The sequence below is a fragment of the Oncorhynchus masou genome, chromosome 13 (assembly GCF_036934945.1).
Source record: "Oncorhynchus masou masou isolate Uvic2021 chromosome 13, UVic_Omas_1.1, whole genome shotgun sequence".
Lineage (NCBI taxonomy): Eukaryota > Metazoa > Chordata > Actinopteri > Salmoniformes > Salmonidae > Oncorhynchus > Oncorhynchus masou.
This window is the reverse complement of record NC_088224.1, coordinates 60,307,692-60,379,276: the sequence shown is the minus strand read 5'-3', so window position 1 is coordinate 60,379,276 and position 71,585 is coordinate 60,307,692. Positions and strand designations below refer to the sequence as shown.

General features: G+C 43.3%; 4 protein-coding genes across 6 annotated transcripts; 1 reads left to right on the top strand and 3 right to left on the bottom strand.

The window, feature by feature from the left end:
* Positions 1-1,747: 1,747 nt before the first annotated feature.
* ercc2 (excision repair cross-complementation group 2) lies at positions 1,748-9,625 on the bottom strand. The gene is made up of 23 exons (XM_064984551.1): positions 9,448-9,625; positions 9,070-9,169; positions 8,899-8,976; positions 7,844-7,906; positions 7,618-7,731; positions 7,081-7,197; positions 6,873-6,989; positions 6,156-6,279; positions 5,967-6,063; positions 5,655-5,788; positions 5,338-5,506; positions 4,980-5,098; positions 4,807-4,876; positions 4,573-4,642; positions 3,979-4,080; positions 3,843-3,906; positions 3,631-3,752; positions 3,325-3,417; positions 3,169-3,241; positions 2,963-3,033; positions 2,623-2,766; positions 2,121-2,264; positions 1,748-1,968 (listed from the first exon to the last, which is right to left on the bottom strand). The coding sequence occupies exons 1-23, from the start codon at positions 9,450-9,452 to the stop codon at positions 1,876-1,878; spliced, it is 2,283 nt and encodes a 760-aa protein (XP_064840623.1). The 5' UTR covers positions 9,453-9,625; the 3' UTR covers positions 1,748-1,875.
* A 5,455-nt stretch (positions 9,626-15,080) lies between these two features.
* On the bottom strand, positions 15,081-22,355 carry LOC135552746 (cdc42 effector protein 3-like). Its single transcript, XM_064984559.1, has 2 exons — positions 22,189-22,355; positions 15,081-17,501 (listed from the first exon to the last, which is right to left on the bottom strand). Exon 2 carries the CDS (start codon positions 17,166-17,168, stop codon positions 16,281-16,283), a length of 888 nt encoding a protein of 295 aa, XP_064840631.1. The 5' UTR covers positions 17,169-17,501; positions 22,189-22,355; the 3' UTR covers positions 15,081-16,280.
* A 12,578-nt stretch (positions 22,356-34,933) lies between these two features.
* LOC135552739 (zinc finger CCCH domain-containing protein 4-like) lies at positions 34,934-52,281 on the bottom strand. Its single transcript, XM_064984550.1, is given in 15 exon segments — positions 34,934-37,844; positions 37,847-37,939; positions 41,478-41,726; positions 41,888-42,177; positions 42,276-42,706; positions 42,860-42,969; positions 43,205-43,316; positions 43,443-43,544; positions 43,702-43,847; positions 44,033-44,117; positions 44,275-44,450; positions 44,550-44,829; positions 44,948-45,055; positions 45,225-45,513; positions 51,981-52,281. Coding segments are annotated over 15 exon segments (4,131 nt in total). The 5' UTR covers positions 52,061-52,281; the 3' UTR covers positions 34,934-36,264.
* Positions 52,282-56,401: 4,120 nt separating this feature from the next.
* LOC135552745 (SUMO-activating enzyme subunit 1) lies at positions 56,402-67,683 on the top strand. Of its 3 annotated transcripts, none has more exons than XR_010457496.1 (10): positions 56,402-56,617; positions 57,060-57,171; positions 57,630-57,803; positions 61,981-62,126; positions 62,227-62,329; positions 62,453-62,558; positions 64,163-64,307; positions 64,719-64,788; positions 67,262-67,419; positions 67,549-67,683. XR_010457496.1 is itself a non-coding variant. In XM_064984558.1 (10 exons), the coding sequence occupies exons 1-9, from the start codon at positions 56,517-56,519 to the stop codon at positions 67,352-67,354; spliced, it is 1,050 nt and encodes a 349-aa protein (XP_064840630.1). In that variant the 5' UTR covers positions 56,402-56,516; the 3' UTR covers positions 67,355-67,384; positions 67,549-67,683. The 3 variants fall into 3 exon arrangements, 2 of the variants coding, with proteins under 2 accessions (XP_064840630.1, XP_064840629.1); XM_064984558.1 differs by having other exon boundaries at positions 67,262-67,384; XM_064984557.1 differs by having other exon boundaries at positions 67,262-67,683.
* Positions 67,684-71,585: the final 3,902 nt, after the last annotated feature.

Sequence of the window (71,585 nt, the reverse complement as noted above, 5' to 3'; positions counted from 1 at the left end):
GGGCACAATCCGAATGTGGACAAGATCAGGACACAGAATGCATGTTAGCACCATGTACAGTATAAACAGGGCTATAAGCTGACAAAGCACAAGGGCTCTAGTCAAACTGTGTCAAGCTTTTCATATGCAGCGTTTTACCATGAATGCAATCTCCATTAACATTGCCTTTAAATTTCAATCACGCTGAACTTCAGCAATACAGATTGAATAGAGCCCTATATCTTATTTATGTAGAATTATGTTAGCTGTTACATATGGAGAGCTTTCTTTGCAGATTGTCAATGTTATTGAAAATTGCAAATATATTTTATATCTGGAAACCATAGCAGACAAATGTCAAATAAAGTATGTTTCTTCAATCCACTGTGTTCATGCTAGCCTTGTCTGGGTATGTTTCATGATGTACATGTTGTCATGACGTGGCCCTTTTCTGGGTATAGATCATGTCTTCTCACTCTCCTACACCCAGGTTCTGTTATCTCAGGTTGTAAATTCCTGACGGAGACTCTCCCCCTTTTCATGCAGAGACCACCGTGAACAAAGGAATTCACGTGGCCGAACTCCTAAATCCCCAAAATGGGAAAATGAAACAATGTTCACTTGTGAGAATGGTCTGTGGACACTTAAGGGACATGCATGACGAGTGTGTTTCATTTGGTGACCTCAGAGAGGACAGGAAAAACAACTTTCTGTGTACATTTCTCAATTATGGGGTTTGCATCTAATTCTTGTATAAAATTAGCAAAGATTCAAGTATTTGTGAAATGTGATAAACCTTTGTGAGAGAATTGTATTCCCTTTAAAGTTTAAATAAATCATTGGCGCGCCCACGTGAGCAGACATGATCAGGCATCATAGAACCGCCTTTCCTATTGTTACGAATAAAAACCCCTCGAGGAAATCCTCTTTAGAACTCACATACCTCGGTGTAAACTGAGGTGGCACAGGTTTGAGTGTCAAGACGTGAGTTGTGATTGCGAATAGTTATTGAATTCGTAACCATATCACATGGAGAATTGGCTACACGGCTGGAAATGGTTAAACTCTGAGACGATAGATCCATACAGAATAAGAGCAAATCTTAGATACTAATTACTAGTCTCCAGCTAGAAATTATGTAAACCTGGGATGCGAATGCCGACAAACGCCAAAACATCTATGAGAACATTTCTGAATGGTACTCTGAAGTATCCATTCTAACCACGAAAGACTGATCTTCAGGGAACAGAGAGGGACTCGGATGAACTCTCCAGCAGACGGACCAGATTCCAACAGAAAAGTTCAACACATGGGCATAAATATATACTGATTGCAATTATTCCCGAAAGAGTGAGCGTTCATGTGCAAAGGATTAGCATTTCATTTCACATAATTAACTGCAGTGATTTCTTTTGTCTTTCCTATCATTTGTTAGTAACATATGTTTGTGATAATTTACTTTATTTACTAACTAAATAAAGTCAATTGGTGTATGGATGATTCACAGTAAAAGGTTGGGTTCGTGCAGATAACCAACAATTTACAACGTTTGGAATGAGACTAATTGATCAGATATTAAAATATCTGAAGAGATAACTTTAATCTGAAGATTTGTGGTGTTCCGACTTCCTAGTTAATTCCATTTACATGATTAGTTTAATCACGTAATAATAATTACAGAGAACTGATTTGATGAAATAACAGTCTTCACTTTTAAATGATGCCAAAGACACGTCAATGTGTAAAAAAAAAAAACATGCCAACTGCATGGTAGAAACTGTAAACATTTATTTTTTGGCCTTCCGGCTTATGCAAATATACATTTAAAAAATAAATTATGTACAGTAGGACAGTATTGGAACAGTGACTGTGGGTTTGACTAGGTGACACTTCCTCTTAGGCCTGGTGAGCGATCTGGGCGATCTTTTGCAGCATGTCCTCTGACTGCAGCTGCTCCAGTGTCAGCAGAGACAGGCCCAACTGGTCCTCCTGAGGGGAATGGATAGGTTAAGGGGAGACCTGGGACAGGTTGCAGTTAGAGATGTCATGAATAGAGCTGATGTGATTTCTTATTCTACAAGTCAGACAGGCGTCTACATAAAAATAAATCCACAGCCCTGCTAAACATGTCCCTGCTGTACCTGTCTGAAGGGCTGGGCCATCTGGCGTAGGAAGTGTTTGGACAGCTGTACCGTCTCGTCGATGGTCAGGTTGAGGCTGCCGTCAGTGAGGTGCTCCTGAATCCACCGGGGCAGCTTCCCTCGCTTGTCAGCCCGGGCATAGCGCTGCAACGCAAGTGAGAAACGATTGTTCCAATTCTCTTCAATAGCCTTTTTTATTGTACCCATTTATTTTGTTACCATTGATATGAAGGCACTAGCTAGGCAACAGCATTATGGAACAAACTGCTGTGATCTCAGTGCATTATGGCTTTCAAATTCAAGAAAGCCACAAAATTGAGAATTTTTATTAGGATCCCATTAGCTGAACGCCACAACGTCAACTAATCTTCCTGGGGTCCAACACAGAACTAAATTACAAACCTTTTTTTTTTAACAAAATGATCATGGTAGAGTCTCAATGATCAGAGTGGTAAGAAATGTTCCTTTAAAACTAGACACACCAAGTTCCGAAGGTCCTCACCTTGTCTGCGAAGATCATCAAGCCGTAGTCAGTTTTGCCCCTGATGGCGCGGCCCACACACTGCGCTGCGTGCCGCATGGCGTCAAACGTCAGGAAGTCATTCTCTCTAATCTGGAACTGGTCCCGCAGGTACTCCAGACGGGCCTGGTAGAGATGGACAGAAGAGGAGAAGGATAACTATTTTGGAAAAACAGACCATTAGGATTAAAGGAAGTGAAAGAATTGCAGGACAGAGGGGTGAGGAGGACATACACTGAACAGAAGAGAGGAACAGACCAAAACAGTGAATAAAGCAGAAGAACAAGGGAAAGATGATGAACAGCAGAGGAGTTAGACTGACCTTCAGGATCCGGCTCTGTGTGTAAACGTAAGGCACTCCGAACATGATCACCGCACGGCCAAAATGGTGGACTGAGGGAGATAGTTATTTGAAGAGATAAGTGATATGAAAACTACACATGACCTATGCTGTAACTTGCTGTAACTTTAGCAAATGAGCCTAATGGAGGCTCTACTACTATGTTACAGGAACTAAACAACACTCACCAAAGTCGATACCCTCGGACACCTTCCCCCTGGCCACAGAGAGCAGGATGGCTCCTCTGCCGTTCTCACAGGCCTGGGGCACAACAGATAAGAGGTCAGAGGTCACAGACAATGACAGAAGACAACCTAAGACAGTCAAAGAAAGGGTATCCTGACCTCCTGGTATTTCTCCAGAGCCATGCTGGTCTCTGCTGCGTCTGGGGTCTCGATGAAGATCAGCTTGTTTCTCTGGACATTCTCCAAGATGCCCTACAGACAGAGACACAAAGGGGCAGGACAAGAGGACAAAGCTTATCAACGTCCAGATTGCAATAAATTACATTTCTGGCCACAATTCTATTTGCTGCCAATAAAATGCTAACATAGATATGTCTATTGCTATAACAGTACAGACAGAACAACAAGATATTCACTTTTAACAACATTTATCCTCCCTTCCATTTGTGGACCGTGTACACACACCTGCTCATACCACGACGCCACAATGTTCTCCATGTAGGTGTAGCTGGTAAAGAAGGCCACGATGCCATCTGGCACAATCGCAGACATCTCCAGCAGCAGGTTGCCATAGTTACGGATGACAGCTGAAAAATTGAACCCAGACCAGGTTTATTTCAGTGATTTGTTTTCACGGCAAACTTACAATATTTAGATACAATGTAACAATCACTAACCAAAATCTTCACGCGTCTCAAACTTGGAGGTCATGGCCACCTGGTCGTTCCCCCTCCCCACCACCTGAAAGAGGAAGAGCTCAATTGAATTAACCACTCAGGTCATATCATGTAGACTGTTTCTGAGGTTACTCACAAGAGGGCAGAGGCAGGTGCGTGCCAGCGTCATGGTGAAGGATGCCACGGTAACAGGCCGGAAGTCCAGGATTCGGGGGTAAATGTCCAACGGTGAAAGGGTCTGTGGGTAGAAACATGATCAAAAGTAGACAACCACAGGGTAGGACAGCCGAGCCAACACACAGTCAAGGGATCTAGTGAGAGGATCAATGGAGAGAAGTGATGATCATACGACTGAACTGACTGCTGAGGCTAAATAATAAAAGGCTAAATAATATACTGAAAATAATATAAACTGTCAAACTTTACATTTCTGTTTGCGTCGCATGCAAATTCATTGATAAACTAAATTCTGAATGGTGGTAAAAAAAAATCATTAAACAAAACGCAGATTTATTGTTGATAAAGTACTGAGAAACACAAAGAAAAGCCATTTGTCCCTCATTAACACATGTACTAAGTTTACAAATGGCACTCTAGCCCAACTGCCTTGGAATGTGAGTGGCCCCATCTTGGACAGATGAGACCATCAGCAGGTGTCTTATAATCACAGATTAGTGGCTAGGTCACAGTTAATCTAGGAACAGAGGAAGGGGAGAGAGAGAGAGATTACCCCTGACGTAATGATGACAGACTGGAAGCGCTCAAACACAGGCTTGATGGCAATGGAAGGGTCCATACAGCTGAAGGGAGAGGACAGAAGAGCAGGGTTAAAAGTAGATCCCATCCACTTGCATCCTGATGGATTATTTCACCCTTGGCTCTTGCAGTGGCACAACATCTCATCCATCAATATCACACCGTTCTGCTGGCAAAACAGAACATACTCAACACAAATGAACCCCACCTGAAGTGCAGCACGGGGTTAGCAATGGTGGGGGTTCTGTCTTCAAAGGGTTCAATGATGATGGTGAAGCCTGATTGTGGAAAATAGCAAGGGAAGAACAAAGAAAATAAATAACCAGAGTTGTAGCCATGTAGAGGTAACATAGACCCAGTCAGCCTAGGGAGGTTCAGTACCTTTGCTGTAAGTGCTGACCAGAGTGGCAAAGTTGGAGATGAGGGTGATGGCTGAGAAGTCTGCGATGTCCGCTATCTCTAAAGTCCTCAGCAACGAACGCAACCTCTCGGCACAGAATCTAGAGAAACAAATAGATATGTCATATAAGGAGTGAGTAGGAGTTACTAGAAACTTCTTTCAATATACCAAAGAGACATAATCCACAATGGAGTCAGTTAGGTCTAGGAGCATTTGGTTGACATTGCCTGGTGTCCCTGGTGGACAGAGTTTGCACATGTTAGGACCTAAAGTGGAAAACTCCACCAACCGAGGGCACCAGGCTATACAAAACGAACACAAAAGTACTGTAGAAGTTACCTGAGGGGCTTGCGGTCAATGCAGACCTTCTCAAAGATGTCTTTGAGGAACTGTGGAGCGCTCTCCTGCACCACATGGTGAATCCTCAGCCTGGCCTTCAGGTACTCCAGGAAACGCTTCATGAAGCCCACAAAGTGCTCTGCCGTGCGGATGCTGCCAGGCACAGCCTCTGAAGGGGGGAAAGAAAGACAGACAGTGCGGGGGAGGGAGGACAGGGTATAGAAACGGAAAGATCGATACATGAAAACCTGTTTGAGCATAAATCGATACAAATATTCAATAACTGGATGTTTTCGACTGGACTCCAGGGGGCTAACCTTGGAGGATCTCATCTGGCAACACGGGATTGGACATGTAGATGTCGGTCTCCCTAGCAACGTTGGCCTCTTTCAGGCCCTCCACCAATCGTCTGTATTCCTCTTTCAGTTTGGCTGCATCTGTCTCCTTTATCCTACAGCAGAGGACAAGCGGTTGAAATGACATCAAAACCCTCTACACTTTTGGGGCAAGAACAACAAACTGGTTCAGTCGGTCTCATTATAGACACCATGTACATTCTCCTTTGTACACAGAACATGACAGTGGTTCTAGTGCTGCTCTCCACTAGATCCACTAGTGTATGACCTTACTTGAGAATGGTGTTCTGTAGTGTCTCCACGTTGGCCTGACTGCGGTCCAGAGTCCTCCTGGTGATGTTGACGCTCATTGAGTCGATGCACACATTGTCTGAGGAAGAGGAGGATGGAACGTCAGCTTGCGGAGGCTTGAAACAGTGGGTTGCTTAAACAAATGGGAAAGAAACAGCTGGATGTCCTTACCGATGTTATGTGCTTCGTCAAAAACAACCACTGATTTCTTGGAGAGCTCCTTTGAGACAAGGTCTGCAATCTTTGGGTCCAGGAGGTAGTGGTAACTGTAAACTATGATGTTGGCATGGAGGATCTGTACGTGTTAAGGAAAGAAGCAAAAAGGAAAAACACCGCCACTAATCCATCTCCTTCATACAGTAATGCCACAGAGTTTCTAAACCCAGAGGTGCAACGAGACATCCGGGAACACTTGTGAAACAGACCAAGCAGAGCAGGCCAGGGTTTGAGAAGACATTGTGAGAAGAAGTGAAACATCCTTGGTTGTTCATTTTCTCAAAATCTAAAGGCACAACCTAGATTCGAGCCAATGTCTTAAGTAGTTGAACATGTTAATACTGCAACCTTGTGAAAGTGACAAACAGACACGTTTTCATTTGTAAAAAACAACTTTATCGCTGAAAGACTGGAATTTGATTTGACTGCCTGCACATTCTCAGTTCGGCGTGAGATGATCGTTAGACCTGATTACGTGTTTCTATGCTTGAGCTTAGCTAGCCAACGTCAACTTGACATCGCCTACAAGTGTGATCGGCAATTTCGATTGGAGAAGTAGTTTCTGCCCATCTTCATACTGTACCGTCTTTAGTAATGCTGTCAAATATAACATGCTACAAAAACACTGGTAAAAGAAAAACATCAGATGCTATGACAATGGGCTATTCTTACCGAATAGCGTGCTAGGTAGTAGGGGCACCAGCCTTTCCTCCGCCCAAACTCCTTCAGATCGTCCAGATTGTAGACTCCAGCGGGGAGAGGCACCTGCTTTCCCATAGCATCAAACTCCTGGAGCAGAGAGACAGAGTCAGTCAGGCAGACAGACAGAGGTGTGGAACTCTCCAGATCACTCTCTTTGTCACAATCCCAAGCCCCTCACCTCATAGAAACGGCAGGAAGGCAGGCTTGGGTTGCTGTGCCGTTGGGCACGGATGTATGACGCCGTCAGGCTGTGACATTTCCCATCCACCTCCTTCCCAAAGCGTAATGAGCTCACCTGAACACAAAGAATCGTGCAATTTGGACCATGACATGGACACACACAATTTAACTACATGCAAAGAAATTATCTATATTGAACACACACAAATGTGTTTGAAGAGCGTTACAGAACCACTGTTAGTGGGTATCATCGTGAAGATATGTGTACTGACCGCTAGGGCCGGGCAATGAAGTTGTCTATCGCGACCCTTTACAGACATAGAACGCAGTACAGTAGTAACATAAAAAACGAAAAAAACGTAAAATGCTGTTCATGTCTCCAGAGAAGGGTTGGCATTTAAAAAAGTCTGTGTAGCCTACCCTAACAGACAAACAATCATGCTGTAGTGCTTTCAAGGGGCCACATACCATTATATCTGAAAAGGGTAATCGATACAGGCAGCCTACTGTAATTTTGTAATATGAGGCTACTTACCTCGGGGTGAACACACAGGTTTTTCCGAGAGGAGAGCGCCAGAGCCAGGATGTTGTTCTTCTCTCCCGTCTCCTTAGAATAGAACTCCATTAACTTCCTCAACTCCTCCACCACCTGACAGACAAGGAAGCAACATGGCATCAGAGAAGGGGATGAGAAACATATGTTCTTCAAGGACAGGGGAGCACAAAGAAAGGTATGAGAGAAAGCGAGGGAGAGAGATCACCTTCTCTATCTCAGGAACAGTTCGGGAACAGTAGATCAGCTTTGTGACTTCAAGGGGATACTCCTGTCAAAGAGAGGAGAGATCACTGTATAAGTGGATTGTCAAAGAGGACCAGATGGTGATCGATCGCTGCCTGCACCCGCATGCCCGACTAGCATCACCACCCTGGATGGTTCCGACCTTGAATATGTGGACATCTATAAGTACCTAGGTGTCTGGCTAGACTGTAAACTCTCCTTCCAGACTCATATCAAACATCTCCAATCGAAAATCAAATCAAGAGTTGGCTTTCTATTCCGCAACAAAGCCTCCTTCACTCACGCCGCCAAACTTACCCTAGTAAAACTGACTATCCTACCGATCCTCGACTTCGGCGATGTCATCTACAAAATTGCTTCCAACACTCTACTCAGCAAACTGGATGCAGTTTATCACAGTGCCATCCGTTTTGTCACTAAAGCACCTTATACCACCCACCACTGCGACTTGTATGCTCTAGTCGGCTGGCCCTCGCTACATATTCGTCGCCAGACCCACTGGCTCCAGGTCATCTACAAGTCCATGCTAGGTAAAGCTCCGCCTTATCTCAGTTCACTGGTCACGATGGCAACACCCATCCGTAGCACACGCTCCAGCAGGTGTATCTCCCTGATCATCCCTAAAGCCAACACCTCATTTGGCCGCCTTTCGTTCCAATACTCTGCTGCCTGTGACGAATTGCAAAAATCCCTGAAGTTGGAGACTTTTATCTCCCTCACCAACTTCAAACATCTGCTATCTGAGCAGCTAACCGATCGCTGCAGCTGTACATAGTCCATTGGTAAATAGCCCACCCATTTTCACATTTGACTTGTTAATTGTTTACTCCATGTGTTGTCTGTTCACACTGCTATGCTTTATCTTGGCCAGGTCGCAGTTGCAAATGAGAACTTGTTCTCAACTAGCCTACCTTGTTAAATAAAGGTGGAAAAAATAAAAAAAATAAAAATAAAAATAAAATAAAAAGGTTCTTCCAATAGAGTCCCTGATGGAGGAACAGACATATCTTGACTCACCCGCTGATATGCAACAATCAATGACAGAAGAGAGATGGTTTTCCCAGTTCCCGATGGCATCTCCAGAACTCCATGTCCCTTTCGATAAACAATGTGTTACCATCATGCATAGGGCCATAGCATTAGGATTGATCTACAACAAGTGGCATGTTGCTGGGTCTCTCTATTTACCTTGGCATCCAGGGTCCTCTTGAGTTCCAGCATGTAGGAATATTGCTCTGGGTAAATGTAGTCATATGGGAAATAGACTAACAACCCTTCGATGTTGAGCCTAGAATAAAAAGGAAGTAGTCATAGCGAGGGCATTTCGCCAGGTAACATTCAGCATATAGCATTAGCTATATAAAAAACATAACTAGCTGGCTAGCTAACTCCCCTATTCATCTGTGGCCAAGGTCGTTCCAACAGACATTGCACGGTGTAATGTTTATAGTTTAACCAGCTAGCTAGCTTACGATAGCCAACTGCTAGCTATGTTAGCAAAGAGTTTACTAGCCACATAGTGCTAACTATGCCCTGTCTGAGAATCTGTCTGCCACGAGCACTTACTTCATTTCAGTGGATTTATTGCAGCGGCGAGCTAGCTGCTTATGTGTCAGTCACTTTTTTTTACAATAAATAGATGCCTGGCTAATTTATTGGCAAAACAAACCCCTTCAACCAGCTAGCTAGCTGTGTTCCACACTAGATTTCTTCAGACATCCTCAGTCTACACAAAGCCCTATCTTTTGCTTCTCTGATTGGCTGCAGAATTGTGAGCTAATCCTATGGTCTTCTCTGATTGGGTTTTGTATGTATCCCACAATGGAAGTACGTCCCATTCCTGTAATCAGAACTAACAAGTCAAATATCGAGTTAAATGTTGAGCTGAATCGCATTTGTGGAAACCAAGACTGTTCTCAGAGCAGACCTGGTTGTAGCTAGGTATTTCTGAGTCGCGTCGGGGAAAAGTTAACCCTTTTCCTAACCTTGACTTAAATTGTCCAAGTTAATTCTCCTAAACTGTTGCGTAAATTCTCCTAACCAGCTACGACACTTCTGCTTGTCAAAACCTGCAGACTTGTCTGAGAGCAGTTTGAGTATCCACTAAAGCGATACAGCCAGCCAAGGAGGTTCAGAGAACTATTGTGCAGTCTTTTATTCAACTTCATAAAATGAAAGAAAACTGAAATACTGCAGACTAAAGAAAGAATAAAGATTTACCCGCAAATAACATTCAATTTATATTCAACATGAGCAGAAGGTATTGTCATAAGAGTAGTAAAGGTACTGCCTATATTGTTCATTTGATAAGATGTATGGTAGGGGAGAGTGGGGTAAGTTGAGCCATTTTTACATTCAGCATTACTCCATCAAGGGAAATATGGTATTCTTTCTAACAAAGATATATGGAAATAATGAGAATTCATGTAAACATTACAGTTTGAAAACATACTGTAGCTTGTCCAAAAAGATTGGTCTCTTGGCACAACTTACCCCGGGAATTGGGTAAGTTTAGCCTCTGGACAAGGTAAGTTTAAGGTAGATTAAGCGATATAACGTAGATGCAGAAAAGAAACAGCATAATGAGTCAATTTCAGTAACAACTAAGAGCATTGAAGCACAGGGCTTAACTACTTTTCTTAAATATTTGGTCAAATTCATAATTTTGTGTATGGTTTCCTAGAAACAAGGGTGGCTCAACTTATCCCACTCTCCCCTAATAGGATGTGTGGTGGGATGACCTCAATATTAGAAAAGATAAGCCAGAAGTTGCAGTTTCCTCAGATTTAGGGCTGTCCCGACGAAATAAAATCTTGGTAGACCGAAAGTCATCTGTTCTTTCGACCAATCGATCGCTCGTGTATTTTTCCCACCCTATGTGTATTAATAAAATCAACAATATCTTTTGAGCTTGTCTGATGCTTTAAGCTTATGGTTTGATGCCTCCAGAGGGCGCCAAAGATCTAGATAACCAGAAGAAAAAAAAAACTTAACCTGGCCCAACTCGTCTCCTCCCGCTCTTGGGATATTTTCTACCTGCAGGCTGAAATGTTTTTATTTGTTGGCTATATTTACATAGTTGACAATAGAAGTTACTTTGTAGGTTTATATCATTTTCATTTAGATTTGGATAGCATTTTGATTAATCACATGACAATGATTTTGAGATATGAAGATGTTATTATAAATTAGATGGTACTGTTTCATGAAAATGTGGATATGAAAACTATAATTGGCACATAGATCGTTAGACATTGTAAGTTAAATTGACATTCCATGTGAGAAAGGTTTGCTAAGTACCGGCATCTCAAATGTTCTCCTGCTTGAGCTCCTGTTCCTCTTAGAATATTAGCTCAAAAGTATTGTGGAGCTCTTGCACCTAAATGTAAACAAAACCAGCAGCCAAAATGAGTACCGGAACATGTTTCAGTCCAAGCCACGCACTGATAAGAAACCTATTTTATGACGTTTCCACTGGATCAGAGCATGACAATTTTCCCTTTCACACTGAGTGGTTATTGAAAGGGAAAGAACTGGAAAGATTGTTCTAATACATTGAGGAACGTTTGTAATTTGCAATGAATGTAAAAACATACTTTGTTTGCTTGCTGTTTGAGGTGAAGAAAACAATACTTGAGAATATCCACAGGTCATTCATTAGTGGTGGTGCATTAAGCCAATCAGAAATACTATCAGAGCCCCACATCGACACATTTATGCCTACATTTGCATGCAGGCCAGGTAGCCTATAGGCCTACTTCTATGTTCACGTCCTTACTCAACATTGACATGAGCGCTCAAAACAAAAGACACAGACTAAATTGACAGAACTCTTAAATGTAATTAAATAAACCAAAACTTAAATAAACCAAAACTTTCTCACAAGTGCAGCATATATTGTGCACTCTGCAAACAATGTGCCCACTCCGACAATGAGAACAGGAAGACTGGAATAATAATATTGGATGCAATTAAATGACACAATTAAATAAATGACAAAAATTGTAGATTAGAAATAACAGGAATTAACGGTACATGTACTACTGGTTATATATGTAATGGGGCATTAATATATACTAACGGTCAAACGCAAACAATTCACACAATGAAGTTATGAAACAATAAATGTCCACAAATTGGCAGGAGAGAGCGCATTCTGGAAAGAGAAGTGCATTGTGCATCTGGGCTAATGTCAATACAACTTCTGCATTGGCCATGAAGCATTTACGGCGATATGACCACAGCAGAAGTCAGGGCATTCATAATTCTCGTGCTTCACCGAGAAATGCGGAGCTGTTGTCAAGGAAGTGAGTTTGTGTTTATACAGGATGTACCGCCCCCACCTACTGTCAACCAATCATGTCAATGCGGAGCTATACAGAGCCCTCTGCATTGATAAAATATTTGGCAGGCACATGGCGATGCAGCACATACCTCGATTTGGCATCTGCATGACTCTGGAGGCTCTGCATATGCGTCACACTCTCCATATGGAGCCTCTAACCACATTTGCGAATCAAGCATGAATTGGCTTTTAGTCCAGGCCTCCGCAATGTATTAGTTCACTGAGAAAGACACACACACACACACACACACACACACACACACACACACACACACACACACACACACACACACATATATATATATATATATAATATATATATAATATATATATATATATATATATATATATATATATATATATATATATATATATATAGTAAAGAATGAATAATTTTGCACGCCCAATTTTTCCGTTTTTGATTTGTTAAAAAAGTTTGAAATATCCAATAAATGTCGTTCCACTTCATGATTGTCTCCCAATTGTTGTTGATTCTTCACAAAAAAAATACAGTTTTATATCTTTATGTTTGAAGCCTGAAATGTGGCAAAAGGTCGCAAAGTTCAAGGGGGCCGAATACTTTCGCAAGGCACTGTATATATATATATATATATATATAGTAAAGAATGAGTAGGCGTGTCCAAACTTTTACCTGGTACTGTGTATATATAATATGTACTGTGTATATGAGTATATATACACAGTACCAGGTAAAAGTTTGGACATGCCTACTCATTCCAGGGTTTTCTTTATTTTTACTATTTTCTATGTTGTAGAATAATAGCGAAGACATCAAAACTATGAAATAACACATATGGAATCATGTAGTAACCCAAAAATTGTTAAGCACATTTTTATTTATTTAACCAGACAAGTCAGTTAAGAACAAATTCTTATTTACAATGACAGCCTATCCCAGCCATACCCGGATGACACTGGGCCAATTGTGCACCGCCCTATGGGACTCCCAATCATGTGATGCAGCCTGGATTCAAACCAGGGACTGCTAGACCGCTGCGCCACTCAGGAGCCCCAGATAAAAATGTTTTATATTTGAGATTCTTCAAAGTAGCCACCCTTTGCCTAGATGACAGCTTTGCAAGCTCTTGACATTCTCTCAACCAGCTTCATGAGGTAATCACTTGGAATGCATTTAAATGAACAGGTGTGCCTTCTTAAAAGTTAATTTGTGGAATTTATTTCCTTCTTAATGCATTGAGCCAATCAGTTGTGTTGTGACAAGGTAGGGGTGGTATATAGAAGATAGCCCTATTTGGTACAAGACCAAGTCCATATTATGGAAAGAACAGCTCAAATAAGAGAAAGAGAAACGACAGTCCATTATTACTTTAAGACATGAAGGTCAGTCAATAAAGAACATTTCTAGAACTTTGAAAGTTTCTTTAAATGTCGTCACAAAAACCATCAAGCGCTATGATGAAACTGGCTCTTATGAGGACCGCCACTGGAAAGGAAGACCCAGAGTTACCTCTGCTGCAGAGGATATGTTCATTAGAGTTACCATCCTCAGAAATTGCAGCCCAAATTCACAGAGTTCAAGTAACAGACACATCTCAACATCAGCTGTTCAGAGAAGACTGCATGAATCAGACCTTCAGGGTCAAATTGCTGCAAAGAAACCACTACTAAAGGACACCAATAAGAAGAAGAGACTTGCTTGGGCCAAGAAACACGAGCAATGGACGTTAGAAAAGTGGAAATCTGTCCTTTGGTCTGATGAGCCCAAATTTGAGATTTTTGGTTCCAACCGCCGTGTCTTTGTAAGACGCAGAGCAGGTGAACGGATGGTCTTCACATGTGTTGTTCCCACCGTGAAGCATGGTCGGAGGAGGCGATTGAGATGGTTTGGGATGAGTTGGACCGCAGAGTAAAGGGAAAGCAACCAACAAGTGCTCAGCATATGTGGGAACTCCTTCAAGACTGTTGGAAAAGCATTCCAGGTTAAGAGAATGCCAAGAGTGTGCAAAGCTTTTCGTCAAGGCAAAGCGTGGCTACTTTGAAGAATCTTAAATCTCAAATATATTTGGATTTGTTTCACACTTCTTTGGTGAGAACTTGATTCCATATGTGTTATTTCGTAGTATTGATGTCTTCACTATTATTCTGCAATGTGGAAAATAGTAAAAATAAAGAAAAACCCTTGAATGAGTAGGTGTGTCCAAACTTTTGACTGGTACTGTATATACACTACCGTTCCAAAGTTTGGGGTCAAGAAAAGCACTTTTTTTGCCCATTAACTTAAAATGTACAGTGTAGACATTGTTAAAGTTGTAAATTACTAATGTAGCTGGAAACTGCTGATTTGTAATGGAATATCTACATAGGCGTACAGAGGCCCATTGTCAGCAACCATCACTCCTGTGTTCCAATGGCACTTTGTGTTAGCTAATCCAAGTTTAGAATTTTAAAATGCCTAATTGATCATTAGAAAACCCTTTTGCAATTATGTTAGCACAGCTGAAAACTGTTGTTCTAATTAAAGAAGCCATAAAACTGGCCTTCTTTAGACTAGCTGAGTATCTGGAATAACAGCATTTGTGAGTTCGACTACAGGCTCAAAATGGCCAGAAACAAATAACTTTCTTCTGAAACTCGTCAGTCTATTCTTGTTCTGAGAAATGAAGGCTATTCCATGCGAGACATTAAAAATCAGCCATTTCCTGCTACAATAGTCATTTACAACATTAACAATGTCTACAATGCATTTCTGATCAATTTGATGTTATTTAAATGGACAAAAAATGTGCTTTTCTTTCAAAAGCAAGGACATTTCTAAGTGACCCCAAACTTTTGAACGGTAGTGTGTATAAAATAATGGAATTATACAATGGTACAGCATCTAATTCCCATATTTATTTCATACATTACAGTTATATACATAACAATTGGAGATACACTGTAATTTAACAACGCAATAGAAGAAAATGCTGAAGGATTCGATTCAAGTCCACAAATTGCACAGCTGTTACAAAGGAGAAACATTCTCTGGTCATCCCACTATATTTAAAGGATTTTGAAGAAGCTGCACATTTCTGATACTTTGATTCTAATGCACTTTAGCCCCCAGAAAACAACATTTTGACCTCACTTTTTGCCCTGCTCGAACTTCTGCATTTTGGGTGTCATTCTTACATATGCCACTAGATGGCAAACTAATACATAGCATACTCCAGTCTTGATCGTATTGTTCTGACAGAATAGTAAAATTCATCGATGTAAATACAGAATTTTAAAAAATGTGTTCCTGGAAGAATATCAGCAATATCAGCAATATGATATTTCAGGGAAAAAAAACACAAACCTTGAAGGCTTTTTAAGTACATAATTGTATTTTCAGACAACTACGTTTCATCCTATCACAAAACTACAGAGCTTAGTGAAGTATGAATTATGCTGAAAAACATGTAAAATGATAGTCTGTGAAAACTTAGACAACATTTGGGAGAAATTATTGTCTCTCCCCCATTGTGATTCTGAATATCAAAAGACAAATGGTTGGTTCTGAAGCTGCTGTGTATCCAGTCTGGATATTATATAGTCCCACATTTACAGCCGTCTTAAGTCCCAGGCTTTTTAGCCTGTCAGTCCTGGCACTATCGTCTGTCTGTCTGTCTGTCTGTCTGTCTGTCTGTCTGTCTGTCTGTCTGTCTGTCTGTCAGTCCTGGCACTATCGTCTGTCTGTCTGTCTGTCTGTCTGTCAGTCAGTCCTGGCACTATCGTCTGTCTGTCTGTCTGTCTGTCTGTCTGTCTGTCTGTCTGTCTGTCTGTCTGTCTGTCTGTCAGTCCTGGCACTATCGTCTGTCTGTCTGTCTGTCTGTCTGTCTGTCAGTCCTGGCACTATCGTCTGTCTGTCTGTCTGTCTGTCTGTCCGTCCGTCCGTCTGTCCGTCCGTCCGTCCGTCCGCCCGCTCGCCCGCCTGCCTGTCTGCCTGCTGGACCAGCTTAATCATCATTAGGCTATATGGAGGATGGTAAAAAAAAGTGTACCAGACACCTCTGCACAGCAGTGTCTAAACCCCTTTCCCCCCATCTGCTCACAAATCACAGTGGTCATCAACACTCTTGTAGCGGTCCATGATCCTCAGAACGTCCTCCAGGATGGATGGCCCCAGGTCCAGATCCAAGCCCATCAGGGACTCTGATCGGGAGACACCGGGAGAGAATCTAGGGCACACGGTGGGCGACTCACTCCGCTCGCTCCTCAGGTCCTCATTGCTCAGGCCAGCGTCTGAATCCAGGCTCAGCCCCCTCTGAGGTTCCAGGGGGCCACAGCTCTCTGACATGGAGTCCTCTGAGGAGACCTCTGAGAAGGAGCCGGAGGAGGGCACCAGGTGCCTGAAGGATGCAGAGTAATTAAGGTCGTGGCATGGGTCCATGTAGCAGCCGACACCCTGGTCACACACAGACATGGAGTGATGCCGCTGCTGGTTGTGGTCATTGTGGTTATGGTTGTTCGGCTGAGGTTGGTGCTGCTGCTGCTGTTGCTGTTGCTGCTGGGACGGGGGGGTCAAGTCCTCCAGGTGGAGCCGAGGCGGCTTGGGAGGGGCCTGCTCGGGGGCGATGAACACAGGCATGGAGATGGTGCTCTTCAGCAGGCTGGTGGAATGGTGGTAGGGATTGCGGTGGTTGTTACAAGAGTGGTTGAGTCCTTTGTCGTTCACGGGGTAGACTTCATCCAGCTGCCTCTCCATACTGTGGGACCGTGGTAAGCCGTTCAGGGCGGGCAACATGTCCATCTTGCCCTGTAAAAAGCCTACGTCTCCGAACATGTCGCCCTCTCCCTCCAGCCCGACATGGGCACTGTGGCGCATGTCCCCTAGCGGGGGGCTAATCATGTCACTGGACAGGACATCTCGCAGCTTGAGCTTCTTCCCCCGCTTGGGTGTGGTAGTCTTTAAGTACATGGGCGTCTTCGCTGGCATTCTGTTTCCCAGAATTCAGTTTGTGAGGGGATCGTCTCTCAGTGATGAGATTTGCACTTCCTTTTAATATGATTTTTTTTTTTTTTTTTTTCCTTTGTCCGCTTCTTAGTGATCACAGTGGCATGTAGGCCTTGACCTAAGATCAACGCACTCTCAAAAAGTCACCATTATTCAATAAGGGTGGTGGGTGTTCCAGCTTCAAAACCTCCCTTCTTTCTTATTCTTTGTCCTCTCTGAAGATGAAGAATCCTTTGGCTATCTTTATGTCTGCTGTTTCTCTGACGGGGCTCAGTTGCTTTGGGAATGTGACATCAAAACGCTAGTCTTGGAGGTCTGTGGAGACACAGAGAGAAAGACAGAGAGATTTACAACCTTGGAGCCAGAGGACAGAAATACAAGGGGAAACACTTCAAGAATCTGTGTGTTTGCTGAGGGGGACTGGCTGAAACCACTCAAAAATGCCTATGGTTTTACATGGCAGATGGTGTGTGCTGATTTGAGGTTTGTGTGGGGTGTTGCAGTGAATCACACAGTAAATCATACATCCTCGGGAATTTGTTGTGCATTCCAAAGACTTGCTAGACTTTTGTGGAAACACAATTTTCCAAGGAAATGATTTGTTCAAAAGCATTTTGCGTGCCTCTCCCTGTGTGGTAACCTGTTATCAGGACCTCTGTGTTTCCTCCAGAGCTGTGTGCACATTACACTAACAAGCATTTAAATGCATGTTAACTGTAGCCTTTTTCTTCAAAGCCCATTTGGATGACAGACATAAAAAAAATCTAAAGTTGCTCATCATGATCTGTGGTCTTTTGCATAGCATCTTTATTCCTGCTGATCATACACAAAAGTATGTGGACACCCCTTCAAACTAGGCAAGTCAGTTAAGTACAAATTCTTATTTACAATGACGGCCTACACCGGCAAAACCTGTGCCAATTGTGCGCCGCCCTATGGGACTCGCAATCCCGGACGGTTGTGATACAGCCTGGATACGAACCAGGGTGTCTGTAGTGACGCCTCTAGCACTGAAATGCAGTTCCTTAGACTGCTGCACCACTCGGGAGCCCCAAAATGTCAGCCACACCCATTTGCTTACAGGTGTATGAAATTGAGCACACTGCCATGCAATTTCCATAGACATCCATTGGCAGTAGAATGGCCTTACTGAAGAGCTCAGTAACTTTCAAAGCGGCTGTTTTTCATGGATCGGGCTAGGCCCCTTAATTCCAGTGAATAGAAATCTTAACACTACAGTATACAATGACATTCTAGATGATTCTGTGTTTCCAACTTTGTGGCAACAGATTGGGGAAGGGCCTTTCCTGTTTCAGCATGACAATGCCCCCTTGCACAAAGTGAGGTCCATACAGAAATGGTTTGTCCAGATCAGTGTGGAAGAACTTGACAGGCCTGCACAGAGCCCTGACCTCAACCCTAACAGACACCTTTTGGAACTCCCACTGCGAGCCAGGCCCAATCGCCCAACATCAGTGCCCGACCTCACTAATGCTCTTATGGCTGAATGGAAGCAAGTTCCCGCAGCAATGTTCCAACATCTAGTGGAGAGCCTTCCTAGAAGAGTGGAGGCTCTTATAGCAGTAAAAGGGGGACCAACTCCATATTAATGGCCATGATTTTAGAATGAGATGTTCAACGGGCGGGTCTCCACATACTTTTGGTCATGTAGTGTAGTTCGTGGCTGTGCTCTAAGCTGACTAACTGATGATACTGCTGACTGCATTCAGCTGACGACATTATCGTTAATCATCTCAGTTAATGGAATCCCCACCAACCCGAGGACTTTACTCCTATTTAGCCATCATCTTATATTCCAGTAAACTGTTCTGTTATGAAAACTTTCTTAACCATGAATCCTGTATTTAAAAGTTAAAACAATTTCAATGTCTCATTAGGTTTGAGGTGATTTGTGTATGAATCATATCCTTTAGGAGTTATAGTACTGTTGTCACACTTGATATGTGTTGAGATGCTACACATTTTCTACCACAGCCAGTCGACTCCTGGCATCTCTAACTGATATGTGAATTTTAACACGAGCTTCACATATGAAGCTGCTTGAGGTCTTTATAAGAGAGGTGTTGAGACTTGTCGGTGATGATTTTCAGTGTTAATTGACCGCAGAGTCGTTAGCCACATTGTGACAAGGCATTGTGTCACTGAGTAGTGACAGCAGATGCGGGCTGATAGTGAAAGATTGCCCTGGCAATTGGACTATACCATTTCTGTGACATGCCAACAGACATGATACAAACAGCCTACTATTCTCCGAGACAGACAGAGATATTAAATTATATTTATTGAGTAGGAAGTAAACAATATTTCACCCTTCTATCTTTATATTATGTGTCTGGCAGATTGTATGCAGGGAAGTGAATATATAAACATGCTGGTTGACAAACACAACACAACAGGGATAAAGTGCTGTGCTTGCCCATGTATGCTGACAGTCCTGCTACTGCATGACAATGCTGTAATCCTGTCCTGCTCCACTCTTCATTCAGAAGGTCCTGGGCCCTGCTCCTCACCTATTTATGGTGAGGGATTTACCCTAATTCCATCACAGAGGAAGTTTTATCAAACACAAGCACACACACACGCACACATGCGCGCATGCCCGCACGCGCGCACGCACACACACACACACACACACACACACACACACACACACACACACACACACACACACACAGACTACTGATGAGACAGCTGGATGAAAACTGACAAAAATGTTGAATTACTCATCACAAAAGTGACAGATCTATTGGGGTCCCGAGTGGCGCAGCAGTCTAAGGCACTGCATCTCTGTGCAAAAGTCATCACTGCAGTCCCTGGTTTGAATCCAGGCTGCATCACATCCGGCCGTGATTGGGAGTCCCATAGGGACTGTCTGGGTTTGGCCATCATTGTAAATAAGAATTTACTCTTAACTTGCCAAGTTAAATAAAGGTTCAACTAAAAAAATATGCCTAGATATTTCTTGTTAATTAAAATATTAATGGGGATATTTAAAGGTCCAATGCAGCCACCTTCAAAAAGAAACAAAGAGCAAAGAGCAATTTCTCAAGCAAGAATTCTGGGAGTGGTCTGAGTGGGGAGGGGAAAACTGTAAACTAGCTGTTATTGGCAGATTGGTTTGGAACTCTCTTTCTTATTGGTCTATTAACTAATTGACTGCCTGGTGATGTCACCAACTCCATCCCACCAAAACAGGCTGAAATTTCAAGTGTACTTTTCAAATAGCTATTACACTAAAATGGCATTATCATCCTCTTCAGAACATCACAGTATATTTCCAAACTCATAGTGTGGAAATATATATAAAACACAGGAAAATCACGATTCTGACTGCATTATGTTATATTTTGTTATTATTTTCCTGAACACATATGTAACATAATTATTCAAGTCAACACCTGTTTGTAGTTTATTTCTGCCACATATGGTTTCCATTTGCGTTGTGTATCAAAAGGTTATACCATTATACCACCAGTTCCGCACTCCTTGTTACTTCTCTACCCGACCAAGGAAAGTGGCTATTAAGAAGTTGTGCTTCATTCCTAGTCCTGAAACTCGTAATTCGGCCATCCCAATGGCACGCATCCTCTAATCAGTGGTTGACATTTTGCTTAGTTTTTCTCTCTTCTGATGACCAAAACCAGGCCAACAAAATAACCCAACGCCCAATCTATTAATTATTCTACTAGTTTATTTTTCAGTAGGTGCAATACATTATCCACACGTTTTTGAAGAGAATACTCAGGCTATTGCGCAAACGTATTGCCTGTCAACTTTAACGTCATTAATGTATGTTGTGCATTGTTGTGCATATTATATAGCCTACCTAGACGGTATAATTTAATCAAACCAGCAGTGAATTAAATCATTTCAATGTTGAAGAGGTAATACGAAAGCATCGATATGTATGGCCAATGTAATTAATTTGTCATATGGCTTGTGGAAAACAGATTTCTGGGTTTGAAATGAGATTGTAGAGAGAAAGGCTCTGATTTCTTTTCGTGATTAAGGTCCCAGGTTCTTGTGCCCTTGGGTAACAGTCTCACTCAGACCCATACTGGTTGAACCAACGTGGAATAGACGTTGAATTGGCGTCTATGCCCAGTGGGTGGGTTGTACCAACACAAACCTTATGTAATAGTTAGGCTCTGAGATCATCCAATTCCCGGACATCCCCCAGTTAACTATTTGGTAGGCTACCACTGTATACCTGCTAATCCACACACACAGCTCGGCTATTTTAAACGCGATTATTTTCTAAGAGAGCAATACATAGGTTTACGTTTGTAGGTCTATAGGACACACGCTTGAAGGAGTAGTCGTTCATGTTTATTGAAGAGGCCATTGATTAGGGTATAGCAGAGGACTACTATATAAGGCTGTAAATAATGGAACGATGTAGGCTACAGTATTATATGGTTATAAGGAATATACCCAAACAAAAGTACGAACATGTGTATAGCAAACAACTGAATTTAAAGTGGCTTCTTCTCACTGATGTATTTTATATCTATTTGATAGAGCGTTGTGAGGGTCGCGTGGCTCACACTGGTTGACAGCTCTGGTAGTGGAACACACAGTTATATCATAAGCACTATTTATTACACTTGTAATCTTCTTAACCTATTAGATCCATCATAATCAGATGCAGACAGTGGTTCCGACACATCGAATTGTATCGGCTACCAAATGACGCACATTTAAACTGCTCATCTCATGTGAAGACTGTCATTTCAACACATTTTGATTTCATTGTTGGTAATCAAACAGGGATATAAATTATTTTCTAATTTGCAGTCATGCAGGCTAGCGAAATATAATCTATATATTATTTTTTATACTTTAGGTAAGAGATATTCAGACAGAACGGACAAGTGACAATAGCTTGTAGCCATAATTACTTGTGAAACAACAGTTTTAATTTCGTAATAATAGCCTAAACAGAAGTAAATAATAGATTATTGAGTGAATACTTGCCTACCTTGTAAAGGAATAGCTATATTTCCACAGTGAATAATCACGGAGATGTGTCTATAGTCCACCATTAAGGCGTCAGCTTCTCTGGTTAGTTTAAGAACAGGTAAACCTCTTACTGCGATCTGTTTCTGTAGTCGAGGAGCCTCGCGAACAGTTTGAGTGGAGAAGCGAGGGGGCGTGATGGTTGTGAATGAAGAAAGTGAAAGGCGATCCTGTGATGCGCGCTCTTGTGTGCAATTAACGATTGGTAAAGTATAGTAGGCTAAATAGCATGCAGCAACAGATGATTCAAAAACATTGTGAAAGTAAATTCATCACACAATCTATTAAATCTTTGGCTAAGCATAACACATCCGTTTTTAAAGTTCAATGAAGCACAAACATTTGATGCGCACATTCTGCATATGGGACAACCAATTAAGCATAGGCCTAATCATTTTGAGTATGTGATATTGTGAAAGTCAGCCTTTAAAATGGAACCGTCATTGCTTTTCCCGTCTCTGAGGAACTGTCTTGATGGCCAATAACTACCGAGGCAAGCGTTCTGTCCCGCTAGATAATGAATCTGATTGGAGTTCATCCGAGCCGGTGCTTCTCTCTGAAAGTGAAGTGACAGCACTGTTCGCCAATTTCATTTGTAGACTTTACCTGATGTCTCGCATGCGCAACAACCCAAAGACCTGCGTTGTTGCCTTGTTCACGTAGACGAACTTATGTTTCGACCTAGGCCTACTCTGCCTATGTGTTTAAGGTTTAGTACATGCCATCCAGGCTACATCTCATACACACCTGGTCTACTGTTGCAAGAATAAGGTTAGGCTATATTTACTCCATAAGAACTTTCACCATGCACAACAACTTTTATGTCTCAATTCAGCACTTTGAAAAGTTTACAGGTAGGCTATTATGAAGGTAATTAAAGACAGTGCGCTATTTAGGTAGCCCAAATGTTGGCACCGTAAATCTACCCCGTTAAAGTCAGAGATAAGGTCGTCTGCTGGTCTCAGAGCACTACAATCCGTGCCACTCCATTTAGTATAATGATACTTTACATTGGGTCAACGCGAATTGTAGGACATATAGTATCCTACATCTCGATCGCACCAATTTGATTTGACCCAATAATACTGAACAAAAATATAAACGAAACATGCAGCAATTTCAAACATTTGACTGAGTTACAGTTCATATATGGAAATCAGTTCATTTAAATACATTCATTGGCCCGAATCTATGGGTTTCACATGACTGAGAATAAAGATGCATCTGTACACATTTCCTTCTCATAGAGTTGATCAGGCTGTTGATTGTGGCCTGTGGAATATTGCCCCACTCCTCTTCAATGGTTGTGCGATGTTGCTGGATAATGGCGGGGACTGAAACTGTTGTACACGTCGATCCAGGGCACCCCAAACGTTATCAATGGGTGCCATGTCTGATGAGTATGCAGGCCATGGAAGAACTGGGACATTTTCAGCTTCCAGAAAGTGTGTACAGATCCTTGCAACATGGGTCTGTCTGTGCATTATCATACTGAAACATGAGGTGATGGCCCGGATGAATGGCACGACAATGGGCTTCAGGATCTCGTCAAGGTATCTCTGTGCATTCAAATTGCCATCGATAAAATGCAATTGTGTTTGTTGTCAGTAGTTTATGACGTTGAAGTAAGCAAATCGCTTGCCCACACCATACCATACAAATGGTCTGGGGTTGTGAGGACAGTTGGAAGCATGGCCAAATTCTCTAAAACGTTGGAGGCAGCTTATGGTAGAGATATGAACATTCAATTCTCTGGCAACATCTCTGGTGACATTCCTGCATTCAGCATGCCAATTGCTTGCTCCCTCAAAACTTGAGACATCTGTGGCATTGTGCTGTGTGACAAAACTGCACATTTTAGAGTGGCCTTTTATTGTCCCCAGCACAAGGGGCACCTGTGTAATGATCATGCTTCTTGATATGCACAGGTTTCAGGTGGATGAATTATCTAGGCAAAGGACATTTTTTATTTTTTAAATTAAACGTAACCCTTATTTAACTAGGCAAGTCAGTTAAGAACAAATTTTAATTTACAATGATGGCCTACCAGGAAACAGTGGGTTAACTGCCTTGTTCAGGCGCAAAAGGACAGATTTTTACCTTGTCAGCTCGGGGACTCAATCCAGCAACCTTTCGGGTTACTGGCCCAACGCTCTAACCACTAGGCTACCTGCCGCCCAAAATACTCACTAACAGGGATGTAAACAAATTTGTGCCCAACATTTGAGAGAAATAAGCTTTTTGTGCATATTGAACATTTCTGGGATCTATTATTTCAGCTCATGAAACATGGGACCAACACTTTACATGTTGTGTTTGTAATTTTGTTCAGTGTAGTATGATATATTAAGTTCTACTGTATGATATGCTACCTTTGACTGCTTTGGCGTGTTATGCTACATTAAGTTAGGGGTTAAAGTTAGGGTTAGGATTTAGGTTAAAGGGTTAAGGGTAAGGGAAGGGTTAGCCAACGTACTAAGTAGTTGCAATGAAGCTCAAAAAAGTAGTAGGTAGTTGCAAAGTTGTTAATTAGCTAAAATGCTGAAGTTGTCAGTTCGCATTATACACCCATTCACCCCGACCAACTTCCCTCCCTTCATTTTTATAAAATATTATACGTTTTGCTCTGAGGCTAGTCTGATACGTTAGGTCTTCAAGACTCATACTGACAACATAGCATGAACTGATTTGTGGTCCATGCGTTATGCTTGCAGCGTAGATTAGAAACATTTGTTTCACAGTCGGTATTACTCTTTGGGCGGGTCTGCAAGACAAACATTTTTTTTCCGCTGAATTGACTTAACACTGTAAAATTGCATGCAGGCAGAACAACCCCAAAACAATCTACAAAAAAAAATCTTAATTTAACTTTTATGGTCTTGTGGTTTAAATGCTCATTAAAGTTCAACCCAAGAACTTGCCAGTGGAATTGTTGACAGGTTTCAGAACACACACACACACACACACACACACACATGCACACACGCACACACGCACACACGCACACACACACACTTCCAGCCTTTGAAGTGTTGGGAGAATCAGTACACAAGATAAGAAATTACACAGGCCAGAGCAGTAGACTGCTAGTAAATGTGGATAGATCAAAGACAGTACAAGCACACTACAAAATGGGAGAGATTTATGAAAACGGTTGAGTAATTGAGGACACAGACAGGGTGGGGTAAAGTCAAGAGGACCCCCTCAAAGGTTGTGGGTGCCCTGTCCCTCCACCCCCACCCATGCTTCTAATCTGTCTGTTCTGCTGTGGATCTTCCCTGCCTGTGGTGCTGGGTTTATCAGGGGGTCATATGCCACAGTTCTTCCTTGCTCTGTGGGTTCAACAGGTGGCCCCTCCCAGTCTGGGTTCTTCCCACAACTCCTTAGAGAGTCTCAGATGGCTACCTAAATCCATCAAGGGCTCCATTGTTGATAAGAGCACACTGACAATCATACAGTATTCGATTGAGCAGGATTTGGGCAGTGAAAGTCACGGACAATGAACAGATGAGCAACAGAGTGACCTCACAAGCAGGAATCCTGGGAAGTGTGTGTGTTCATGTCATGTGGTTTCCATTATAGACAACTCTGAGTTCTTCAGCTAAACTCGAGGGAAATTGGGCTGCGAAGCTCCATTTGGAAAGGATGACTCAAACCAGGAAGGTGACGAAATAATCAGGCAGTCAAGTTGTACTAAGTGTCAGAGTCTGAGGCAGCAGTAGCATTGACTCACTCACAAATTAACTGCAACTGTCTACCCAGTTTAGAGTAGGATGTGCAAGTCAGTTATGGTTATAAACTCACAGTGAAAAACTACTGAACACTTTTGCATCAATAGAAATGGGTAAGGAAGGAGAATGGCCATCAATGCTTATATGTTGGTATTGGTGTATTTCAGTTCTTTACAGTCTAATTTAAAATGTGTCGTAAAAAGACAGTCAGTCTTGTTGACAGACAACTAGAACATTTCTGTGAAATTAAACAAGGAGACAATTAACATTGATTATAGAATGACTTATTGAATTAACTTTGAAAATTCATTCTTGGTCACTTTTTCCACACACTTTTTTCATTGGGTGTATAGGCCTAGCCTGTGAAACACATAACAATGAATGATGAAACAGGAGGGTGCGAGGCAGACTAAAATAGCAGAGGGTGAAGGAAGGATGCTGAAAAAGTAGCCATCCTCCACACTACTGTACACACAAGCAGGTAGACAATATGGAAAGCCAGTCTCTCTGTCTCTTCTCTTTCCCTCTTTTATTTCTCACTCAGACACACATTTTATATTTGAGTCATTTACCAGATGCTCTTATCCAGAGCGACTTACAGTAGAGCGCATACATATTTTTTTTGTACTGGTCCCCCATGGGAATCGAACCCACAATCCTGGCGTTGCTAGCACCATGCCGCACTCACACACACACTTCCCTTTAAGGAAGGCCAGCCATTCCTGTCTCCTCCCTTTCCCATCATTCCCTCTGTTCCCCCACGACAGGGCCAGGGTGGATTCGTGGGTCATGGATAAGGGCACGCTAGAACAAACAAACCAAAATAGACAAAAACAAAGAAAAGAGGAAGAGAATCAACTCTACATGGCCAAACCTGGGCGGAGGGCTACTTGATTGGTAGATGGTACATTGGGCTGGAACATTTTTATGGAGGAAAGATGATTTACTAAACCTGATTTGATAGAAGTCGCATGCACACACACACACACACACACACACACACACACACACACACACACACACACACACACACACACACACACACACACACACACACACACACACACACACACACACACACACACACACACACACACACACACACACACACACACACACACACACACTACTAAGAGTGAACCTGGGAAATACTACAGCTGAGCAGTAAGATGAATAAACAGAGCTCACGGCTCATTGAATATGACCAAGTTTCAAGGGGATGGAGGGCACAATACTCCAGTGAGTGGGGTGGCAAGTTCACACAGTGAGAACCCAGAAGGCCTTTTCACAATTTCTCATGCCAACGTCTACCCTGAAAAACGTGTTTTTGGAGCAGAGGGGCGTGTTGGAGTTTGGGTGCCAACTCCAGCTGGAGTATATCTTTCTCCAGTTCCACATATGGATTCTGGGTTTGTGTACTTTTGACCACAACAGGATGGGGAGATATCCATGTTGAATGCTGGCGGCGTGTGGAGGGCGAAGGCCTTATAAATTGACAACACTTGTTTTCTTAATCACCATAAATCAGTGCTGCTTGTCTTGGTTGTATTGTAGATCATACAGTGCATTCGGAAAGTATTCAAACCTCTTCCCCTTTTCCACATTTTGTTACGTTACAGCTTTATTCTAAAATGGATTAAATAAATAAAAATCCTTATCAATTTACACACAATAACCCATAATGACAAAGTGAAAACAGGTTTTTATTTATTTTTGCTAATTTATATATATTTAAAAAAAAATAGTATTCAGACACTTTTCTATGAGATTGGAAATTGAGCTCAGGTGCATCCTGTTTCTATTGATCATCTTTGAGATGTTTCTACAACTTGATTGGAGTTGACCTGTGGTAAATTAAATTGATTGGACATTATTTGGAAAGGCACACACCTGTCTATATAAGGTCCCACAGTTAACAGTGCATGTCAGAGTAAAAAACAAGTCATGAGGTCAAAGGAATTGTCCATAGAACTCCGATGGTCACTCTGACAGGGCTCCAGAGTTCCTGTGTGGAGATGGGAGAACAACCATCTCTGCAGCACTTCACCAAGCAGGCCTTTATGGTAGAGTGGCCAGACTGAAGCCACTCCTCAGTAAAAGGCACATGACAGCCCGCTTGGAGATTGTCAAAAGGCACCTAAAGTCTCTCAGACCATGAGAAACAAGATTCTCTGGTCTGATGAAAGCAAGATTGAACTCTTTGGCCTGAATGCCAAGTATCACGTCTGGAGGAAAGCTGGCACCATCCCTGCGGTGAAGCATTGTGGTAGCAGCATCATGCTGTGGGGATGTTTTTCAGCAGCAGTCAGGGTCGAGGGAAAGATGAACGGAGCATAGCACAGATAGATCCTTGATGAAAAGTTGCTCAAGGACATCAGACTGTGGCGAAGGTTCACCTTCCAACAGGAGAATGACTCCAAGCACACAGCCAAGACAATGCAGGAGTGGCTTTGGGACATGTTTCTGAATGTCCTTGAGTGGCCCAGCCAGAGCCCGGACTTGAACCCGAGTGAAAATATCTGTGCGGCGATGCTCCCCATCCAACCTGACAGAGCTTGAGAGGATGCGCAAAAAGAATGGGAGAAACTCCCCAAATATAGGTGTGCCAAGCTTGTAGCGTCACACCCAAGAAGACTCGAGGCTGGAATCACTGCCAAAGGTTCTTCAACAAAGTACTGAGTAAAGGGTCTGAATAGTTATGTAAATGTTATATTGGCATTATTTTTTTTTTATATACATTTGCAAAACATGTAAATAATCAGCTTTTGCTTTGTCATTATGGGGTATGTTGTGTAGATTGATGAATGGGGAAAAATTTGAATCCGTTTTAGAATAAGGATGTAACGTAACAAAATGTGAAAAGTCTTGGGGTCTGAAAACTTTCCGAATGCACTATAATGCCAGTTGAGTCAGAGTAGAGAGACAACTAAATCCTAATTCCCTGTGATACAACTGCTATTACAAAGTCATGCGGAGATATTACTTTCTCAGACTATCAGTTCATAAGCGCCTTAAAAGAAATGTAGAAGCTAAAAGAAAGCATATCTGTAAACATGCTTCAACTTAAATATTCAACAAGTTGAGACCAATTAGTTACTGAACACCCGTAATATATCATTAGTACTTCAAAGTATCAACATATAAAGTACTGAATCAAGGGGAGGGGGCCTGCTTGAGAGTACTGTGGACTTTTCACGGTGTTATTTCCAAATGAAGCCAGAGCTTTATTTTGAAGTTTCTTAAACGGTCACTTTGGCATGGAGGAGCAAAAGTTGTCTCTACCGTATGCAGACCAGAGTATTCTCATGAAAAGCAAGCATTGCCTGGAATTCTTCCAAATGGGACAGGAAACGGGGGAAGGCGTACAAACTGGGATTGAAGTCCCATGGGAATCGCAAACTTGACAGTTCCAGACATTTTGCACAACACTTTGGAGGGGTCCATGCTGTTCACACAGAGGAGGAATAGAAAAACCCTCAACCCCCACCCGACCCCAAAAGAACACAATTGACCCCATGTGCGTAAGCCTCCCATGTATACGTCAAGAGCAGTACATTTTTCCATAGTTAGACTCACTCCAGACTGAGGGTGTTTTATTGTTATGGATATTATGACCATTTTGAGATGTGTGCATTCATTGTCCACAGAGAGACAGTCACTGGCATGCAACATGGGCCTACGCCACCAAACACAACAACGTGTACACCAGAAAGCTCTCTGTGTCATATCTCCACCAGACACATACCAAGAGGTTGATGTCAGTGTGCTCATACAAATATACAATAATGTCACTGATGCAGAGAAAACGCCTAGGTTTCATTGTTCATGGGAGTAAAAAAAAAATTAAATCATATTTTCCCCCATGATTGTCCGTGAAAATGTTTGCCTATCTGATGCATTTATACTTTCAAAGGGAAAATAAGATGGCATGACAATGTTGTTCAAATTTAAGGGCTGATTTCCCAGACACAGATTTAGCCTAGTCCTGGATTTATGAGCGCTTTAAATTAGGATTCTCAATTGAGAATGCTTTTTAGTGCCAGACTAGGCTTAATGTGTCTGGGGGAAAAACCTTTAAAATAAAATGATGGTTAATGTTTTCTGCGTCCGACTCCTCCAGAATAGCAGCTCAGACAGGAGTTTAGAAGGATTCAGCTGACGTTGAGACAACGTGATCAAGCAGGAATACTGAATACTCAGAGGAGCCCCTAGCTGATGGCAGTACTACAAGTCCTAGGTGCCTCAAATCCTGACCTAATTTTAACCCCTCAAAAAGGTCCAATGCAGCCTTAAAGGTCCAATGTAGCCTTAAAGGTTCAATGTAGTCTTAAAGGTCCAATGCAGCTTTAAAGGTCCAATGCAGCCTTAAAGGTCCAATGTAGCCTTAAAGGTCCAATGTAGCCTTAAAGGTCCAATGCAGCCTTAAAGGTCCAATGCAGCCTTAAATGTCCAATGTAGCCTTAAAGGTCCAATGTAGCCTTAAAGGTCCAATGTAGCCTTAAAGGTCCAATGCAGCCTTAAAGGTCCAATGTAGCCTTAAAGGTCCAATGTAGCCTTAAAGGTCCAATGCAGCCTTAAAGGTCCAATGTGGCCAAACAAAAATAGCTTCTTAGCAAAGAACAATTTCTCAAGCAAGAATTTTGCTAGGACTGTCTGGGAGTGATCTGAGTGGCGAGGGGAAACCTGAAAAGTAGCTGTTGTTGACAGAGAGGTTTGGATTTAACTTACAGCTGTGATGTCACCAGGCAGGCCAAAACTCCCCACTAAAACAGGTTGACATTTCAGGCTGTCTTTTTAAACAGCTCTTACGCTAAAAGGGCCTTATCATTTTCACAATTTCACAGTATTATTCCAACCTCATGGTGTGGAAATATATATATAAAACCCCCAGAAAATTCCCATTTTTGACTGCACTGCACCTTTAAGAAGATCAGGGATGCTATATATACACACAAGGAACAGGTAAGTACCTTCACTTCATGTAAACTCAGCAAAACAAAAAAAAGTCAATTTTTTAGGACCATGTCTTTCAAAGACAATTCATAAAAATCCAAATAACTTCACAGATCTTCATTGTAAAGGGTTTAAACATAGTTTCCCATGCTTGGAAAACTTAGGACACTAAAGAGGCCTTTCTACTGACTCTGAAAAACACCAAAAGAAAGATGCCCAGGGTCCCTGGGAGACAGGACAGACAGCTGATCATCCTAGCAGTGGCAGACCATGTGTAACAACACCTGTACAGGACCGGTACATCCGAACATCACACCTGCGGGACAGGTACAGGATGGCAACAACAACTACCCGAGTTACACCAGGAACACACAATCCATCCATCCGTGCTCAGACTGTCCGCAATAGGCTGAGAGAGGCTGGACTGAGGGCTTGTAGGCCTATTGTAAGGTAGGTCCTCACCAGACATCACCGGCAACAACGTCGCCTATGGGCACAAACACACCGTCGTTGGCCCCAGACAGGACTGGCAAAAAGTGCTCTTCACCGACGAGTCGCGGTTTTGTCTCGCCAGGGGTAATGGTGGGATTCGCGCTTATTGTCGAAGGAATGAGCGTTACGCCGAGCCCTGTACTCTGGAGCGGGATCGATTTGGAGGTGGAGGGTCCGTCATGGTCTGAGGCAGTGTGTCACAGCATCATCGGACTGAGCTTGTTGTCATTGCAGACAATCTCAACGCTGTGCATTACAGCGAGGACATCCTCCTCCCTCATGTGGTACCCTTCCTGCAGGCTCATCCTGACATGACCCCCCAACATGACAATGCCACCAGCCATACTGCTCGTTCTGTGAGTAATTTCCTGCAATACAGGAATGTCAGTGTTCTGTCATGGCCAGCGACAAGCCCAATCTCAATACCATTGAGCACGTCTCGGACCTGTTGGATCGGAGGGTGAGGGCTAGGGCCATTCCCTCCAGAAATGTCCGGGAACTTGCAGGTGCCTTGGTGGAAGAGTGGGGTAACATCTCACAGCAAGAACTGGCAAAACTGGTGCAGTCCATGAGGATGAGATGCACTACAGTACTAAATGCAGCTGGTTGACACACCAGATACTGACTGTTACTTTTGATTTTGACCCCCCCTTTGTTCAGGGACACATTATTCCATTTAGGTTGGTCACATGTCTGTGGAACTTGTTCAGTTCATGTCTGTTGTTGAATCTTGTTATATTCATACAAATACTTACACGTTAAGTTTGCTGAAAATAAACGCAAGTTGACAGTGAGAGGACGTTTCTTTTTTTTGCTGAGTTTAGATTTAAGAGGATTAGTGGTCAGTAGTCTGTTAGTTAAAGTGTTCTTTATTTTCCTTTGTGGCCTATAAGAGGTAGGCCTATTTGCTACTTTTCAGATTCCACCCAAAGAAAATAAAGACATTTTCAAGGTTCCAAAAGCCAACAGCAACAATTTATGCCGATTTGGGAGGGGCAACACTCAAAGTAGGCTCGTCTTTAGCTGAGGACTAAATATAAAACCAAAAACAAACAAACACTACTGTAGTAGGATTTCGTATTATTTTTTTGGTGTGTTCATTCCTGGGCTACTGTTGCTGATTTGTTCGTTGCCAGGGGGATCGTGAGGAAGTTCATGAGCAGTTCTAGAATTAGGCCCAAGTAACACTCCCTCTATCCTGAATGCCAAAAACGAAAGGCATTCCTGTCAAAAAAATAGCTGTGTGCAGGCCAAGAATTTCCCAATATGGTATGGAATCAGTTGCCTGAATACTCACTACCTCAGCATTCACATACAGTACCAGTCAAAAGTTTGGACACACCTACTCATCAAGGGTTTTTCTTTATTTTGACTAGTTTCTGCATTGTAGAATAACAGTGAAGACATTTAAAACTATGAAATAACACATGGAATCATGTAGTAACCAAAAAGTGTTAAACAAATAAAAATATATGTTAGATTTTCTAAGTAGCCACCTTTTGCCTTGATGACAGCTTTGCACACGCTTGGCACTCTCTCAACCAGCTTCATGAGGAAGTCACCTGGAATGCATTTCAATTAACAGGTGTGCCTTGTTAAAAGTTAATTTGTGGGATTTCTTTCCTTCTTAATGTGTTTGAGCCAATCAGTTGTGTTGTGACAAGGTAGGGGTGGTATACAGAAGATAGCCCTATTTGGTAAAAGACAAAGTCCATATTATAGAAAGAACAGCTAAAATAAACAAAGAGAAAAGACAGTCCATCATTACTTTAAGACATGAAGGTCAATCAATGTGGTACATTTCAAGAACTTTGAAAGTTCCTTCAAGTGCAGTCGCAAAAACCATCAAACTCTATGATGAAACTGGCTCTCATGAGGACCGACACAAGAATGGAAGTCCCAGAGATAGCTCTGGTGCAGATAAGTTAATTGCACCTCAGATTACAGCCCAAATAAATGCTTTACAGAGTTCAAGTAACAGACCCATCTCAACATCAACTGTTCAGAGGAGACTGTGTGAATCAGGCCTTCATGGTCAAATTGCTGCAAAGAAACCACTACTAAAGGACACCAATAATAAGAAGAGACTTGCTCGGGCAAAGAAACACCAGCAATGGACATTAGATAGGTGTAAATCTGTCCTTTGTTCTGATGAGTCCAAATTAGATATTTTTGGTTCCAGCCACCGTGTCTTTGTGAGACGCAGAGTAGGTGAACGAATGATCTCGGTTTGTGTGGTTCCCACCATGAAGCATGGAGGAGGAATGTGATGATGTGGGAGTTCTTTGCTGGTGACACTCAGTGATTTATTTAGAATTCAAGGCACACTTAAACAGCATGGCTACCACAGTAATCTGCAGCAATAAGCCATCACATCTGGTTTGCGCATAGTGGGACTATCATTTATTAAAAATAAAGAAAAACTCTGAGAAAGTGTCCAAACTTTTGACTGGTACTGTACATGTTTTAAGAATAAGTCACTCTTAGAAGTTCTTCAGCAACCAACCAACCATGCCTGAAACTCAGTGACACTAAACCATATTAAGCCAACAATAGGTTATGTCATAATTAAGTCTGACTGCAATCATTGAAGTTGTTTGTATTGACGAGGGGAAAGGAGGGGCTTTGTACAAAATAAAGTCATCAGCAATTGGATGGTCTCTAACCAATCAGTGTATCAACCCATCGGTATCTGGACAAATCAGATGGCTACAAATGTGCTCGCATTCGGTGAAGCGTCGGGCAGGTTCTCGGATCCAGACTCATTGCAGAGAAGAAGCTCACGTCCCTGGGCGTGGCCTAGCATTTGGCAAGAGCAAGGAGTCTGGGTAGCCAGGCAAGGTGTCATCAGAGGTTTATGTTAATGTAAGCTCGTGTTTTGGCCGTGTTCGAGAGGATCAAAACTGTAATGTATCATAGGTAAATTATGACTGACTGATCTACAAATAATGAGTAGTTATTTATGATGCAAGGTTCTTTGTCGATCAGTTGGCAGTCGCCTGCACAGTCGGCAGCAACGTCGAACTTAACCAATGTGCTTCCATCAGCAGTTTGACATGAAAGACTTGTGGCGAGCATAATCAACAACCTCTGCATCATTCAAGACTGTTGCTTTGTGAGAAGGTGTTGGAAGTTCAGTTAGCCATTATTACTGTGTAAGTAAATATCTTAAAAAGTACCCAGGGCCTTCCCTTGGCTCCAAGTCAGAGCAGGTCCACTGGAACTACGGCCCAGTGAGTCACAGGTGCTGACCCGCATAGATGGGAATATAATAGTAGAATAGTGTGAGCATTCTGGGTAAAACACTGGGAAAAATCCTTAGTGGAAATGCACCATTAGTAAAAGAGATCTGTGATGGATGATGATGTGACTTCCTGGAGCCAAGAGACATCAGGATGGAAGGAAATGAATCACAAGGATCATGGTTAAGCAGGAAATACTAGGATGACATGGTGATGACATACTACTACAGAGATGCCTGCCCGCCCTAACGCCTAGGCTGCCCATCAAACTACGAGAAACACTGGTCAGTTACTGGTTGATCACATATCGCCTTTATTAAATACTTAACAACCTCCCCTACAGTGAATGGTTACAAAATGGTACCTCTCATCAAACAGGACACTGTTCAATTTACAAAGCAGTCACTTTTTGCAAAGGGAAAACAAAAAAAGACACCTTTGTAGCCAGGTCACCCCAGACTTTTCATACCGCTACAGAATTGTGAGTTTATTTTATTTGTTTGAAACGTCAACAAAACAAGAATGTCAGTGTCTGTTTCTCCTCTCACGGTTACAGGCTGCATCGCACTTAAATGCAGGCGGGAAGTCTCTCTCACCAAATGATTTGATTTAACTGTCATGTGACATAGGGAGGAGACAGGCAGATATAAGTATAAAAAAAATAAATTAAAATGATCATAACTCACACATGACAGACGGACACTCATGACAGTTGTGGTTTTCAATTATACAGTTCTGACTCAGTGGCAGAGAGGTGTGAGTGGAACCTCAAGCAGGGGTGTGTGGGGTGGTGGGACCAACATGGCCAACATAGTCATAGGCATCACCCCGACACACAACAAACAAACAGACAGAAGAGGCTAGAGAGAACACAGTGCTGAAAGAACAGAGGGCTCAAATATTAAAAAAAGAAGAGACAGCCGACAGAGGAGTAAGACTGACAGATAACAGACAGATAAGCACAAAGAAATTACTTCAAATCAAGCAAACAAAAGAGTTGTATTCATATATAATATACTGTGCTGTTATAACGCTACAGGCAGAGGGATTGGCAGTAAATGTTCTCTATGTGTTATCTTAGCCTGCGATTGAACTAGAAAAGATACAATGATTGACAAGAATTCTTCCCACGGCGACAGTGGAAGTCAGTGACCTGAAAGGGTTGGTGAGATGGGACAGAACGGTTGATAAAGGGAGAGTTTGGAGACTGGAGTTACAAACAAATGCAAAGGAAAATGAACAGGACTTGGAGGAGCATAAATGAGGAAGTACAGCCCATTTAAATCTGTGGACGCTTATGTTACTGTTGTCCAACAATTGTTTTCTCTTAAAGCAGGGAGGAACTCTCATAAAGGGAATACATTTATTTATACATCTGTTTGTTTTAAAATAGAGGTCTCTCTTTCCCAGACTCCAACATATCCCTCCCACCCACACCCGGCCCCAAAGTTTGTTATAGAATCTCATTAGCAAACACTGCAGGTGTGACGCCTGGCCAACACGTTCAAACGTTCACCGTCTGCGGCCAGTCCGGCTCCCGCCTCAGTGCGCTCCTTGCTGACGCGTTCAGTGTTCGTGTCTAAAACAATATTCGACCAGCCAGGTGGATAGGTGCAGATATCACTGGCAGAAGGGTGATGCCGTGGGGTCAAAGCCTTTGAAAACCTCCTTCAGAGAAGCATTGTCCTGCTCCGTGGTGGTGGTGGTGTCGCTAGGCTGGGCAGGGCTGTTCCCACCAAAGGGGCTTCCGGAGCCGCTGGGCTTGCTGGCCTGTTTCACCATGGTGAAGAGCGAGGACACAGGCAGGTTGTGGACACCCGCCGGGGCCTGCTCAGCAGCACCAGGGGGACCCTGTCCGGCCGTGGAGGAGCCAGGGGCAGCAGGACCTCCGGGGGGCCCGGTGGACGGCGAGGGTGCAGGCTTGGGCCTGGGCCGGTTATAGCTGTTGTAGCGGTCAGTGGACTGCTCGCTACTCTTCTCTGGCTCCGGCTGGTCCAGGGCAGACTTACGGACAAACAGGGGCTCCTTGGCCTTGGGCTTGGCTGGTGCTGCCTCAATGGGTTTGGGCTCTGTGGGGCCGCTGCTGGGGGTTGTGTTTGTGGTGGCACCAGGGCCCTCAACTTTACCTGCACTAGGAGTCCGGGGGTCATATAGACTGATCCCACTCAGCACACTGCTACCACCAACTGCACCCGCTCCCCCTCCACGGCCCACCCCACCTGCAGACAGTAGCCGAGGGTCGTAGGGGGCGATGGTGGGGGAGGAGGAACCGGAGGTGGGTGGAGGGGCTACCGGGGAGACCGTCAGAGGGGGGACAGGGGACTCTGAGGGCTGCTTCAGGGCAGATTTCTGCGGCTGGAGCCGTGGGTCAGCGGGGGCTTTGCGGGCCATTCGAGGATCGACAGGCTTGTCGACAGGGGTGGGCAACAAAGCAGGAGGCGCCGGCAAGAGGGTTGTTGGAGGGACAAGGGGGAGAGGAGGGGATGACTGCGAGGGGCCGGATGAGGCGTTAACAGTCTTGAGGATGCGAGAGAGCAGCTCAAAGTCTGGGAGGGAGGAGGAGGCTGGGGCGGGGGGTTCTAAGGAGGGAGGGGGGATGGGTGGGGTAGGAGGGGGGGGCGCCGTGTGGATCCGCTGCTGGCTGCGTGAGAGGCGGGGGTCCATGGCTAAGACAGGGGGGATGCCTGGGGGGAGGGGGAGGAGGTCCTGTTTAGGGATTGGGATGGGGATGAGGTCCTCAGGGTTCCATGTCACTGTCTTAGCGTATGGGGGCATGTGCAGGAGAATGTCCTTCTTGATGTGGCTGAACTGCTTCAGCTGGGAGCGCGGGTCCCTCAGGGCCATGCCCATCAGGGGGTCCAGGGGGATTGGCACAGGCTTGTCCCTCAAAACCCTCTCCGTCTCCTCCTCTTCTGCAGGGGGAGCCGTGAGGGGCGGGGGCTTGTACACCAGGGGGGCGTCTGGTTTAGGGGTGAGGGTGGCGGTAGCAAGCCGGGCCAGGCGGGGGTCTGCAGGGGTGACGGTGGATGCCGAGGGGGGGTTGGGAGAGTCCAAGGCCTGGGCAGAGTCTGTGGCCCGGGAGAGGCGGGGATCACGAGCCAGCCGGGGGTCCCCCTGGCGGGGGTCCGCCAGTCGGATGGGGGGGTGCGCTGGGGAGCCTTTCTGGAGGCGGGGGTCGCTGGGGGGGCCCTCAGGTTTGGGGGCCCCTGGCTCTGCTGGCGGAGCGTCTTCAAAATGGATGTGACACTGCCGCCTCCATCCTCATCCTCACTGGAGTACCAGTTAGCTGAGTCACCTAGGAGATAAAGCAACAGGAATCAGTGATGACACCCAGTTTAGAAACCACAACTAGTTCAGAAACCACAACCGCCGAAAACTAGGGGTGTGAACGAATTTGGGACCCTTAAAATTAAGAATGTTTTCCCCCCCACAATTTTGATCACAGTGCATGCAGCTGGCTCGCCTGTTTTCTTTCTTTTTGCTAATGTCTTCGATCTGTAGCGTGTAGAATATCCTAGCCTATTCATTGTTGACAGGCCCTGCTTTACTGAGGTTACAAGACATTGCAAGCCAAGAAATTTCGAGACACAGCATTCCATTGATTGCCGGTAGATAGGCCTAGTGTATAGTTCTGACTCTGTCTGCCTGTTGGCTGACCTGCCTATACCGTGTCCCTCCTCTCTCATTCTGTCCCTGGCCAGCTCGCTGTGAAAGATGTGAGTTTGTGTCTTCTCGGCAGTACGGCAACTGATCAGTCTCGTCCTTTCCAAAATATACTGAATCTTAGGAGTCAATTCCTAGTGGAAAATGTTTTCTTTCTACTAAATGTCTTGTTAAGTCACAGTATTTCAACTTTAAACTACATTTGTAGAAGAGTGGTCTTGCTAGCAGGCAGGCAGGCTGTGCGCAGGCAGCTCAAGATAATTTGATTGACAGTTCCTTTACAGAGAAGTATAATGCTTGTTCACTGGTGCTTCAAAACTATCTCCAGAGAAGGATTCGTGTTGCCATTTAAAAAGCCGTAGTGTACCCTTACAGCCATTGCACACCCTTACAGCCGTAGCCCTTAAAAGAGTATATGAATGCGGTAGATATGACTTCATTGCCCTTCCCAAGTGGTCATACATACGTAATAGGACCATTATTCTGCATTGACATGGAATTGTATTATATTTTTCTTATAGTTTTAATGGAAATCCGAAAAAATTGCTGTTTTAAACATTAAGCAAAATTTAAAACAGTCTTTTAAGTCCAACAATAAAAAAAATATTTAAAAAAAACTGAAAACTTGGGGGGCCAAATAAAAACAAACGTGGGCCAAAATCAGCCCGCGGGTCGTCAGTTGGAGAACCCTGACTTAAATCAATGTCAGTGCCCAAGATAATTAGTAAAGTATCTCACACAACAACAGCTCCACCTAGCGAGGGTGTAGAGGCCAATTGGAGTCCCTAATCTGATCGATGGGAGTATATTACGCAACCACAGCCCAGAGGATGTTGACTCTGCTGAGGGGTTCCAGTGAGGGTCAATGGTGTTATACAGACATTTTCTGCCTCCCCGGGATACATATACACTGCCAGTCAAAAGTTTGGGGTCACTTTGACATTTCCTTGTTTTTTAAAAGATAAGCACATTTTTTTTGCCCATTAACTTAAAATTTATCAGAAATACAGTGTAGACATTCTTAATGTTGTAAATGAATATTGTAGCTGGAAACGGCTGATTTTTAATGGAATATCTTCATAGGCGTACAGAGGCCCATTATCAGCAACCATCACTCCTGTGTTCCAATGGCAAGTTGTGTTAGCTAATCCATGTTTATAATTTTAAAAGGCTAATTGATCATTAGAAAACACTTTTGCAATTATGTTAGCACAGCTGAAAAATGTTGTTCTAATCAAAGAAGCAATAAAACTGTCCTTCTTTAGACTAGTTGAGTATCTGGAATAACAGCATTTGTGGGTTCAATTACAGGCTCAAAATGTCTCAAAAATAAGACTTTCTTCTGAAACTCATCAGTCTATTCTTGTTCTGAGAAATGAAGGCTATTTCATGCAAGAAATAACCAAGAAACTGAAGATCTCGTACAACGCTGTGCACTACTCCCTTCACAGAACAGCAAAAACAGGCTCTAAACAGAATAGAAAGACGAGTGGGAGGCCCCGGTGCACAACTGAGCAAAAAGACAAGTACATTAATGTCTAGTTTGAGAAACAGACGTCTCACAAGTCCTCAACTGTCAGCTTCATTAAATATTAACCGCAAAACACCAGTCTCAACGTCAACAGTGAAGAGGCAACTCCGGTTGCTGGCCTTCTAGGCAGAGTTCCTCTGTCCAGTGTCTGTGTTCTTTTGCCCATCTTAATAATTTATTTTTATTGGCCAGTCTGAGATATGGCTTTTTCTTTGCAACTCTGTCTAGAAGGCCAGCATCCCGGAGTTGCCTCTTCACTGTTGACATTGAGACTGGTGTTTTGCAAGTACCTTTTAAGCCTGTAATCGAACCCACAAATGCTGATGCTCCAGATACTCAACTAGTCCAAAGAAGGCCCGTTTTATTGCTTCTTTAAATCAGAATGACAGTTTTCATCTATGCTAACATAATTGCAAAATGGTTTTCTAATGATCAATTAGCCTTTTAAAATGATAAACTTGGATTAGCTAACATAACGTGCCATTGGAACACAGGAGTGCTGTTTTCTGATAATGGGCCTCTATACGCCTATGTAGATATTCCATTAAAAATCCGCCGTTTCCAGCTAAAATAGTCATTTACAACGTCTACACTGTATTTCTGATAAATTTGATGTTATTTTAATCAACAAGAAATGTGCTTTCCTTTCAAAAACGAGGACATTTCTATGTGACCCAAAACTTTTGAACGGTAGTGTACATTTGTGACCAAACAAAAGGAGACAGGAACACTGTAAACTTTCCACTGATTTAAGCAAGCACTTTTCGGGGCTAATACCGTACCACTTATGAATCATACGATTAGCTTTAGTTGTGTCCTAAATGGTACCCTATTCCCTTTATAGTGAACTACTTTTGAACATGGCCCAAGCCAGGGTTTACACAGCATATGCACTCAACTCAAACTTTTTAATGCGCTCTATGTAGCCTATACGGGTGAGTGCGACCTCTAGTCAGTATTTATATTGTGTCTGTATCAATATTGCATAGTTCTGCAGTGTTTGCACTGCCAATACACTGTTTATACTGTGTCAGTGGGAATTGTTTGTTTTGTCTATGGAGAATTGAGATGGTGCCTGCAGTAATTTCCCATGGTGGTGCATGCCAGGTTTACCAGGCCCAGGAGAAGTGCTTATGTTATTGCCTGTGCTGGCTTGCCGTTATATTAGTGTCTAAGCAAAATAGACATCAATACCGTGTCGACGGCTCGAGGGCCACATCGGAATTTCAACATTTATCGAGGGGAAGGGCAGTTATTTGAAAACGTATAGGTCCATTATAATTTCAACAGACTGTACATTCTATCTAGTTTTAGACATTCAAGAGTGGCCTGGGTAGCTTAGACTGGTGGAGCACTTCAGCAACTCTCCTCTATCTTTCCTATCTCTATATCCTATCCAATAACCTTTTATTTTTTTGAGTGGCCTGGAGTGTTTTTCAACCCCCTAGAGTCAAAGCCTGGGGGGGTTCTACTAAGCTAGCACATGGAATTGTTTTAAGATGATCATGCCAAGGATCATTTAGATATTTGATTTAGAAATTTAGGACCCCTTTAGGTATAAAAAAATATATAAAAAAATGTTTTAATGAAACATTGAACGTATGTTGCCCCTGGTCTACAGTGTGTGTGAAGAGCATACCGTCCACATCCCTCTCTCCTCCCCCCTTGGCTAGTCTGGCCCTCTCCTCGTCCTCCTGCTGTTTCTGCTGGATTCTCAGGAACAGCATGCGCTGGGCCGGCGGCAAGAAGTCGGGCATGCCCATCCCCGCCTGCTGACTGGCTGAGCCTCCGTTAGCAGGGACGTCCGGGCCTCCAATGGAGCTCTGGTTTCCTCCCGATCCTCTTCCTTCTTTCTCGTCCATCCCTCCAAAGCCCTGGAAGTCATCACCTGGAAGGTACAGGAGGAGGTTGAAAACTACAACACTCAGACACATTACAGCACAGGTTTAGATTCCATCTGAAATTATATTGGATGGGCCAACATTAGTCTGATGCGAACAGTGACTGTTTGCTTCGTTCATTATGTGGTACGCTGTCAGCTGAGTTTACCTTCCTCCTCCACCCCATCCATATTCATGTCTTGCTGCTGGTTGAAGAAGCTGTCAAAGAAGTTTCCCCCTGGAGGAGGTCCGGGGGGCATCATGGGCCCCCCTTCTGAGCCAAAGCCTGGCATCATGGGGGGTCCTCCGGGGCCCATGGGCGGGGGAGGACCCATTGACATGTCTGGGGGCATCATGCCAGGTGGAGGGAACCGAGGCGGAGGCCCACCAGGCCCACCGGGGAGCCCTTGGGGGCCAGTTGCGCCAGCTTGGCCTGTGGCAGTTCCTGGGGTCTGACCTCTGTAGAGAGAATAATTATTGAGGTTAACTATGTTCCTAGTACAAACTCAAACTATAAAACCCACATAAATAGGTTTGGATGGATGTGAAAAGCTCACCTGTGATTAGCTAGTTTCTGAGCTAGCTGCCCCGTGGGCTGCACCTTGATCTCAAACAGTGAGGGGATCTTCTTCCCACCATTGCCGGAACAGGGGGGTGGGGGGCCCATGGATGGTGGTGGGGGACCATTGGGGTTGGGAGGGCCTTGGTAGGGGCCACTTTCTGGGTAGGGGGGAGGGGGGCCAGGACAGGGACCGGGCCCTTGGGTAGGCCCTGGGCCGGGGAGGCCGTTGGGGGACATGGGGCCCTGTGGTGGTCCAGGAGGTCCAAAGTCCCCAGAGCCAGAGTTGTCAGGCGGCCCTGGTCTGGGCGGTGTCGGGAGCAGGCCCACCCCTGGAGGAGGCTTGGGAAGGGGGTTGATCCCCTGCTTCTTTAGCTCCTCCACCTCCTTCTCATCCTCAGCTCCAGCCTCGGCATCCTCCGCAAGCATCTAGGAACACAAGAGATGAGAAGGTGGTCAAAAGGGGTTAACAGACTAACACAGACAGAGCAAGAAACACCAGAAATGAGAAGAGAGTGAGTGAAAGTGTGAGAGCGTTAACGAAACAGAGGTGGTGTCTAAATCCACTTGAGGAAGGCTCACCTTGTTTAGCAGGTCTTGGGTGTCGTCGGTAAGAGGCTCGTGGGAGAACATGCATTCGTCTCCATTCACACAGCTCCCGGTGGTGTGGAACAGCTTGCAGGGGAAATCACGTGCTGGCGAGTTAAAGAACTATGGATGGCCTGGATGGACTGAACTCACTCAAAGACTGTTTCATGGCCACATAGGCCCGATATTCAAAATGCGTCCCAGGGCTAGCACCGGTATAGGCTATATTAAACTTGACAACTAGTATGGCCGTTCTAGTTATGCTAGCTGTAAACACACACTGAAGGGAATATATGAAATTTCCTATCTGATACAAAGTGGACTGCAGGTAAAGGATATCATGCATGTAGGGGCAGTTTTCAGCCCGTGCGCAGAAGCCAGTGATGTAGAACTTGCAGAGTTCTTTCTTCTTGGGCAGCTCAATGTCGTGGCTGAAGTTGCAGTGTTCCCCCTAGAAAGTTGGCAAAGAGATAAAAAAGCAGTTGACAGTAACATGTTAGAAGAATGATTTGACAATCTATTGAGAATGCCTAGCAAGAACATGATCTCCGCTCAAATTCCATGATTTCCTTCTTACCCAAGTACAGCGGCCCTCCATGTAGTACTTGCAGATAGCTTTCCCTTTCTTGTCTTGGTGCTTGTCCCCCTGGTGCTTGTTGTGCTGGCCTCCTCCTCCATCCTGCACCACAACACAAACAAACAGGTTCTATTTGGCCTTGCGGTGAGGTCTTCCAACGATTACAAGTTTTAAAGTGTTATCAGAAATCCAACTTGTACAGGTTGAGTATTCATTCAGAGGAGCGAGCAGGTCTGTAAGGTGTTGGTTTTATTCTCACCCCCATGTCCCCCATGTCTCCATTGTTGTCCTCTTCGTGACCCTGGTCTCCACCCCCTCGGCCCCTCCCTCGGTTCCGCCCTCGGCCTCCACGGTTCATACCACGCCCTTGTTTCCCACGGCCCCTTCCCCGCCCACCTTTGCCACCTGGTAGGAGCAGGGAGAGAGACACTTCATCAGTGGGCTACAATGGAACAAGACAGGCAACCATTTTGGATCGGGTGAAAAGCACATTTACTAAGAAAGGACATCAGAACAGCTAACCTAGTATGTATATTACAATAGCATGACTAAGTATTGTTTAGTATGAATAATTCTGACAGCCAACTCACCCCTTCCACGGTCTTTGGACTTCCTGTACTGAGAGTATTCATCATAGTCATCCTCACCCATGTGGTCATAGTCATCATCTCCATACTAGAACACAAAATCAATTGGATGAGTGACAATTCAGAAACAAGAATATACTTTCCTGAGATTTTCAGCACTTTGCTGCTTTAGCACCAGTATGTTTGATAGATCATTTCACATTGTCTGTGCATCTGGGACCAGAGGATGACTGTCTTTGACTCACCTCCATCTCGTCTCCTCCTCCCCCTCCTCCGTACATCATCCCTTCTCCGTCCTCGTTGTCTCCACCCATCTTGCCCCCTCGCCCCCGACCCCTGCTCCCTCCTCTTCCTCTACCTCCACGCCCTCCTCCTCTCATGCCTCCTCGACCTCGTTGGTTCTTCATACGACCTTTACCTCCTGTGGAGAAAGAAAACGAAACACTGTCAGCACCTTGTGTCAGCATATGAAAGGCACGTGGGGACCTGCAAGCAAACTAGTAACGGTTGTTCAATTCACCTCTGACCCCATTTTTGCTACCTCTGCCCCCGCGACTGTTGCCCCTTCCACCTCCATCGCCGCTGCCTCCCTCTTTGGCCTTGCGGTACTGGTTGAGCTCTTTGGTGAAGTCATCGTAGTCTTCATCGCCCATCTCTTCGTCCTCCTCTCCCTCGTAGTTCTCCTCTTCATAATCGCCGTAGCCCCCGTAGCCTTGCTTGTCCATCTTTACGTAGCTGCCCTTCTTAGGCATGGGTCCACCGTGGCCGGAGGACGGGGCTGGGGGGTAACCTCCAAGGGACTGGGAATCAATCAATCATTGTTAGACCACTGTGATTACATGGTAGTAAACAGATTAGCAACTCCACAGCAAGTATCTTCAATCGTGTGATTTAGAGTGCCGCCATGGGGTAACTTACAGAAGGGGTGTACGTAGGGCTATAGTCCCGATACTTCCTCTTCTCACCTGGGCTGTAGTCAGAGTCATCACTAAAGTCTGAGTGGTCATCACTGGAGGAGGCATGGCGCTGTAACACCACACACACAACACAGAAGGAGGGATAGGTTGAGTGAAAATGTGCTTAGGAACATCTTTAGACTACAGTAAGAAAGCAATAACCTCCCTGATCTGAAGGGTCTGTATCGGACGATGACAGCCAGAACAGAGCTGGATGTGAACCACACACACACTCTTACTTTGTGCTTGGATTTGCGTCTCTTCTTGGCTCTCCTCTTCTCCTTCTCCCGCTCCCTCTCTTTTCTCCTCTTCCTCTTGTGGCGGCGGGCTTTCTCGTCATCCTTCTCATCGCCGCTGGCGTGGCGCTCTTTGCTGCGGTGAGTTTTCTCTGGGGGGGGCGCCTCTGCTGCTGCTGTTCCTTCACCTTCATCTTCTCCAACTCCTCCTCCGGCGCTGGGTTCCTCTGCCACCTCCACCTCTCCACCATCATCCTCCAGCTCCCCTTCTTCCAACTCACCATCCTCACGCCTGTGACAGAGGATAGATAGACAGGACATCAAAATGCTGTTCAAGCCACACTCAGGTCTCATCCGTGTAGTTCATGTTTGGACTCCCAGTATGTGACAGGTAGAGGGTTCCTGGGTGGTGAGCATTCCATTCCTAGACACCCCCACAAGACTATAACAATAAGGGATCAAAGCTTTTTGTCAGGGGGAAAAGTACAGTGGAATAAAATGGCATTAACAACCGCGACTGCTAGTTTGGGAATTTGGATAATTCCCTTTTCATGGTAGAGGTAACATTGCGAGTCTCAGGAACCCGTTTTACACATTTTATATTTATAACTTGTATAGCCGGAGCAAGTCACTTCCCCCATGTTCTAACTCGAGTAATTCAATGTGTAGGTTTCAGAGGCTAATTATGGTGTTTCCTTGTGTGTTTCTGTACGCTTGTCTTGACAGTGGAGATAACACGGTTATCCGCAGGGCCAATCAGCTGTTGTTAACCTATGACAATGTCTGAGAGCTGCATTTGTCTGAACTCGTCAAACAGTCACACCACTGTTCACCCACAAACCATGACACACCGTAGGCTGCTCTGCTGTAACACTCTGATGAGTTAAGAGTGTTGTGTTTGGGTGACTGGGTTGGCTGTTATTGCGGGTGACATGAAGGACCTAGTGTCTGCTGAGAGAGTCAAGAGGGCCAGATCATGTTTTTCTTAGATTGACCACATCGGCATAGGCCTACTGACTGTATGCTGGAGATAGGACTGCTAGGGTGTAAAGTCTGTGATATTTCTGTGTCAAAACAGGCCGAGTTATTGTGAGGCGTGTCAGGGATAAGGTGGGTGTGCTCTGTGGTAAACAAATTATATGGCTGTTAATATATGGGACAGCAATCAATAACAGCAAGTTTCTCTGTGAACAGCATTTCAATATAGGTATGACATTTCCATGTGAGTGTAGTGTGTACACTGAGCTTCACTGTTTTGTCTCTATGGTCTGGGAAATTGTTGAGAGTGATGCAACTATTGTGATGTAACAGGTTGGGGGAGGGCGATTCAGTAGGTCCAAACTTGCTGGACTGGACATGGGCAACCGTTGGCTTTCATTACGCAGGGTGGATTCAACATCAACATACAACACTATGTCAAGGACATTTCGAAATCGAGTTAGTCATTCCTGTGCAGGGAGACAGAAGTGTTTACATCAAAATAATCTTAAACAGTCTGCTATTTATCAGTGAAGACCAGTCAATTTCATCTCTCAACAGTCCTCAACAGCATGCAATATGCTTACATAGGAGATTACAAATATTTAACCAACAACCAATACAAATCTTAAACGTTACACAGAAAACCACAACAGTCAAAACTATATTACAACTGGGATAGCTAGGCCTAAATGTAACTAGAGAACACAGACAACAAGAAACAGATACTTTCCCCCCTTGCCAGCTTTCAAGGTGTAGTTTCACAGAGACACCATTGCATGATTTACTGAAATACACTGCCGTGACAATAAGGCAGGCGTGGCGGTGATAAGTAGGATATGACCACCATGTCCATTTGAAGCCTCACTTTAGCCATCGAGTCCAGCCTACAGAGTTAACAGATATTTGCTGACACTGATCAGAGCAGGCTTGAGTAACAGCTTTGCTTTCAGTGTCTGGTATAGCCTAATTTCAAAATGGTCCAGGTTAGGCCTTTATTTTATTATTCAAATACAGACTGGAATAGAATTGACTTTTGGCCAAAGTACACAGAAATGGTTTGGGTAGTAAAACAATGAGTTAGATGTAGGCTATAGAATAGACTATACTCGTGAGCATACAGACCCAATCTGTGCACATAAGCCTATAGGCCAATTGAAACAAATAAAATGTAAACTGATCTCTCTTTATACTCACACCACACGGTCCACACCAAATCATCAACGTACTAACTTCCTATCTAGGACATGACTTTCCTCCTGGGCCAGAGGGTTGCTGGGTCTTACTAGTCTCCCGCTCCTCCTTACGTTTAGTTATCCTAAGTTTACTCTCAGCCAGAGAGGGTTCACATATAGACCTAGTCACTCTTAAATAAACCAAATTAATCTAAACATTTTTTTCTCCTTCATTGTCAATGGCATGGTTTTACAACCTGGCCTAAAACAATGTAGTCCACATAATTTAACTCAGCACAGCCTACCCTTAAATCAAGATCTGCCACGGCAGTCACACAAACACTCACGCCCCTCAAGAGGTGCAGGGAGGCCATTCTTGATGAGCGCAGAGCTTTGTATTGCTGAGGGTTCTATAGACTGACATGGGCACACACATAACAAAGGCTCTACTGACACAGCTCTGACTCTTGGCCCTTTTCCCTAGTGGGGTGCCAGGTACAAGTATTGAGGATTCTGTGGAAAAAGGTTTATCATGAAAACACTTTATCATGATTTTGCTCAGTTCAGATGCCAGCCAAGCCAACGTATACTTCTGCAGAGGTGTGCCACTCCCATTGGCTGGGAGAATGCCTAACCATTTGCCTGTGCAAAGAGATGTTAGGGTCTGGCCAAACCCCATCTTGTCTTGTACTAAATTAAAACTTACTCTTACAACTAGAGGCCGACCAATTAATCGGAATGGACGATTAATTAGGGCCGATTTCAAGTTTTGATAACAATCGGAAATCGTTCATTTTGGACGCCAATTTCCCCCCCCACCTTTATTTAATCTTTATTTAACTAAGCAAGTCAGTTAAGAACACATTCTTATTGTCAATGATGGCCTAGGAATGGTGGGTTAACTGCCTTATTCAGGGGCAGAATGACAGATTTTTACCTTGTCAGCTCAGGGATTCAATCTTGCAACCTTACGGTTAACTAGCCCAACGCTCTAACCACCTGCCTCACGAGGAGCCCGCCTGTTACTCGAATGCAGTAAGAAGCCAAGGTGTTGCTAGCGAGCATTAAACTTAATCAATCATAATCACTAGTTATAACTACACATGGTTGATGATATTACTAGTTTATCTAGTGTGTCCTGCGTTGCATATAATCGATGTAGTGCGCATTCACGAAAAAGGACTGTCATTGCTCCAACGTGTACCTAACCATAAACACCAATGCCTTTCTTAAAATCAATACACAGAAGTATATATTTTTAAACCTTCATATTTAGCCAAAAGAATTCCAGGTTAGCAGGCAATATTAACCAGGTGAAATTGTGTCACTCCTCTTGCGTTCATTGCACGCAGAGTCGGGGTATATGCAACAGTTTGGGCCGCCTGGCTCATTATGAACTAATTTGCCAGAATTGCATGTAATTATGACATAACATTGAAGGTTGTGTAATGTAACAGGAATATTTAGACTGATGGATGCCACCCGTTAGATAAAATACAGAACGGTTCCGTATTTCACTGAAAGAATAAACGTCTTGTTTTCGAGATTATAGTTTCCGGATTCTACCATATTAATGACCTTAGGCTCGCATTTCTGTGTGTTATTTTGTTATAATTAAGTTTATGATTTTATAGAGCAGTCTGACCGAGCGATGGTAGCCACCAGCAGCCTCATAAGCATTCACTCAAACAGCATTTTCGTGCGTTTTACCAGCAGCTCTGCTGTTTATGACTTCAAGCCAATCAACTCCCGAGATTAGGCTAGTGTAACGATGTGATGTGAAATGGCTAGCTAGTTAGCAGGTTGCGCGCTAATAACGTTTCAAATGTCACTCGCTCTGAGAATTGGAGTAGTTGTTCCTCTTGCTCTGCATGGGTAACGCTGCTTCGAGGGTGGCTGTTGTTGTTGTGTTCCTTGTTCGAGCCCAGGTAGGGGCGAGGAGAGGTACGGAAGCTATACTGTTACACTATCAATACTAAAGTGCCTATAAGAACATCCAATAGTCAAAAGGTATATGAAATACAAATGGTATAGAGAGAAATAGTCCTATAATTCCTATAATAACCTCAACCTAAAACTTGTTACCTGGGAATATTGAAGACTCCTGTTAAAAGGAACCACAAGCTTTCAGATGTCCTCATGTTCTGAGCAAGGAACTTAAACGTTAGCTTTCTTACATGGCACATATTGCACTTGTACTTTCACATCCAACACTTTGTTTTTGCATTATTTAAACCAAATTGAACATGTTTCATTATTTATTTGAGGCAAAATTGTTTTTATTGATGTATTATACTAAGTTAAAATAAGTGTTCATTCAGTATTGTTGTAATTGCCATTATTACAAATACATGTTTTTTTTTAAATCGTCCGATTAATCGGTATCGGCTTTTTAAAATATATATATTTTTTAAATCTGTATCGGTGTTGAAAAATCATAATCGGTCAACCTATTATAGTTGTAGCCTTATATAGTAGCCTACATTATGTAGTAGACTATTTCAAACTGAGATTACAAGGGTTTTGGTTTATTAACATTACGGTAATAAAGGGTGTATATGAAAATGATAGTCAAGCTGGGTCGATTTCCTGACAAATGCGCGGAACAGCAAATGCAAAGCACCTGTCAACAGCCTCCTCTGGGTTTTATAGTCTACATCACAACGATTTTTCAAACAGACGAGTCAGGAAATGATAGCACTCACTACTGCCAATAAGATAAGGCTCTAGTCTACTCTATGCCAAGGAAAAATGCCAAGGAACTATTAACTGAAAAAAAGTTACACTCGGATCCAAATATATAGCCTAATACGAATAAATAAACCACAATCTAAGGATAGGCTTGGATAATCACACGTCAAACAAGACAACCTTTACTGTTGCTATAAAGTTGTGTGCATGCACTGGACACACCCTATGTGATTCCAAGTGCATAAATTGAGTTAATACTGAAAGTACCAGGTACAATCACCAACGTATACTCACGTTTTCGCTTACAAATACATTTTACAACACTATTCATGCATCATCACAACAGGATTACATCTGAATTAAAAAGGTAAAAAAATCCCCTAGTTATCAATTAAACTACAAACAATGGGCCTTTATCAAAATTATGGGAAGTACTTACTGTGAGAGGTTTTCTTCACATTCTGCACTCAAAAGCATAGTGGTCTCCCCACTTTATTATTAGGGTTTGTGGAATGTTATAACTTGGGTTGTTGGGGGGAATGAATGTTGCAGACAGGGCAATCAGGTAACTAAATAGGGAACATTTGTGTTTTACTTCACTTTTTAGACATCTGAAATGCTTTGCAAACGTTCAACACAGTTCTGGGATTTGGTGGGTGTTTGGAATAACAATCTAAAGTAAAATAGCAGTCTGTCCTGAGAAGAGAGAAGGGGGAAACTTTATAGGGGCACGAATTTAGGCGATTTTCCTGAACATGCATGGAAGTTAATCCATGCATGTACAGATTTAGTAATTACTTTTTTGTATGGATGGCACAAACACATTCCAAGTGGAGATTAGAACGATAAAATAATTGTGCAATCATTTTGGTTACATTGTTGCTGACTAGTTAGTATGATCAACTGCACGCCTTGGAATTGTATCAATTTCTTAATTGTTAGTGATTAAATGTTCTATAAATTGCTAGCTAGTTGGCTTAGTTAACGTTAACATGTGGACCAATAGTTAGCTTAATAGAAGCAATTCATTTTATTCGCCGATTCAAGAGGGCTCGGTCTACTGGGTGACAAATGTTTTCAACACAACTAGCCAGTTGCTACAAAGGCAGGCACAATGGCGGCCTTTGGTTTTCTAGCTAGTCTGGCCAGATTGGTCTGGCAAGCTAGCTATCAAAAAAGAAACTGCGTAGTTAGCTAGCGTAACTCGTTAGCCACGTCGTTACTTAGCTGGAGTGCCAATAAAGGAAATACATACTATTTCCAACGACTGTCTAATGAAATCAATTACAATCAAGTTGTTAATCTGACCTGAAATACCTAGAATGGAATGATTAATTAGGAAACGGATTTAATTCGCCCTATTGGCTTGGTGGATAGTTTGCAAACTGCCTTTTCTTTCACGAAGGGAAGCCAGCTAGCCAACTAGCTAGCGAGTTGGAACCTGAGCTAGGCCTTTCTTTGCCATGTAATTTTGCAAAGCTTTTGTGTTCAAAAACGTTTGGACATCTAAGATAATTGGACATATATTCAGAAATTAATTAATTTTAGCTAGTTAAGTTAATGGTGGACAATTAGCAAGCAAAAGAATATCCTTTTTTTCTTCATTCGGTCTTTACTTTGATGGGGATGCAACTTTGCTGGATCAGTTATTTGAACTGATGGTCATTTCTTCATAAAATAACTTCTTGAAATACTTATTCAAACTGAACAGATCCCATGATCATTTTTGACCTTCCAGTTTGCGCTGAGCAACGTTTCAAGATGGCGTTCGTTACCTCTGTACTTGTTCCCCAGAAAAAGGCGACTTTAATCCCTTTGAAAGAAAAAAATGAAAAAGAAACCTGTGCTTTTTATGCCTAAAAAGCACAGGACAAATAAATAGTTTGATAGAAATATGATTGTAGAATTACTCGACCTTTCGTCAGTGAGAAGACTGTGTTCGTGGTTGGTTGTTGTTGGGGAGTTTGGATGGACAGTCATGCTTTCCACAGCCATTTCCTCTAGCTACATTTAGGTGCAAAAAAAATTACAACTCTACTGGCTTATGCGTCACTTAACTTGGATCTACAGTACTTGTTAATGGTTTTAGGAAGAGTTTCAGTTCATAGTAGTCAATTCCCCACTAACAGTTGTTAGAGAAATAGGTAGAAATTGTGTCCTGAGGTTCTCCGTCCTACAGTTGCGCTGTAAAATGAAACTCATCCACTTAAAATGGCTGTCTCCTCCAAAGTGAAGGGGCGGGATATTCCGAACGTGACGACATAAACATTACGTTCTCATACGTTTGTCACGGAAATACCCGAACGTTCTTCGTTCAGCGGTTGTCAAAGAGCACTCTTTGGCATAGGTCTATGCATATCTGCAGCCAATGGGTCTGGATTTTAGGGCACATTGAGATATTCTTCTGCTTGTCCAGTAATTTGAACAAGTTCACCTTTCTCTTAGATAGTTGGCCCTCAGTTCCCTCTCCATTACATGACTATTGGCGGTAGCTGTGGACGGCAACGTGTGTCCCCTAGTCTGTGTGCATGTCCTGTACTAATTATAATTCACGATTAAAGCCACAGTCAAATTTCAACTTATCAGTAACCTTTTCAGTAACCTTTAATTCAGTGATTGGTTCAACTGTTTTGCCATATCACAATAAAATAAAAACCAAGGACCAGGTATAGGCTCCATTGTTCATGTTTTTGTTGCCATGGGAAACTTTGTAAACAAATGTAATAGCTTCATGTTTTAATAGTAATTTCCTCTCACAGAATGTCTGAGCACTGCATGTGAAAATTTAATAAATACATTTCTTCCACTGTTACATTTTTGTTGGTATGCCCTTGCTATGATGGTATCAGTGGAGGCTCCTCAGAGGAGGAAGGGGAGGACCATCCTCAGTGAATTTTATTAAAAAATATATATTTTTAAACATTTAAAAAGTTATCATTTTTAGATAAAACTATACTAAATATAATCACGTCACCAAATAATTTATTAAAACATTATTTTGCAAAGAAAGTTTACAGTAACCTCAACAGCACTCTAGGGTAGCGCCATGGTGTAGCCCGAGGACAGTTAGCTTCCGTCCTCCTCTGGGTACATTGACTTCCATTCAAAACCTAGGAGGCTCATGGTTCTAGCAATGCACTGCATAAAATGTGGCGAGTAATTCAATGAGAGAGAATGACAGTAGTTGAACACATTTCTTCCAAAATGAAGGAGAAGCGAGAGAGTCATTTTTTTCAATTACTTAGCTAGCAAATGCAGCTAGTTAGTTTAGCCTACAGAAGCACAATGCTCAAACAGAGGGATACTATGTTAGCTAGCTGGCTATGACTTTCCAACACAACACTGGAACTCTTCCAAGTCAAGGTAAGCTTTTGGTTTTACAAATGTATTGCCACCGGGGCCTGCCTGTGTAACTGCTTGCTGACTACACTGTAGCGTTACTGCATGAGTGTAGCGGGTTTACTAACGCATTAGTTCTATTAGCTATGCTGACTATGACGTTACTTTAGATAATATGGTGGCAACGATGTAGGGTTCGGCTTGGAAAGGCTTTTTCACCTGGTCACAGGTGTGTTGTGCATTGAAGTACATAAGAGAAGGGAAGAGGTGAGAGGAGGAGAGCGCATGGATGCGAGGAGGAATACAACGTGGCTGCTATGAAAGTGAACTGTGTTTACGCATGCTCAGCGGTGTATTCATTCCCCCGATTCTGCTGAAACTTTTCTTAAACTGAACAAAATGGGTATAAGCATACCTGAATTTGTCCAATAGAAACTCTTGTTTGCAACTGTTGGACTAATGATTACACCCTATATCAGCTATATGCAGGCGAGAGTGTGCAGGGTGGTATTGAATCTCATGTCTGTCGCTGACTTTCACCTCAAATTTGTCTCTCGACCTGTGTGCATCTACGTTGTAAACTGTCATTCATAGGCTAGATTGTAGCAACCGCATGATGGGTATAGGGAAAATCATGTATTAGACTAAACCTATCGCTGTTACATTGAACTGGGGGAATGGAATATGAATGACAGTCATCCAATATGCTTTAATAGAAACAAGGCCATGCTCATGAAAAAATAATTGTCCTCCCTCATCTTAAATGGCACTGACCGACACTGGCTAGTCTTACAGTGAGAGGAAAACATAACCAGTAGATGTCCTAGTCTTTTGATAAAGTCACTAAAGTTGAACCCTTAATGAATCTGAGTGTGTACGTACTGGTCTACTCTCCTCTCTAAAATTTTTAGATACAAAAATTAGAATCTTGAATGAACTTAATTTTAACTCTACCTGTTGTCAGTTGATTTCGTCTTTCTGCTGGTGGAAATATGAGACAAAATATTCACAGCAAAGTATTATTAAACCGACTCAAAACACGGGTCTCTGTGTATCTATCACGATTTGTTTGCTCATCACCTAAGGGATGTGTACAAGACGGAAGTACATCCATGTGATGCATGCATACTAACCGAAGTCTTGCAGGTATTTACATGGTTTTGTGCATGTGCCAGGTGATAGAAATCTCAAAGGCAGTACCATCACTCTAAAAGGTTGGGTGAATAATACTGTCCTGTGGATATTTTTTTCTCTCAAATTTCTACCCGAATAAGGACCAACCGCACATACAAGTTCAAATGCAATTTCGTTCAACATTCTGGCTTGTAAGGAAACTTTCCAAGTTTTTTTGCAGCGCTTTAATTCAGACTGTGTTTGCAGAAAGCTTGCCTGACAACTCAAACTGCATTTTTACGCTGCTCTATGTTCGCTACAGAGTAAGTCATGTCCGTGGGCGTAGCGTAGCATTTGGGTAGCCAGGTAAGCAGAAAGCTGGTATCAGAGTCTGATCTATTAGGCAACTAAATTATATACTTCTCAACAGATGTCTGAAGGCCCTTAATAACTGACACAGGGTCATATATTTGTTCATCCCCCAGTAATGTGTACTGGTTGGGGAGGCAAGATGGCGGGTATGCTCGAATGGTTGTCAGACTTGGAGATGGAGTCAGGGGAACCCATTGAGGTCGGTAAGAAGACGGGCAGGGAAAAAAATATAAAAATATTTAAATTTCTGCCGTCCAGAGGGAACGTGTGTTCCGCACCACGTGACTGGGGAGAAGAACTGTGACTTGCGTTCCTCTCCGGAAAACAGGGTGCCATTGAAGGAGTGATAACTGGGGTGCCGTTAAGTGTTGAGGAGGGTCAACTGAAGTTGAAGATTCCTGGTGTCTGTAATGCTCACCGTTTGGTGTGACGCAGATCCAGTGGAGAGCGTAGGGAAACAGAGTAGACACTGTCTGTACTACTGAGTTTTGATGCAGAGTTTTTACCAGATAAATTCAAGTTAGGATGTGTCAGTTATACCGGGTTTCAAGCTTTTGGTCATGTGGCAGTAGTGTGTAGGAGAGAGATTCCTAGATATGAGAAGTGTGCAGGAGGACATAAGACAAAGGAATGTGTAGTATCGGTGGAAAAGGTTGTGTGTGTGTGTCAACTTTTAGGGGTACCCATGGTGCTGGAGATCAGAGGTGTCTGTTGAGAGAAAGGCAGGTTGAGGTTGCCAGGATCAGAGTAGTGCAGGTGTCATTTGCTGAGGCACTGAAGATGGTAGTAGTGGAAGATGGGTTCACTCTTAAGGAAAAAGATTGGAGTCAGAGTGCAGTATAACTGCAGTATGCTGCCAGTACTGTGTCCAAAAGAACACTGTTTTTTTTACTGCAGTAATTTTGCAGTGTAACTGCAGTTAGAGTGCACTATAGCAGTACACTGCAGTTATTCTGCAATTACTTTGTCCAAAATACCACATTCGACTGCAGTTACTGCACTTATACCGCAGTTTCAAAACTGCAATCTTTTTTGGTAAGGGCAGGGTGAGGAATCCTAAGAGGATCCCTGTGAGTAGGACGAGGTCAGTAGAGAGTGATAGGAATAACATGTGCTCCAGTAAGTTTTTTTTGTTTTTTTTTGGCGTTCATAGCCATGGTGGTCAACTGTACCGCAGGAATGGAATGTAAATCACAGAGGATAGATGTTGTGGTGGCATCTGTAGAGAAGCACTTGGGCATACAAGATTTTACTGCAGAAGAGTGACAGGGTGTTTTGAACGACAGTGTCCCGCACTCCCAGTCTGCTGGCCTGGTGCAGGATCAGATAGGACCAAAGTAATGGAATAGTGATTTGGTTTTAATGGTGTACGGTTAGTTGGTAGGGTATTTTTTTTCACAACGTTTAATGAATTCATACTACAGAATAGTAAACTGATACACAGCCAATACAGTAGGTGGTGGCATGCGCCTTTAACATTTGTTTGCGGACCGCCATAATACCAAAGAAGAAGATAACGTCATCATCCAGCGTCCGTTCAAATCAGCTATAGCGGTACTCTCCCCGAATCGAAAAAGGGAAATATTAATCCCATTCCTGTTAAACTAGACAAATAAACCAGTTTGAGATGATAGACATGATTGAGAAGGAGGAATCTATCATTAGCGAGGAAGAAGCGGCTCAGTATGACCGGCAGATCCGATTATGGGGTCTGGATGCACAAAAGAGGTAGCTATTAGCTAACGTTGGCGTCCATTGTCTCTGTAGGTAGATAACCTATTATTTGTCGGTACTAAATACAAATGCATTAAATGTAACATTTTAACTATGCACACACTTCGCCATGATATACAGTATTTACAATGCTTCTCAATCCATTCCTGGGGTGCACACTTTGCTTTGGCCCAGCGCTAACACAGCTGGTTCAATTCTCCAACTAACGTTAGCCAGTCAAGACCTTGAATTAGATATGCTCGAACTGGGCTAAAACAAATATGCACTCCCTGATCACACCGCAAGAATGGATTGGAAAACACGGCAAATGTTGATGTTTACATAATTTATTAATCTGCACAAAGCATGCATGTTTTGTCTTGAAGGCTTTCCACCCTATATTGTATGATGGAGCCACATAGCTAATGAAGGTGTTGGTAATCTGCTTCTGTTCCAGGCTACGGGGGTCTCGTGTGCTCCTGGTGGGCCTCAGGGGCCTGGGGGCTGAAGTGGCCAAAAATCTAATCCTGGCTGGAGTGAAGGGGCTGACCCTGCTGGACCACGAACAGGTACAGACCACAATACACAAAGTGTGTGTGTGTGTGTGTGTGTGTGTGTGTGTGTGTGTGTGTGTGTGTGTGTGTGTGTGTGGGGGGGGGGGTGGTGGTAACCTAAAGTAACAGGTGTAAATAAACATCTGAAACTAGATCCAATACATATTGGTCTTGACGAGAAGGTAAAAAATGTTTGGGGAGGTTCTCTTCTGCACTGTCCAACCAATCCAGTAAATGTGGAGGAGTTAAGATGGAGTGTCACCTTGTTAACATCCAAAAGTGGAAGTCGGGTGAAAGGCTCTTTCCATTCCCCCTGAAAACCAGAACATCCGGTTGTTGGGGACTCTGCAGAGGCTTGGTGAGAGGGAACCTTCCAAAGTAGGCTAATGGTGTGATAAAACACTGAGAAAATTGCAGGAGAATATAAATTAACTTTACAAACCACTAACTATTTCTGCTCTCTTTCTTCTCAGGTGACAGAGGAGTCATGTCGAGCCCAGTTTCTGATTCCAGTGACTGCTCAGGGCCAGAACCGAGCCCAGGCCTCCCTGGAGCGGGCCCAGTACCTCAACCCCATGGTGGAGGTGAAGGCAGACACAGACAGGGTGGAGACCAAACCAGACAAATTCTTCCTTCAATTTGAGGCAGTGAGTACAGTAGTGCAGGACTGTCCTATTGTCAAGATTAATTTTGTTAATTATTTTTTCTGTTACCCTAAATGGCCACTAGATGGTGCTTTTACACCATACGTCTTACTACATGCACCTGTTTTGCAGTTTTTTTGTGGTTAATTTTTCACCCCTTTTTTCTCCCTAATTTCGTGGTATCTAATTGGTAGTAGTTACAGTCTTGTCTCATCGCTGCAGCTCCCGTGCGGACTCTGGAGAGGTGATGGTCGAGAGCCATGTGTCCAACCCAAAAGCCAGCCGCACCAATGTGTCGGAGGAAACACGGTATACCTGGCGACCGCGTCAGCGTGGTGCCCGCCACAGGAGTTGCTAGTGCGCGATGAGACAAGGATATCCCTGCTGGCCAAATCCTCCCTATTCCGGACGACCCTGGGCCAATTGTGTGCCGCCCCATGGGCCTCCTGGTCGCGGCCGGCTGCGACAGAGCCTGGACTCCAACCCAGAATCTCTAGTGGCACAGATGCAGTGCCTTAGACCACTGCGTCACTCGGGAGGCCGATTTAAGCTGTTTTTGACTGATGATGAGTTCCAATGCATGTAGTTGCACTTTGTTCACAAAATTAATCTTTCTTTGTAGAACTTAGTGATAAGTGCTCCCGAGCGGCGCAGCGATCTAAGGTACTGCATCTTAGTGCCTTTGTTCGATTCCAGGCTGTATGACAACAGGCTGGAAATAGGAGTCCCATAGGGTGGCACACAATTGTCCCAGCGTTGTCCGGTACAGGGTTTGCCCAGGGGTAGGCCGTCATTGTAAATAAGAATTTGCTCTTAAGTGATTTGCCAAGTTAAATAAAAAATACAAGTGTTTTTCATTGGCTATCCCTGTTAAGTTCACGATTTTGGCAATTAAGCCCTTCACCTACTTCCCCATAGTCAGATGAACTCATGGATACCATTTTTATTTCATCCAATATGAAGGAAGTTCTAGGTAGTTTTGTGAGCCAATGCTAACTAGCGTTAGCGCAATGACTGGACGTCTATGGTATCTACTCTACTAGCATGCTATTAGTTACCATAGACCTCTAGTCATTGCTCTTACTCTAGTTAGCAACTTCCTTCAAACTGCACTCAGAGATACAAATAGTATCCACAAGTTCACCTGACTCTGGGGAAGTAGATAAAGGGATTTATGATGCATCTACATATTATTTATAAATTGACAGAGTAAGGGAATTGACAGTTGCCGGTAGGGGGGGACAGAAAAAAATAAAGACACTCGAGCTTGGAGATAAATACGTTTATCTAACATGTCTGTACAGCTAACAAGTAGAAACATATATTTTCTGTGGTGTTTGGTTCCAGACACACTGAAAAGCAAGCTGTCTGATGTGCTCTGCTCTCAAGCATATAGTGGTGGGGTTTTGAAGAGACTCCTCATCAGATACTCATGGATTTTCAAAGCGCAAACAAGCCGCTTCCCCAGTCTGTCTGTGGTAGAGAAACGGCGGATGCGTCCCGGGGGGAGTGCTAATGGAAGTTCAGGAGGAGGGGGAGACGAAATGGGCTGTGCTGTAGACTGCTAGCTTTTTAAAAATCTGCTAGCTATGGATATGTCTTGTCTGTGTGGCTCAGCACTGGGAAACTGGAACTGGTTGAAATTAGCTAGAATGCATGATAAGGGGCAGCTCTTTTTAGTCAGCGTGTTTTGGGATTAATATGTCTGGATTATAGCTTTTATCCCGAGAGAGTTTGTAGGTGTTTTTGGCTTTTTAGAGATCATCTGAGGCAACAATTCACACCCACAACAAACAAACTTAGTAATTTACTTCACTCAGAACACTGGTATACTCTCCCTATTCTCACTCATGTACTCTTATTGAGTCTGTCATAACCACTCATTCTCTGCATGTCTTTCACTTCACTTCTCCCTTCACCTCCTACTAGACCCATTCTCTGTTAGGTTCCATTGTACAGATAAGCTAAACCCCCCCCCTGCTTCCTTTTCACTCCCTCGTCTCTCAAACAATTCAGCTCAGTGTCCCTCTTCACAAAGCCCTTGCCGGAGGCCATTGAGAGGAGGTGTCCAAGCTGCACGCCTCCTTCAAAAGGAGGGAGGCTCTGTGGACAGACAGGCTGTCCATGCTGTTAAAAATCCCTGTCCCTGCCAGTACCAGCACTCCCAGTTCCCTCTGCCAATCCCATCTAATGAACTGCAGCAGTAGCCCAACATGTCCAGCCAGGGTCTCCCTCAGTGTCTGTCACCACAACAGAGGGCTTGCCTTTTTTGTAGCTGGCAACTAAAGCCAATAGGACTTCTATAATAGTCTGTAAGGCTCTCCCTTCCCCCATAAGACCTTCTTCATATGAAGTTGAGGTGTGTGGTTCAAGGAAGATCTCCGGTCCATTTTTCAGGCATCAACCACCCAGCTTTGATGATTAGTCTATCAGTCTTCATTAGCTAAGGGCAAAGCAATTAAAAACAACTTCAACCATGCAGTAACATGTCAATCAGCTGCCCTTGGTAAAACACTGGCGCGTGTCGTGAACTCAATGCTGGCACCACCCAACGTTGTGGTACTTTGTGTTCCGGGAGGGACCAGCGTTTACATTGCAGAGATGCCACAGACAACCCCTTATCTCTAGCCAAGTGTGGAGTGTGATGGGTTTGGTCTGGAGGATAAGATGGACCCAGCCCACGGGTCAGTTTTTTTAATAAGGCCAATCTTCTGTTCCCCACCCTGTTCAGATAGAACACACTGGCCAAAACAAACTAGTCGATTCTTTGACAGAATTACATATTTTGTTTACTTGAACATGTTTTGTGTCGAAAGGACGGGGTGTCTATTGTAGAAGCTGGTATGTGTGATGTTCAAGGGGGGTAACTAAAGGAGTAGTAAGGATTGCTATGGTTGAATCTATCTAAAAGGTGTGTGTGTGCGCGCGTAAATCCAGAGTTAGGCCTACTTGTTGATCAAGTACTTCGTCATCATTCCCTGCAAGGTTTCTCAATGAACATGAACACTACATATACAAAATGTGTGGACACCCCTTCAAATTTTGGGATTCGGCTATTTCAGCCACACCCGTTGCTGACAGGTGTATAAAATCGAGCACACAGATATGCAATCTCCATAGACAAACATTGGCAGTAGATTGGCTTTACTGAAGAGCTCAGTGACTTTCAACGTGACACTGTCATAGGATGCCACCTTTCCAACAAGTCAGTTCATCAAATTTCTGCCATTCTCGTGTTGCCTGGTTAACTATATGTGCTGTTATTGTGAAGTGGAAACGTCTAGGAGCAACAACGGCTCAGCCACAAAGTGGTAGGCCACACAAGCTCACAGAATGAGACCACCGAGTGCTCGGAGTTCCAAACTCCCTCTGGAAGCAACTTCTGCACAAGAACTGTTAGTCGGGAGCTTCATGAAATGGGTTTCCTTGATGTAGTGGCGTAAAGCTCGCCACCGTTGAACTCTGGAGCAGTGGAAATGCGTTCTCTGGAGTGATAAATCACGCTTCACCATCTGGCAGTCCAGCGGACGAATCTGGATTTGGCGTATGCCGAGAGAACTCTATTTGCCCCAATGCATAGTGCCGACTAAAGTTTGGTGGAGGTAGGAATAATGGTCTGGGGCTGTTTTTCATGATGCATGCTAGGCCCCTTAGTTCCAGTGAAGAGAAATCTTAATGCTACAGCATACAATGACATTCTAGATGTTTCTGTGCTTCTAACTTTGTGGCCCTTTCCTGTTTCAGCATGACATTGCCCCCGTGCACAAAGCAAGGTCCACTCAGAAATGGTTTATCGAGATCTGTGTCAATGAACTGGCCTGCACATAGCCCTGACCTCAACCCCATCAAACAGCTTTGGGATGAATTGAAACGCAGACGTCGAGCCAAGCCTAATCACCCAACATCAGTGCCTGACCTCACTAATGCTCTTGTGGCTGCGTGGAAGCAAGTCCCCTTCAGCAATGTTCCAACATTTCGTAGAAAACCTTCACAGAAGAGTGGAGGTTGTTCTAGCAGCAAAGGGGGGACAAACTCCATATTAATGCCCATGATTTTGGAATGAGATGTTCAATGAGCAGGTGTCCACATACTTTTGGTCATGTGGTGTAGTGAGCACCATGGGAGTTGTAGTTTTAGCTGCTCTCTCTGACTTTGTCCTCCCCTCTCTTGTTCCTCTCAGGTGTGTCTGACAGGCTGCTCGAGGGATCTGATGGTGCGCGTGGACCAACTTTGTGCCCAGCACAACATCAAGGTCTTCTGTGGCGATGTCTTTGGTTACCACGGATACATGTTCTCCGACCTTGGCCAGGAGCACAACTATGTTGAGTGAGTGTTGTGTTTGATTGTCGAGTGTCTGTTTAATTTACTTGTCTTGATTGGTCCTCAGTTATGCTCATCGGTCCCTTGTTTTTATGCCCCCGTCCAGGGAGAAGCCCAAAGTAGTCAAGCCCAAAACAGACGAGTCCAATGATGGACCTGAGGCCAAGAAACCAAAGGTTGACCCCAATGAGACCACCATGATCAAAAAGGTGAGCGTTGTATAAAAAATAGCTCAATTAGTGTTTTATCAATGTAATGAATGTTATCCTCCTCCACATCTAATGACGGCATGTTCCCTGCCCTTTGGCGCTCTCTCTATCCCAACTGAACAGACTGCCAGCTTCTGCTCCTTGAAAGTGGCTCTGGAAGTGGATTGGACCAATGAGAAGGCCAAGAGCAGCCTGAAGCGCACCCCCGTGGACTACTTCCTGCTACACGGTACCTGCGCCTCAATAATTCCACAAAGCCACTGGATATAAATATCTATTTGATAAAAGAGAGTTGGATTACTAACTGGCTGCCACCGTGTATTTTTTATTTTGTCATAAGAAACAGTGGAGCTATAGATTGATGCCCTCTACACGTGAGCGCCTGCAGCTCCAATGATATCGCCCACCACCTTACCCCCCCCCCTTCCTGTTTTGGTTGTTGTAGCATTGCACCCTGTTCCTAGCCTGATATGGTCCCTTTATTAGCCTTCAGCTGGCTTCATAGACCGTCTTAACATGGCTCTGTTTCCATCACAGGCTCTCCATGGCCAGTCGTGTGTGACTTTAGAACAGAGACACAAACCGCTGGGCACCACCCACGACACCACACTACCCCCGCAAGGCTGCCAACTCTATCCTGCCCCTGTTGTTTGGCTAATATTAATATAACAGCCGGAAAGGAAAGAAGCTGTTCTTTTGTTTGTTTTTGTGGTTTTCAGAGCTGTTCTACAGCATTTGTGTTTCTATAATTAGGTCTAGACGTTGTGGTATCTCTCGACTGAGCTGTTCTTGAGGAAGTGGAGCTTCCTCTGTTACTGTGTCCCAGGAGTGTTGGGGGGGGGGGGAGGGGTTAGCCTACTGTATGAAACCATAACATCTCCAGAGGAATGGAAGGCAGAGCAGGCGTGGGGGGCACAGGACGGTTTTCCCCCAACTTTGATTTAGTTAATGTCATTTGAATGTGTTGTTTTTGCTTCATCCCTGTTTGAATCTGGTCAAGAATGTTCCAGACTACTCATTTAAGACAATGTTTACTGGTCTACTTTGCACGGATGTCTTTGTACGCTTACATATTGTGTTAGTCCGTGCCAGGTTTTGAGATAATTCTGTGATGTTTAGTTGGTGATGATTCAGGTGATGGTGATTGATGTTGGGTTTTATGTGTGTGCTCACGTGCGTGTGTACTAGCGAGGTGTCAGTCTGGTGGAAATAGCCGTGGGCGGACTGGGCTCCATGATGTGATTGATGGACAGCTAAAAAGAGGATGTTATGACACCTGTTTTAACACCGAGTGGGCGAGGAGAGCTGCCAGCCTTAAAGGGGGGTTTAGAGCCTAAAATGTCTCAGTGGCAATGGTACGTCCAACTCTTGTTTATTATTTGCCTTTTAGTAATATTCAGACTCCAAACCACATCCTCCTCATTTTGGCACATCTGCCCACGGTCTCGCACAGGATGGGTGTAGTACTAGTGGTGCGTGCTGACAGGACAAGAGTCATAGATGTCTGATCACAGCCTTGTCAAACTGATCAAAAACTGCAATTTTTCATGGGATGATCAGTATTTAATTGGAAGTTTGTGTGCACTTTTTTTCTGTGAGTGGAAGTGAAGCTAGCCAGCCAGTGTCATACGAGCAAGTGATAGAATGACAACCTCACTGACATTTCCTTAGTAACATATTCTGTGTTGGGTGGAAAACGTAGCTCGGTATATGTAGCAACTTCTTAACCCATACAATCAGAGCTTCTTCTGTGTCTTCTATGGTTTCCTGCACTTCTCCACCACTCGCCCTGTGGTTCACACTCTCTCTGCGTTCCTCGCTTCTCTCCCACAGTACTGCTGAAGTTTCGTACAGACAAAGGTCGCGACCCCCACCCAGAAAGCTTTGAGGCGGACGCCACGCTCCTGAGACAGATCCGGGATGATGTCCTGGAGGCCATGGGGCTGAGTAGCGAGCTGCTGCCTCACGACTTTGTCAGGTGACTGGCTCAATTCAATGCATCACAGCCATTCACATATTTAGTTGGACTCTTAGTAATATGTATGTAGGGGACTGTTGTTTGTAGGGGACTGTTGTTTGTAGGGGACTGTTGTTTGTAGGGGACTGTTGTTTGTAGGGGACTGTTGTTTGTAGGGGACTGTTGTTTGTAGGGGACTGTTGTTTGTAGGGGACTGTTGTTTGTAGGGGACTGTTGTTTGTAGGGGACTGTTGTTTGTAGGGGACTGTTGTATATGCCAGTGAAGGTAGTTCTTAGATATATCAAAGATAATCTGTGACTGACTGCTCCATTCTGAGCTATTTCAGATTTTCAGAGTTAAGCCAATTGTTAATTCCTTCTTATGAACTCCAGAGTTTATGTATTTCTGTTGTTGTTTTGTGATGTCATCAGCTACTGCTTCTCTGAGATGGCCCCTGTGTGTGCTGTGGTGGGAGGAGTGCTGGGACAGGAGGTTGTCAAGGTTGGTTGTCAAGTTTTTTGTTTTTTTTTTTTGTTGTTGTACATTGACTTCCCATTAGTTGCTGTAACTTTAAATCATTCAGAATAGAGGTTGACCAATTATGATTTTTCAACGCCGATACCGATTATTGGAGGACCATAAAAAGCCGATACCGATTAATCAGACGATCTAAAACAATAATTTAAAAATATATATTATATAATAATAATTTTTTAAATAATTATAATATTTTTAAATGTATTTATTTATTTGTAATAATGACAATTACAACAATACTGAATGAACACTTTTATTTTAAGTTAATATAATACATCAATCAAATCAATTTAGCCTCAAATAAATAATGAAACATGTTCAATTTGGTTTAAATCATTCAAAAACAAAGTGTTGGAGAAGAAAGTAAAAGTGCAATATGTGCCATGTAAAAAAAGCTAACGTTTAAGTTCCTTGCTCAGAACATGAGAACATATGAAAGCTGGTTGTTCCTTTTAACATGAAGTCTTCAATATTCCCAGGTAAGAAGTTTTAGGTTGAGGTTATTATAGGAATTATAGGACTATTTCTCTCTATACCATTTGTATTTCATATACCTTTTGACTATTGGATGTTCTTATAGGCACTTTAGTATTACCAGTGCAACAGTATAGCTTCCGTCCCTCTCCTCGCCCATACCTGGGTTCGAAACAAGAACACATCGACAACAGCCACCCTCAAAGCATCGTTACCCATTGCTCCACAAAAGCTGCGGCCCTTGCAGCGCAAGGGGATCAACTACTCCAAGTCTCAGAGCGAGTGACGTTTGAAGCGCTATTAGCGCGCACCCCACTAACTAGCTAGCCATTTCACATCGGTTACACCAGCCTAATCTCGGGAGTTGATAGGCTGTAAGTCATAAACAGCTCAATGCTTGAAGAGCAGCTGGCAAACGCACGAAAGTGCTGTTTGAATGAATGCTTATGAGCCTGCTGCTGCTTACCATCGCTCAATCAGACTGCTCTATCAAATATCAAATCATAGACTTAATTATAACATAATAACACACAGAAATATGAGCCTTTGGTCATTAATATGGTTCAATCCGGAAACTATCATTTTGCAAAACTTTCAGTGAAATACGGAACCGTTCCATATTTTATCTAACCGATGGCATCCCTAAGTCTAAATATTGCTGTTACATTGCACAATCTTCAATGTTATGTCATAATTATGTACAATTCTGGCAAATTAATTACGGTCTGTGTTAGGAATAAATGGACTTCACACAGTTCGCAACATTGGTGCAACGACAGTGCTTTTTTTGCGAATGCGCTTGTTAAATCATCACCATTTGGCGAAGTAGGCTTGATGAGGTGATTCGATGAGAAATTAACAGGCACCGCATCGATTATATGCAACGCAGGACACGTTAGATAAACTAGTAATATCATCAACCGTGTGTAGTTAACTAGTGATTATGTAAGATTGATTGTTTTTTATAAGATAAGTTTAATGCTAGCTAGCAACTTACCTTGGCTTCTTGCTGCCCTCGCGTAACAGGTAGTTAGCCTGCAACGCAGGCTCCTCGTGGAGTGCAATGTAAGGCAGGTGGTTAGAGTGTTGGACTAGTAACCGGAAGGTTGCAAAAAGAATCCCCCAGCTGACAAGGTACAAATCTGTCGTTCTGCCCCTGAACAGGCAGTTAACCCACCGTTCCTAGGCCATCATTGAAAATAAGAATGTGTTCTTAACTGACTTGCCTAGATAAATAAAGTTATACAAATTGTCCAAAATACCGATTACCGATTGTTATGAAAACTTGAAAGCGGCCATTCCGATTAATTGGTCAACCTCTAATTTATACTCTACTGGCTCTGAACTAGTGTGAAAAATCACACACCAGACTGTCTGCACCACATTTACTGTTGTGCAGCTTTCACTGGGGAGAAAGATGGCATGTTATATTTTGGGGAGGCAGAAAGCTAACCACTTGACAGCAGGCCGCTCCACTTGATTCTGGGTTCTATCCAGAAATACCCACTGATATGTTTCAGTCCTGTGGGGCTTTTGGGGAGATGTAGGGGACCAGTGTGTCTCTTCGGTGTGGCTGTTTTGGATATGACCTGGGTATTGGAAAATAAGGGAAGTGTCACAGTCCTACCTGTGTTTGAGAGTTGAGGAAGCCAGGTAACGTCAGTCAGTACAGACAACCCACCCAGCGTGATTATGGCACTGCGCCAGGCTGTCTGATGTAATGATGAAACCGGATGAAACTGCCTGCAACCGGCAGACATCGCACTGGGTGAAGTCAAGTGATCACCGATCACACAGCGGACCCCACGCTCACGCAGTGGAGCGGACACTAGAGTACACCCCATGTATCCCTTGCAGGGAAAGCTGCTGAAGCTCCCACAGCAAAGCTATTGTGGGTTTAGTTTGAGAGCTGGTGAGGTAGTGTGTGTGTGGTTGGTATTAACGTCACTGTGTGTTTCTACAGGCTCTTTCCCAGAGAGATGCACCACACAAGAACTTCTTCTTCTTTGACGGTATGAAGGGCAGCGGGGTAGTGGACTACTTTGGCCCAAAGTGATCGACCATACTCCCACCAAAGGAGGGAGAGGTGTGTGCATAGGACATATGCAGTAACAGTTTTGAGTTGAGTTATTCTTTTTTTTCCAGTCAGACTATTTATCGATGTGTAACCATTCACCTCAGCTGAAAGTTCAAGTGTTTCAATAGGCGAAAATAATTTGTCATTGTACATATTCTCTTTTTCATACCTAGGCACACAACACCCCTATTAGACGGTTTCTGCAGCCTACGTTTTGGAATTTCATTTTTTGGGGGGGGCTGTTAAACCATCCATTTGTTTCAAACAAACAGTTTTTACATTTTGTAATAAAAATATTGTGAACCAAATTAGTCTGAGGGGTTATTTGGAAATTCTAAGTAGTGACAGTGTTGGAAAAAGTACTCAATTGTCATGCTTGAGTAAAAGTAAAGATTTCTTAATAGAAAATTATTCAAGTGAAAATCACCCAGTAAAATACTTCTTGAGTAAAAGTATTTGGTTTTAAATATACTTAAGCATAAAAAGTCATTTTAATTTCTAAAAAAAAGTGGAAGGAAACGTATAAATCATTTTTTTTTTAATTATTATTTTTTAACAATTTACAGATAGCCAGAGGCACACTTCAACACTCAGACATAATTTACAAACGAAGCATGTATTTAGTGAGTCCACCAGATCAGAGGAAACGTAGATGACCAAGGATGTTCTCTTGATAAGTGTGTAAATTGGAAAATGTTTCTAACCTACTAAGCATTCAAAATGTAATGAGTACTTTTGAGTGTCAGGGAAAATGTTTGGAGTAAAAAGTGCATTATTTTTCTTTAGGACTGTAGTGAAGTAAAACTTGTAAAAAATATAACTAGAAAAGTGAACTACAGGAATCCCAAAAAAACTACTTAAATAGTTCTTTAAAGTGTTTTTACTTAAGTAGTTTATACCACTGAGTAGTGACATTGAATGACTCAATGGTTGTCGCGGTGGATCATATAGGTTCAAATGAGTGGATATACGGCCTGGTGTTAAGTGCATGATGTCATGCCACGTGGGTGAAAGAGCTGATATCAGTGCCCTGCAGCAGCAAAACAAAGGGACTGTTTCAGGTGCTTCCAAGAAATGCCAAACAGGCCAATAATGAGCAGGGTAGTTTCCTCTTCGGTCACCCAAACAAGGGATCTCTCCCTCCATCATTGGCAGGTGGATGGACCGGTAGAACTGGTCTAGCAGGTACTATAGGTAGGTACATAGAGGGAGTGGCTACACCCTACACAGAGGGCCCCATGTACATTAGAAGTTGTGAGCTATTGACATTTGACTGACTTCTCATTTACATTTGGTATTTAGCAGACGCTATTATCCAAAGCGACATACCATAGTAAGTGCATACATTTCGTTTTTTAAATTCTGGTCCCCCGTGGGAATCGAACCCACAACCTCAAGCGCCATGCTCTACCAAATGAGACACCTAGGAAATCTTTAGGCATTTTGAAAGTGTATTTTACTTGGCTGTGTAGACTAATATTTTCTGCATTTAATGCCCTTGCGAGAAATGACCACGTGTAATGGTGAAACTGTCAATGTAAAGGATGTTTTTTTTTGTGTTTTTTTTTTCAGTGTTTTTGTACTTGATCATGAAACTGCAGAGAAGTATCTTCTCAACCTAGAGGGACAAAGCAGCATGATATTCCACATTTGTGTTTGTTTGTGTATCTGTTTGACTTATTGAAGGGAGAAAAAGCACCTTGGTACCAAATGTCTTGTTTTTCAACTGCAGGGGGAATTTGTGGAAAGGAAAACAGCCAGAGCCTTGAAATGAAACCCATGACTGATTAAGCCCCATAAGGAGTCACTGCTCTTTTCCTGGGATTAGGAAAAATCAGGTTTTATTACGGATATGGCTTTAAGCCCATCCTTTTAATTAAAGCACGTCTCTTATCTCCTCTCGCTGACCAACCCACTAATCCCCCCCCTCTCCCACTCACCAAAAAAAGCTACCCCCTCCAGCACTGGTCATTCATTTTATAAAGACTGAGCAGCAAAGATCCAAGCGGTCGCTCACGACACCAATCACAATGGGGCCCTCATTCTGCCACTGACGCAGAGAGATTCAATTGGTTCATATATGGCACAGAGTGCAGGTGAGGACCTCTGGCCCAGATGTTATCTGTTGACTCATTGCAACGGGGGTCGGGATTTTATTCATTATAAGCAGGTGTCGTTCTTGTTTTTGAGAAGATGTGCAATCCAGGCCATGTTTATAACCACGAGAACAACAAACCTGGCATGCCAAATCTCCCTCGAACCAAAACAGGCAGTCTTTCAGGCAGTCTTTTCAAACAGCTTTTACACTAAAAGGGCTGTATTATAATTGTCCCAATTTCAGAATATTATTCCAACCTCATAGTGAGAAAAAACACATTTTCAACTGCACTGGGCCTTTAATAAATCTGATAATCTTACAAAAAATACAAACCAAACCAAGTAAATAGATTTCATATCTTTATTGTTAATAAGGAAACAAATCTGTACAAAAATTTCATGTAGAAAGTTCAGTAAAAAAAAAAGAAAGTCAAAAACAGCAAATTTACACTGCATGAAACTGAGAATGAGATTCCCACAAAAAATGTGGTGCTACTTTACAGCAGTGCCGTCCCTCTGTGAGAGAGTACATTAGAGAATGGAACCACAAGAAGTCACATAGTCGCCACAGGAAGTGAACCACGCCACGGCACACACCACAGGATGTCATGAGGCTGTCACAGGAAATGAACAACACGTGCTCCGAATGCTATAGGGGACGCCCAGTTTACCACAGAAAAAAAGGTGCTTGGTTATTCTCACAGGTTCTTTGCTTAAAGGTGTAATGACATTGCAAAAAGGGGCTCAAAAAAATAAATAACCTGAACTGAAAACAAAGCATAGACTGCAGTAATGTTAAGGCCTTATAAGTGATAACAGTATGGCAACACAGAAAATAGGATGATCACAGTTGTATCCATCAGAAGGTCTATTTCAGGTTTACATGGAAAGTTGGGACTGTGTTAAACTCTTGGGTTCAAGGTTAAAACTGTAGGCTTCAGTGAAGGCTCAGTTTCTCCCACTTGACATGCAAACTTCTCAACTGATTTCAACCACTGCATTGCTTGTTGTTGTGACCTCTTTCTTGACATTTGGACACATGTTGTTCCTCTTTGTAATGCTTTGAATTGATAGGGACAGCTGTCGGTTCACAAAAAATGGTTGGTGTTTCTTAAAAGCCCTGATTTCCTGGACGCTTTGAGATAAAACGTTGTGTACAAACTGACTATGGAAACTTTTCAATGGAATGCCTTGGCAAAGACATATCAATGCTCTAACACAGTTGACGGTTCACCCTTTGTGTAACTGGGGATGGACTGACTGGTCAAGTTATTCCAGTCTATTGTCAGATATTTATCTTTAAGCTTATTCAATCCTCATTCTATGGGTTCTTGGATCTCAGATAGATTTAGAATTCATTTTTTATTAGGAATGAAAAAAAAAAACTTATTTCACACAGAAAAAGCAAATACAAATTGTATTTTTGAAAACAAAACAAAATGCTACAAAACGTGTTTAACGTCAAAATAAACAAAGGTCTTCAGTTTCTTCTCCCAAACTACAATACATGTATTGAGGGGCAATTGAGGGGCAATTTGATTATCATTTAGTAATCTTTAGTAATCATGAAAAGATAAACATCCAAGTCATGTTTTAACCAGAAATACCATCTCAAATCCACTGGATTTAAATACACTAACTGCTTCCAACTGTTGATCCAAAGACAAAAACAACTGCACACGTGGCAGATTTAAAACACAAACAGAGAACTTACAATTTAAGTATGTTTAAAGCTAATTGAATCTCATCCAATGATAACAGGTCTTCACAATGGCTTGTTACTGGCTCCTCCTATCCACCTCCAAACCAAACCACCATCTCCCAAAACAAATATATACAAACAATTTAACACTGGTAATAATAGTGGGATTGTCCGACAGTGTTACAGCTCAACTCCGAGCCTCCAATAGTGATGGTCTGGTAACTGGCTCATATAGTGTTCAGTGTGTGTGTATGTGTGTCAACCACTGCTCCATCCAGGGTCTCACACACCAACCACTGATTGTCCTGGTGATGGGAGCGATAGAAAGGCACAGAGAGGTCAATGAAATGTATTCAGATTTGAAGGGAAGAGTAGCATAGATATCATTTATATACACCACTACACTCTTAG

Excerpts from the sequence above, each read along its gene's own strand:
- LOC135552746 (XM_064984559.1), bottom strand. The coding sequence starts at position 17,168 with ATGCCAGCGAAGACGCCCATGTACTTAAAGACTACCACACCCAAGCGG.
- LOC135552745 (XM_064984558.1), top strand. The coding sequence starts at position 56,517 with ATGATAGACATGATTGAGAAGGAGGAATCTATCATTAGCGAGGAAGAA. Across the intron at positions 57,172-57,629 it reads CCCTGCTGGACCACGAACAG|GTGACAGAGGAGTCATGTCG; the intron begins GTACAGACCACA and ends CTTTCTTCTCAG. Across the intron at positions 64,308-64,718 it reads CTGCCTCACGACTTTGTCAG|CTACTGCTTCTCTGAGATGG; the intron begins GTGACTGGCTCA and ends TGATGTCATCAG.
- ercc2 (XM_064984551.1), bottom strand. Across the intron at positions 3,753-3,842 it reads TGAGACGCGTGAAGATTTTG|CTGTCATCCGTAACTATGGC; the intron begins GTTAGTGATTGT and ends TCAATTTTTCAG. Across the intron at positions 3,034-3,168 it reads GTCCGAGGGTATCGACTTTG|TCCACCATTTTGGCCGTGCG; the intron begins GTGAGTGTTGTT and ends TATCTCCCTCAG.